This window comes from Hoplias malabaricus, chromosome 13, assembly GCF_029633855.1.
Source record: "Hoplias malabaricus isolate fHopMal1 chromosome 13, fHopMal1.hap1, whole genome shotgun sequence".
Lineage (NCBI taxonomy): Eukaryota > Metazoa > Chordata > Actinopteri > Characiformes > Erythrinidae > Hoplias > Hoplias malabaricus.
In genome coordinates, this window is record NC_089812.1 from 3,987,957 (window position 1) to 4,060,045 (window position 72,089).

The window sequence follows — 72,089 nt, forward strand, 5'->3', positions numbered from 1 at the left end:
AAAAACACAAAGGGGTACCCCTTAGTTTTTTTTGGGTGAAAAATGTGACCTCCTCAGATCTTCTTCAAAACCCACACCGTGTGTCAGGGAGGTCCTGGCGAAGAGAGTGGTGTGGTCATTTTTGCCCTTCTACATCCCAAAGCTGAGATATAGGGAAATGTTGTGCTGCATAAAATGTATAACTGTAAATTTCATGATGGGATTCCTACTTCCAGTGAAGCTAGGTAAACACATGATTAGAAGGGTGTCATCAGAAAAGCCTAGTCAGTCCAATATATCCTACATTGCATCTGTATTTTTCTTTATTGGACGTACAACAAGCTCATAAATTTAATTCCAATATACTCAATACCAATAAACCTATTGAGAGAAAATCCCAGTTACGTTAGTCCTCATATCTCTGCTTTGGGATGAGATAAGCTGAAAATAATCACACCCCTGTGTAAGTATGGACCTGCTTAATCAACATCGTGAGTTTGGAAGAAATCTGAGACGGTCTAAAATTTAGTCTAAAAAAACACAAAGGGGTACCCCTTAGTGTTTTTTTGGGTGAGAAATGTGACCTCCTCAGATCTTCTTCAAACCCACACCGTGTGTCTGGGTGGTCCTGGCGAAGAGAGTGGTGTGGTCATTTTTGCCCTACCACATTCCAAAGCTGAGATATAGGGACATGTTGTGCTGCATAAAATGTATAACTGTAAATTTCATGATGGGATTCCTACTTCCAGTGAAGCTAGGTAAACACATGATTAGAAGGGGTTGATCAGAAAAGCCTAGTCAGTCCAATATATCCTACATTGCATCTGTATTTTTCTTTATTGGACGTACAACAAGCTCATAAATTTAATTCCAATATACTCAATACCAATAAACCTATTGAGAGAAAATCCCAGTTACGTTAGTCCTCATATATCAGCTTTGGGATGAGATACGCTGAAAATAATCACACCTCTGTGTAAGTCAGGACGTGCTTAATCAACATCGCGGGTTTGGAAGAAATCTGAGACGGTCAAAAATTTAGTCTAAAAAACACAAAGGGGTACCCCTTAGTTTTTTTTGAGTGAAAAATGTGACCTCCTCAGATCTTCTTCAAAACCCACACCATGTGTCTGGGAGGTCCTGGCGAAGAAAGTGGTGTGGTCATTTTTGCCCTACCACATTCCAAAGCTGAGATATAGGGACATGTTGTGCTGCATAAAATGTATAACTGTAAATTTCATGATGGGATTCCTGCTTCCAGTGAAGCTAGGTAAACACATGATTAGAAGGGTGTGATCAGAAAAGCCTAGTCAGTCCAATATATCCTACATTGCATCTGTATTTTTCTTTATTGGACGTACAACAAGCTCATAAATTTAATTCCAATATACTCAATACCAATAAACCTATTGAGAGAAAATCCCAGTTACGTTAGTCCTCATATATCAGCTTTGGGATGAGATAAGCTGAAAATAATCACACCCCTGTGTAAGTATGGACCTGCTTAATCAACATCGTGAGTTTGGAAGAAATCTGAGATGGTCAAAAATTTAGTCTAAAAAACACAAAGGGGTACCCCTTAGTGTTTTTTTGGGTGAGAAATGTGACCTCCTCAGATCTTCTTCAAACCCACACCGTGTGTCTGGGTGGTCCTGGCGAAGAGAGTGGTGTGGTCATTTTTGCCCTACCACATTCCAAAGCTGAGATATAGGGACATGTTGTGCTGCATAAAATGTATAACTGTAAATTTCATGATGGGATTCCTGCTTCCAGTGAAGCTAGGTAAACACATGATTAGAAGGGTGTGATCAGAAAAGCCTAGTCAGTCCAATATATCCTACATTGCATCTGTATTTTTCTTTATTGGACGTACAACAAGCTCATAAATTTAATTCCAATATACTCAATACCAATAAACCTATTGAGAGAAAATCCTAGTTACGTTAGTCCTCATATCTCAGCTTTGGGATGAGATAAGCTGAAAATAATCACACCCCTGTGTAAGTCAGGACCTGCTTAATCAACATCGTGAGTTTGGAAGAAATCTGAGACGGTCAAAAATGTAGTCTAAAAAGACACAAAGGGGTACCCCTTAGTGTTTTTTTGGGTGAGAAGTGTGACCTCCTCAGATCTTCTTCAAACCCACACCATGTGTCAGAGTGGTCCTGGCGAAGAGAGTTGTGTGGTCATTTTTGCCCTACCACATCCCAAAGCTGAGATATGGGGACATGTTGTGCTGCATAAAATGTATAACTGTAAATTTCATGATGGGATTCCTACTTCCAGTGAAGCTAGGTAAACACATGATTAGAAGGGTGTCATCAGAAAAGCCTAGTCAGTCCAATATATCCTACATTGCATCTGTATTTTTCTTTATTGGACGTACAACAAGCTCATAAATTTAATTCCAATATACTCAATACCAATAAACCTATTGAGAGAAAATCCCAGTTACGTTAGTCCTCATATATCAGCTTTGGGATGAGATAAGCTGAAAATAATCACACCCCTGTGTAAGTCAGGACCTGCTTAATCAACATCGCGAGTTTGGAAGAAATCTGAGATGGTCAAAAATTTAGTCTAAAAAACACAAAGGGGTACCCCTTAGTTTTTTTTGGGTGAAAAATGTGACCTCCTCAGATCTTCTTCAAAACCCACACCGTGTGTCAGGGAGGTCCTGGCGAAGAGAGTGGTGTGGTCATTTTTGCCCTACTACATCCCAAAGCTGAGATATAGGGACATGTTGTGCTGCATAAAATGTATAACTGTAAATTTCATGATGGGATTCCTACTTCCAGTGAAGCTAGGTAAACACATGATTAGAAGGGTGTCATCAGAAAAGCCTAGTCAGTCCAATATATCCTACATTGCATCTGTATTTTTCTTTATTGGACGTACAACAAGCTCATAAATTTAATTCCAATATACTCAATACCAATAAACCTATTGAGAGAAAATCCCAGTTACGTTAGTCCTCATATCTCTGCTTTGGGATGAGATAAGCTGAAAATAATCACACCCCTGTGTAAGTATGGACCTGCTTAATCAACATCGTGAGTTTGGAAGAAATCTGAGACGGTCTAAAATTTAGTCTAAAAAAACACAAAGGGGTACCCCTTAGTGTTTTTTTGGGTGAGAAATGTGACCTCCTCAGATCTTCTTCAAACCCACACCGTGTGTCTGGGTGGTCCTGGCGAAGAGAGTGGTGTGGTCATTTTTGCCCTACCACATTCCAAAGCTGAGATATAGGGACATGTTGTGCTGCATAAAATGTATAACTGTAAATTTCATGATGGGATTCCTACTTCCAGTGAAGCTAGGTAAACACATGATTAGAAGGGGTTGATCAGAAAAGCCTAGTCAGTCCAATATATCCTACATTGCATCTGTATTTTTCTTTATTGGACGTACAACAAGCTCATAAATTTAATTCCAATATACTCAATACCAATAAACCTATTGAGAGAAAATCCCAGTTACGTTAGTCCTCATATATCAGCTTTGGGATGAGATACGCTGAAAATAATCACACCTCTGTGTAAGTCAGGACGTGCTTAATCAACATCGCGGGTTTGGAAGAAATCTGAGACGGTCAAAAATTTAGTCTAAAAAACACAAAGGGGTACCCCTTAGTTTTTTTTGAGTGAAAAATGTGACCTCCTCAGATCTTCTTCAAAACCCACACCATGTGTCTGGGAGGTCCTGGCGAAGAAAGTGGTGTGGTCATTTTTGCCCTACCACATTCCAAAGCTGAGATATAGGGACATGTTGTGCTGCATAAAATGTATAACTGTAAATTTCATGATGGGATTCCTGCTTCCAGTGAAGCTAGGTAAACACATGATTAGAAGGGTGTGATCAGAAAAGCCTAGTCAGTCCAATATATCCTACATTGCATCTGTATTTTTCTTTATTGGACGTACAACAAGCTCATAAATTTAATTCCAATATACTCAATACCAATAAACCTATTGAGAGAAAATCCCAGTTACGTTAGTCCTCATATATCAGCTTTGGGATGAGATAAGCTGAAAATAATCACACCCCTGTGTAAGTATGGACCTGCTTAATCAACATCGTGAGTTTGGAAGAAATCTGAGATGGTCAAAAATTTAGTCTAAAAAACACAAAGGGGTACCCCTTAGTTTTTTTTGGGTGAAAAATGTGACCTCCTCAGATCTTCTTCAAAACCCACACCGTGTGTCAGGGAGGTCCTGGCGAAGAGAGTGGTGTGGTCATTTTTGCCCTACTACATCCCAAAGCTGAGATATAGGGACATGTTGTGCTGCATAAAATGTATAACTGTAAATTTCATGATGGGATTCCTACTTCCAGTGAAGCTAGGTAAACACATGATTAGAAGGGTGTCATCAGAAAAGCCTAGTCAGTCCAATATATCCTACATTGCATCTGTATTTTTCTTTATTGGACGTACAACAAGCTCATAAATTTAATTCCAATATACTCAATACCAATAAACCTATTGAGAGAAAATCCCAGTTACGTTAGTCCTCATATCTCTGCTTTGGGATGAGATAAGCTGAAAATAATCACACCCCTGTGTAAGTATGGACCTGCTTAATCAACATCGTGAGTTTGGAAGAAATCTGAGACGGTCTAAAATTTAGTCTAAAAAAACACAAAGGGGTACCCCTTAGTGTTTTTTTGGGTGAGAAATGTGACCTCCTCAGATCTTCTTCAAACCCACACCGTGTGTCTGGGTGGTCCTGGCGAAGAGAGTGGTGTGGTCATTTTTGCCCTACCACATTCCAAAGCTGAGATATAGGGACATGTTGTGCTGCATAAAATGTATAACTGTAAATTTCATGATGGGATTCCTGCTTCCAGTGAAGCTAGGTAAACACATGATTAGAAGGGTGTGATCAGAAAAGCCTAGTCAGTCCAATATATCCTACATTGCATCTGTATTTTTCTTTATTGGACGTACAACAAGCTCATAAATTTAATTCCAATATACTCAATACCAATAAACCTATTGAGAGAAAATCCTAGTTACGTTAGTCCTCATATCTCAGCTTTGGGATGAGATAAGCTGAAAATAATCACACCCCTGTGTAAGTCAGGACCTGCTTAATCAACATCGTGAGTTTGGAAGAAATCTGAGATGGTCAAAAATTTAGTCTAAAAAAACACAAAGGGGTACCCCTTAGTGTTTTTTTGGGTGAGAAATGTGACCTCCTCAGATCTTCTTCAAACCCACACCGTGTGTCTGGGTGGTCCTGGCGACGAGAGTGGTGTGGTCATTTTTGCCCTACCACATTCCAAAGCTGAGATATAGGGACATGTTGTGCTGCATAAAATGTATAACTGTAAATTTCATGATGGGATTCCTACTTCCAGTGAAGCTAGGTAAACACATGATTAGAAGGGTGTCATCAGAAAAGCCTAGTCAGTCCAATATATCCTACATTGCATCTGTATTTTTCTTTATTGGACGTACAACAAGCTCATAAATTTAATTCCAATATACTCAATACCAATAAACCTATTGAGAGAAAATCCCAGTTACGTTAGTCCTCATATCTCTGCTTTGGGATGAGATAAGCTGAAAATAATCACACCCCTGTGTAAGTATGGACCTTCTTAATCAACATCGTGAGTTTGGAAGAAATCTGAGACGGTCTAAAATTTAGTCTAATAAAACACAAAGGGGTACCCCTTAGTGTTTTTTTGGGTGAGAAATGTGACCTCCTCAGATCTTCTTCAAACCCACACCGTGTGTCTGGGTGGTCCTGGCGAAGAGAGTGGTGTGGTCATTTTTGCCCTACCACATTCCAAAGCTGAGATATAGGGACATGTTGTGCTGCATAAAATGTATAACTGTAAATTTCATGATGGGATTCCTGCTTCCAGTGAAGCTAGGTAAACACATGATTAGAAGGGTGTGATCAGAAAAGCCTAGTCAGTCCAATATATCCTACATTGCATCTGTATTTTTCTTTATTGGACATACAACAAGCTCATGAATTTAATTCCAATATACTCAATACCAATAAACCTATTGAGAGAAAATCCCAGTTACGTTAGTCCTCATATCTCTGCTTTGGGATGAGATAAGCTGAAAATAATCACACCCCTGTGTAAGTATGGACCTGCTTAATCAACATCGTGAGTTTGGAAGAAATCTGAGACGGTCTAAAATTTAGTCTAAAAAAACACAAAGGGGTACCCCTTAGTGTTTTTTTGGGTGAGAAATGTGACCTCCTCAGATCTTCTTCAAACCCACACCGTGTGTCTGGGTGGTCCTGGCGAAGAGAGTGGTGTGGTCATTTTTGCCCTACCACATTCCAAAGCTGAGATATAGGGACATGTTGTGCTGCATAAAATGTATAACTGTAAATTTCATGATGGGATTCCTGCTTCCAGTGAAGCTAGGTAAACACATGATTAGAAGGGTGTGATCAGAAAAGCCTAGTCAGTCCAATATATCCTACATTGCATCTGTATTTTTCTTTATTGGACGTACAACAAGCTCATAAATTTAATTCCAATATACTCAATACCAATAAACCTATTGAGAGAAAATCCTAGTTACGTTAGTCCTCATATCTCAGCTTTGGGATGAGATAAGCTGAAAATAATCACACCCCTGTGTAAGTCAGGACCTGCTTAATCAACATCGTGAGTTTGGAAGAAATCTGAGATGGTCAAAAATTTAGTCTAAAAAACACAGAGGTACCCCTTAGTGTTTTTTTGGGTGAGAAATGTGACCTCCTCAGATCTTCTTCAAACCCACACCGTGTGTCTGGGTGGTCCTGGGGAAGAGAGTGGTGTGGTCATTTTTGCCCTACCACATTCCAAAGCTGAGATATAGGGACATGTTGTGCTGCATAAAATGTATAACTTTAAATTTCATGATGGGATTCCTACTTCCAGTGAAGCTAGGTAAACACATGAGTAGAAGGGTATGATCAGAAAAGCCTAGTCAGTCCAATATATCCTACATTGCATCTGTATTTTTCTTTATTGGACGTACAACAAGCTCATAAATTTAATTCCAATATACTCAATACCAATAAACCTATTGAGAGAAAATCCCAGTTACGTTAGTCCTCATATATCAGCTTTGGGATGAGATAAGCTGAAAATAATCACACCCCTGTGTAAGTATGGACCTGCTTAATCAACATCGTGAGTTTGGAAGAAATCTGAGATGGTCAAAAATTTAGTCTAAAAAACACAAAGGGGTACCCCTTGTGTTTTTTTTGGGTGAAAAATGTGACCTCCTCAGATCTTCTTCAAAACCCACACCGTGTGTCAGGGAGGTCCTGGCGAAGAGAGTGGTGTGGTCATTTTTGCCCTACTACATCCCAAAGCTGAGATATAGGGACATGTTGTGCTGCATAAAATGTATAACTGTAAATTTCATGATGGGATTCCTACTTCCAGTGAAGCTAGGTAAACACATGATTAGAAGGGTGTCATCAGAAAAGCCTAGTCAGTCCAATATATCCTACATTGCATCTGTATTTTTCTTTATTGGACGTACAACAAGCTCATAAGTTTTATTCCAATATACTCAATACCAATAAACCTATTGAGAGAAAATCCCAGTTACGTTAGTCCTCATATCTCTGCTTTGGGATGAGATACGCTGAAAATAATCACACCTCTGTGTAAGTCAGGACGTGCTTAATCAACATCGCGGGTTTGGAAGAAATCTGAGACGGTCAAAAATTTAGTCTAAAAAACACGAAGGGGTACCCCTTAGTTTTTTTTTGAGTGAAAAATGTGACCTCCTCAGATCTTCTTCAAAACCCACACCATGTGTCTGGGAGGTCCTGGCGAAGAAAGTGGTGTGGTCATTTTTGCCCTACCACATTCCAAAGCTGAGATATAGGGACATGTTGTGCTGCATAAAATGTATAACTGTAAATTTCATGATGGGATTCCTGCTTCCAGTGAAGCTAGGTAAACACATGATTAGAAGGGTGTGATCAGAAAAGCTTAGTCAGTCCAATATATCCTACATTGCATCTGTATTTTTCTTTATTGGACGTACAGCAAGCTCATAAATTTAATTCCAATATACTCAATACCAATAAACCTATTGAGAGAAAATCCCAGTCCTCATATCTCAGCTTTGGGATGAGATAAGCTGAAAATAATCACACCCCTGTGTAAGTCAGAACCTGCTTAATCAACATCTTGAGTTTGGAAGAAATCTGAGACGGTCAAAAATTTAGTCTAAAAAACACAAAGGGGTACCCCTTAGTGTTTTTTTGGGTGAGAAATGTGACCTCCTCAGATCTTCTTCAAACCCACACCGTGTGTCAGGGTGGTCCTGGCGAAGAGAGTGGTGTGGTCATTATTGCCCTACCACATTCCAAAGCTGAGATATAGGGACATGTTTTGCTGCATAAAATGTATAACTGTAAATTTCATGATGGGATTCCTGCTTCCAGTGAAGCTAGGTAAACACATGATTAGAAGGGTGTGATCAGAAAAGCCTAGTCAGTCCAATATATCCTACATTGCATCTGTATTTTTCTTTATTGGACGTACAACAAGCTCATAAATTTAATTCCAATATACTCAATACCAATAAACCTATTGAGAGACAATCCCAGTTATGTTAGTCCTCATATATCAGCTTTGGGATGAGATAAGCTGAAAATAATCACACCCCTGTGTAAGTATGGACCTGCTTAATCAACATCGTGAGTTTGGAAGAAATCTAAGATGGTCAAAACTTTAGTCTAAAAAACACAGAGGTACCCCTTAGTGTTTTTTTGGGTGAGAAATGTGACCTCCTCAGATCTTCTTCAAACCCACACCGTGTGTCTGGGTGGTCCTGGGAAAGAGAGTGGTGTGGTCATTTTTGCCCTACCACATTCCAAAGCTGAGATATAGGGACATGTTGTGCTGCATAAAATGTATAACTTTAAATTTCATGATGGGATTCCTACTTCCAGTGAAGCTAGGTAAACACATGAGTAGAAGGGTATGATCAGAAAAGCCTAGTCAGTCCAATATATCCTACATTGCATCTGTATTTTTCTTTATTGGACGTACAACAAGCTCATAAATTTAATTCCAATATACTCAATACCAGTAAACCTATTGAGAGAAAATCCCAGTCCTCATATCTCAGCTTTGGGATGAGATAAGCTGAAAATAATCACACCCCTGTGTAAGTATGGACCTGCTTAATCAACATCGTGAGTTTGGAAGAAATCTGAGATGGTCAAAAATTTAGTCTAAAAAACACAAAGGGGTACCCCTTGTGTTTTTTTTGGGTGAAAAATGTGACCTCCTCAGATCTTCTTCAAAACCCACACCATGTGTCAGGGAGGTCCTGGCGAAGAGAGTGGTGTGGTCATTTTTGCCCTACTACATCCCAAAGCTGAGATATAGGGACATGTTGTGCTGCATAAAATGTATAACTGTAAATTTCATGATGGGATTCCTACTTCCAGTGAAGCTAGGTAAACACATGATTAGAAGGGTGTCATCAGAAAAGCCTAGTCAGTCCAATATATCCTACATTGCATCTGTATTTTTCTTTATTGGACGTACAACAAGCTCATAAGTTTAATTCCAATATACTCAATACCAATAAACCTATTGAGAGAAAATCCCAGTTACGTTAGTCCTCATATCTCTGCTTTGGGATGAGATACGCTGAAAATAATCACACCTCTGTGTAAGTCAGGACGTGCTTAATCAACATCGCGGGTTTGGAAGAAATCTGAGACGGTCAAAAATTTTGTCTAAAAAACACAAAGGGGTACCCCTTAGTTTTTTTTGAGTGAAAAATGTGACCTCCTCAGATCTTCTTCAAAACCCACACCATGTGTCTGGGAGGTCCTGGCGAAGAAAGTGGTGTGGTCATTTTTGCCCTACCACATTCCAAAGCTGAGATATAGGGACATGTTGTGCTGCATAAAATGTATAACTGTAAATTTCATGATGGGATTCCTGCTTCCAGTGAAGCTAGGTAAACACATGATTAGAAGGGTGTGATCAGAAAAGCCTAGTCAGTCCAATATATCCTACATTGCATCTGTATTTTTCTTTATTGGACGTACAACAAGCTCATAAATTTAATTCCAATATACTCAATACCAATAAACCTATTGAGAGAAAATCCCAGTTACGTTAGTCCTCATATATCAGCTTTGGGATGAGATAAGCTGAAAATAATCACACCCCTGTGTAAGTATGGACCTGCTTAATCAACATGGTGAGTTTGGAAGAAATCTGAGATGGTCAAAAATTTAGTCTAAAAAACACAAAGGGGTACCCCTTGTGTTTTTTTTGAGTGAAAAATGTGACCTCCTCAGATCTTCTTCAAAACCCACACCATGTGTCTGGGAGGTCCTGGCGAAGAAAGTGGTGTGGTCATTTTTGCCCTACCACATTCCAAAGCTGAGATATAGGGACATGTTGTGCTGCATAAAATGTATAACTGTAAATTTCATGATGGGATTCCTGCTTCCAGTGAAGCTAGGTAAACACATGAGTAGAAGGGTATGATCAGAAAAGCCTAGTCAGTCCAATATATCCTACATTGCATCTGTATTTTTCTTTATTGGACGTACAACAAGCTCATAAATTTAATTCCAATATACTCAATACCAATAAACCTATTGAGAGAAAATCCCAGTCCTCATATCTCAGCTTTGGGATGAGATAAGCTGAAAATAATCACACCCCTGTGTAAGTCAGGACCTGCTTAATCAACATCTTGAGTTTGGAAGAAATCTGAGACGGTCAAAAATTTAGTCTAAAAAACACAAAGGGGTACCCCTTAGTGTTTTTTTGGGTGAGAAATGTGACCTCCTCAGATCTTCTTCAAACCCACACCATGTGTCTGGGTCGTCCTGGCGACGAGAGTGGTGTGGTCATTTTTGCCCTACCACATCCCAAAGCTGAGATATAGGGACATGTTGTGCTGCATAAAATGTATAACTGTAAATTTCATGATGGGATTCCTACTTCCAGTGAAGCTAGGTAAACACATGATTAGAAGGGTATGATCAGAAAAGCCTAGTCAGTCCAATATATCCTACATTGCATCTGTATTTTTCTTTATTGGACGTACAACAAGCTCATAAATTTAATTCCAATATACTCAATACCAATAAACCTATTGAGAGACAATCCCAGTTATGTTAGTCCTCATATATCAGCTTTGGGATGAGATAAGCTGAAAATAATCACACCCCTGTGTAAGTATGGACCTGCTTAATCAACATCGTGAGTTTGGAAGAAATCTGAGACGGTCAAAAATTTAGTCTAAAAAAACACACAGGGGTACCCCTTAGTGTTTTTTTGGGTGAGAAATGTGACCTCCTCAGATCTTCTTCAAACCCACACCGTGTGTCTGGGTGGTCCTGGCGAAGAGAGTGGTGTGGTCATTTTTGCCCTACCACATCCCAAAGCTGAGATATGGGGACATGTTGTGCTGCATAAAATGTATAACTGTAAATTTCATGATGGGATTCCTACTTCCAGTGAAGCTAGGTAAACACATGATTAGAAGGGTGTGATCAGAAAAGCCTAGTCAGTCCAATATATCCTACATTGCATCTGTATTTTTCTTTATTGGACGTACAACAAGCTCATAAATTTAATTCCAATATACTCAATACCAATAAACCTATTGAGAGAAAATCCCAGTTACGTTAGTCCTCATATATCAGCTTTGGGATGAGATAAGCTGAAAATAATCACACCCCTGTGTAAGTATGGACCTGCTTAATCAACATCGTGAGTTTGGAAGAAATCTGAGACGGTCAAAAATGTAGTCTAAAAAGACACAAAGGGGTACCCCTTAGTGTTTTTTTGGGTGAGAAGTGTGACCTCCTCAGATCTTCTTCTTCAAACCCACACCATGTGTCAGAGTGGTCCTGGCGAAGAGAGTTGTGTGGTCATTTTTGCCCTACCACATCCCAAAGCTGAGATATGGGGACATGTTGTGCTGCATAAAATGTATAACTGTAAATTTCATGATGGGATTCCTACTTCCAGTGAAGCTAGGTAAACACATGATTAGAAGGGTGTCATCAGAAAAGCCTAGTCAGTCCAATATATCCTACATTGCATCTGTATTTTTCTTTATTGGACGTACAACAAGCTCATAAATTTAATTCCAATATACTCAATACCAATAAACCTATTGAGAGAAAATCCCAGTTACGTTAGTCCTCATATATCAGCTTTGGGATGAGATAAGCTGAAAATAATCACACCCCTGTGTAAGTATGGACCTGCTTAATCAACATCGTGAGTTTGGAAGAAATCTGAGATGGTCAAAAATTTAGTCTAAAAAACACAAGGGGGTACCCCATAGTTTTTTTTGGGTGAAAAATGTGACCTCCTCAGATCTTCTTCAAAACCCACACCGTGTGTCAGGGAGGTCCTGGCGAAGAGAGTGGTGTGGTCATTTTTGCCCTACTACATCCCAAAGCTGAGATATAGGGACATGTTGTGCTGCATAAAATGTATAACTGTAAATTTCATGATGGGATTCCTACTTCCAGTGAAGCTAGGTAAACACATGATTAGAAGGGTGTCATCAGAAAAGCCTAGTCAGTCCAATATATCCTACATTGCATCTGTATTTTTCTTTATTGGACGTACAACAAGCTCATAAGTTTAATTCCAATATACTCAATACCAATAAACCTATTGAGAGAAAATCCCAGTTACGTTAGTCCTCATATCTCTGCTTTGGGATGAGATAAGATGAAAATAATCACACCTCTGTGTAAGTCAGGACCTGCTTAATCAACATCGCGAGTTTGGAAGAAATCTGAGACGGTCAAAAATTTAGTCTAAAAAAACACAAAGGGATACCCCTTAGTTTTTTTTGGGTGAAAAATGTGACCTCCTCAGATCTTCTTCAAACCCACACCGTGTGTCAGGGAGGTCCTGGCGAAGAGAGTGGTGTGGTCATTTTTGCCCTACCACATTCCAAAGCTGAGATATAGGGACATGTTGTGCTGCATAAAATGTATAACTGTAAATTTCATGATGGGATTCCTACTTCCAGTGAAGCTAGGTAAACACATGATTAGAAGGGTGTCATCAGAAAAGCCTAGTCAGTCCAATATATCCTACATTGCATCTGTATTTTTCTTTATTGGACGTACAACAAGCTCATAAGTTTAATTCCAATATACTCAATACCAATAAACCTATTGAGAAAAAGTCCCAGTTACGTTAGTCCTCATATCTCTGCTTTGGGATGACATAAGCTGAAAATAATCACACCCCTGTGTAAGTCAGGACCTGCTTAATCAACATCGCGAGTTTGGAAGAAATCTGAGACGGTTAAAAATTTAGTCCAAAAAACACTACCCCGTAGTGTTTTTTTGGGTGAAATATGTGACCTCCTCAGATCTTCTTCAAACCCACACCGTGTGTCAGGGAGGTCCTGGCGAAGAGAGTGGTGTGGTCATTTTTGCCCTACCACATCCCAAAGCTGAGATATAGGGACACGTTGTGCTGCATAAAATGTATAACTGTAAATTTCATGATGGGATTCCTACTTCCAGTTAAGCTAGGTAAACACATGAGTAGAAGGGTATGATCAGAAAAGCCTAGTCAGTCCAATATATCCTACATTGCATCTCTATTTTGCTTTATTGGACGTATAACAAACTCATAAATTTTATTCCAATATACTCAATAGCAATAAACCTATTGAGAGAAAATCCCAGTTACGTTAGTCCTCATATATCAGCTTTGGGATGAGATAAGCTGAAAATAATCACACCCCTGTGTAAGTCAGGACCTGCTTAATCAACATCGCGAGTTTGGAAGAAATCTGAGACGGTTAAAAATTTAGTCCAAAAAACACTACCCCGTAGTGTTTTTTTGGGTGAAATATGTGACCTCCTCAGATCTTCTTCAAACCCACACCGTGTGTCAGGGAGGTCCTGGCGAAGAGAGTGGTGTGGTCATTTTTGCCCTACCACATCCCAAAGCTGAGATATAGGGACACGTTGTGCTGCATAAAATGTATAACTGTAAATTTCATGATGGGATTCCTACTTCCAGTTAAGCTAGGTAAACACATGAGTAGAAGGGTATGATCAGAAAAGCCTAGTCAGTCCAATATATCCTACATTGCATCTCTATTTTGCTTTATTGGACGTATAACAAACTCATAAATTTTATTCCAATATACTCAATAGCAATAAACCTATTGAGAGAAAATCCCAGTTACGTTAGTCCTCATATATCAGCTTTGGGATGAGATAAGCTGAAAATAATCACACCCCTGTGTAAGTCAGGACCTGCTTAATCAACATCGTGAGTTTGGAAGAAATCTGAGACGGTTAAAAATTTAGTCCAAAAAACACTACCCCGTAGTGTTTTTTTGGGTGAAATATGTGACCTCCTCAGATCTTCTTCAAACCCACACCGTGTGTCAGGGAGGTCCTGGCGAAGAGAGTGGTGTGGTCATTTTTGCCCTACCACATCCCAAAGCTGAGATATAGGGACACGTTGTGCTGCATAAAATGTATAACTGTAAATTTCATGATGGGATTCCTACTTCCAGTTAAGCTAGGTAAACACATGAGTAGAAGGGTATGATCAGAAAAGCCTAGTCAGTCCAATATATCCTACATTGCATCTCTATTTTGCTTTATTGGACGTATAACAAACTCATAAATTTTATTTCAATATACTCAATAGCAATAAACCTATTGAGAGAAAATCCCAGTTACGTTAGTCCTCATATCTCAGCTTTGGGATGAGATAGGCTGAAAATAATCACACCCCTGTGTAAGCCCAGTGTAGACGAGTCAAGTAGGACTACCCACTTTTGACACGTTCTGCTCATTTGAGCGGGTGAGGCAAACTGGACAGCTTGAAATGATCTAGTTCTCTGCTCCTTTGAGACCAGAGTGCATTGCACCAATCCCCTGAAAAAAGACTGAGCTCAGACTCAAAATTTTAGCCACCATCTTTGAGTTGGATCTCTGAAACCAAGAACACCCTGAGTGAGCCGAAGGCGGAGCTGGGCCCTAGGGCCCCCTGACCCTGTGAAATACAATATAATATAAATAAATAAATAAATCAATCAATTAAAAAAAAAAAAAGCTCTCAACAGTATCCCATGACTTGGGTGGACACACCCACAATTTGACTAGGCACACCAGGCCAGAGTGCAACCTCTGTCAGCCATATGAATTCCGTGTTTTAAATATGCCCGCAGATGTCTATTCTTTTAATTCATGGTGAATTAACAAAAAATGGCGGGCATTAGAGCTTTCTTCACCATCCTTGAGAACTTTAGTCATTTCATAGGATATGTTATCATATTAAACCTGGCCGAAAAACAATCTGTCTCTTTCTCTGAGTGTGTTTTGGGAGAGTTTTCTGACCTGCGTGATCTAAGCTCCACCCAGTGTGCCAAAAAACAAAAAATACAACTCAGCAGTCTCACATGACTTCTATAGACACACCCACAATTGGAATAGGCAGTCTAGGCCACAGAGTGACGTCTGTTGGCCATTTGAATTCAGTGTTTTAAATAGGCCCTCAGATGTCTATCCTTTTAATTCATGGTGAATTCACAATATGGCGGGAATTAGAGCTTTCTTCGCCATCCTTGAGAACTTTAGTCATTTCATAGGATATGTTATCATATTAAACATATATAAATAACTGGATTGTTTGTCTTAGGTAATTTACAATTTATCAAAGAAAAAACATTTATAATGCATTGTCATTTTCATGAATCTTTTTGGTTTTTGACAGGAAAACTGTCAAAAAAGTATGCCTCCATCATCTATTGCGGGGAAAATGAGGCCAAGGAACAGGAGAACAAAAGACAAGTTGGTTTTGTCCATGGAACTGTGTGGCGCTGAACTCTGGTAAAGAATCCAGGCAAACTGTAGAAAAAAAAGGCCAAACATCTGAGTTAATTTCACCATTAACTGTACATTCTTTCACCTAAACAAACATTTTCTCAGGTGAAGGTTCCTGTACATGGAATTACAAAAATCCTATAATTGTTTGATTTGTTAATTCTCTTAAGGTTTATTTAACTGAAACAAGTATAAGAAAAGATTTCCAGTATTGTCACTGACCATGCTCACCCATATACAAACCGGATTGCAAAAAAGTTGGGACACTAAACAAATTGTGAATAAAAACTGAATGCAATGATGTGGAGGTGGCAAATGTCAATATTTTATTTGTAATAGAACATAGATGACAGATCAAAAATTTAATCTGAGTAAATGTGTAAAAGTGTCAGTGTCTCTCTTAAGCCAAGATGGTAAGAGGATCACCAATTCCACCATTGTTGCGCAGAAAGATAGTGCAGCGATACCAGAATGGTGTTACCTAGCATAAAATAGCAAAGACTTTTAAGTTATCATCATCAACCGTGCATAACATCATCAAAAGATTCAGAGAATCTGGAATAATTGCTGTGCGTAAGGGTCAAGGCCGTAAAACTCTACTGGATGCTCGTGATCTCCGGGCCCTTAAACGTCACTGCACCTCAAACAGGAATGCCACTGTCAAGGAAATAACAGAATGGGCTCAGGCATACTTCCAGAAAGCATTGTCAGTGAACACAATCCACCATGCCAGCTGAAACTCTACAGTGCAAAGAGGAAGCCATTTCTAAGCAAGCTCCACAAGCTCAGACATTTGCACTGGGCCAGGGGTCTTTTAAAATGGAGTGTGGCAAAATGGAAGACTGTTCTGTGGTCAGATGAGTCACGATTTGAAGTTGTTTATGGAACACTGGGACGCCATGTCATCCGGACCAGAGAGGACAAGGATATCCCAAGTTGTTATCAACGATCCGTTCAGAAGCCTGCATCACTGATGGTATGGGGTTGCATGAGTGCTTGTGGCATGGGCAGCTGCCACACTGGGTAACACCATTCTGGTATCACTGCACTCTTTCTGCGCAACAATGATGAAATTGGTGATCCATCTTAGCTTCAGAGAGACACTGACACTCTGAGAAGCTCTTTTTGTACCCAATCATGTTGTCAATTGACCTAATTAGTGTTAATTGGTCTTCCAGCTGTTCATTATATGATCAATTTCCTTTTTCCAGCCACTTATTGCTACTTGTGCCAACTTTTTGGGGATTTGTTGACACTGTGAAATTTTGAATCAACATATTTTTCCTTTAAAAAGTTACATTTACTCAGATTAAACTTTTGATCTGTCATCTATGTTCTATTACGAATAAAATATTGACGTTTGCCATCTCCACATCATTGCATTGTTTTTTATTCACAATTTGTTTAGTGTCCCAACTTTTTTGGAATCCGGTTTGTACAAACACTGAGCTAAATCTAACATAATTCATACACATCAGTCTGCACTGGCACGTGCTGTGTGATTAAACTCACCCACGGTTAAAGTAATGTTTGCTGTGCCGTGTCCCTGGTCTGCCTCAAAAGTGCAAGTATAAATCCCTGCATGTTCTAGACGAGCATTTGGAATAGTGTATGTTAGATTTTTGTCTCTGTAATGACTCTGTTGATGAGGAAATTTGTTACTACAGTTTGTCTTTATCCATTGCATGTTGATGATTGAGACGTCCTGTTCTGATGGGCTGATGACACACGGGAGGATGACAGAATCATTGAACTTCACTTTAATTTCATTCACTCTGTTAAGTTTTATATCTGCAAAGATCAGAATGGGTTGTATATTGTTAAAGGGGTAAAACAGCATGAATAAAGTACACATATTCCCACAAACACAGTTTAATTTAACTATGGACTATACCTGATATTTATAGATTTTTACTTGTAAATAAATGAGTTTGGTTTATTTCATAATTCTTTAACGCTTCTGCTCTTTTTGTAGTTAGAATGATGCCACATTACTCTGTGTACTACACTATCCAGTAGTTTTTAGCTTCAGTTCTGGACACTCACTGCCCTGCATAGTTCCAGCTATTTAAGAATTCCCTCAACACTTGATCCAAGTGCTCGTATTGGATGAACCGGTTCTGTTGTATTAGGGTTGAGTGAAACAGTGAAAGGGCAGTGGGTTTAAAGGGGAGTTATAATATATAAGCGTTGCTATAGACAGCCCATGCTGGTTAATGCTGAAAACCACAGACAGAACTTTCTTTCATTTCAAATGTTAATGCAAAAGGGTGTCTGGATACTTTGGGGTCCACACAGGTTTATAGACCCCCTAACGCTGAATAACATCAGCAACTCTATTGCACACTTTTTTCAGTTGTGCACAAACAGCTTGTAGGCTGTGGAGCAGGGAGCTGAATATATCGTCTAACAGTCTGATTAATATAAGTCTATGTACTATACTCATTTAATACTATGAAAAATAACAGTGTCAAAAAAAAACACTTGACACTTACCTTTGCAGAAAACGCCTGTTGACATCCAGCTGATGATGAAATAAACACTGGTGCTTCTCATTGTGGCTGAGAATCTGCACCGCAAACACCCTAATGATCCTTAAAGTCGAGTGAGAATGTCTCTGTGCTCCTCTCTATAAAAAGCGTGTCGTTTTTCACCTGAAACCTGAAGCGAATCATGAAGGAGGTCCTAGAACAAGTTGTGTCCTGACTCAAGTACAAGTGTCTTCATCATCCAAGTGTCTCAGTTACACACAGAACAGGCAACAGACAGAATATACACGAGTTCAGAGTTCATTTGTGTTGATTTATTAAAACTGTGACTAAGTATTAGTCAAATCTGACTCTAAACGTAATGATCTTCATGATGAGTCGGACACCTCTGACAACTGCTGAGTTTTGAGTATCTCAGAGGTTCAGTCCAGTCGTATTATCAGGTTTATTAAGTTAACTATTTGTTTGTTTTATTTTAACAACAACCGACAAATCCTACTCATTCTGCCTTTAATGCACGGACACACATCAGTCTCAGAATGAAAGCGCTGTGTGTAAAACAGCAGTGAAATCAGAGATTCAAATAATTCAATTTTCAAACTACATTGCAACACAAGGGCGGTACAATTCAAATATTAAACAGAACCTCCCCTCTTTCCATTATCCATCATCCATCTCTCGATCAAATCACTGGAAGGTCCTAATGTGATGAGAGCTGCTATCATTTATTCACAGTGCTTTTTGCTGTGTGCAGTTCAGCACAGGTCCACAAGGCGGCGCCCGCCCAAGCTTTGAAGGGAAGAAGGAAATAAAATGTTCACAAAAAGCACACATACTCAAACTAACAGATGTTGAGCAGAAATGTTTTCCTTAAATACACCTCACAGCGTAAAGAAATGTGCAGAAAACAAGTCCAGACTTTCACATCAGACAGTAAACAAGCTTTTTAGAGATAGAGGTGAAATAATCACAACGGCCATCTAGACCTCAGCCCTCAGCCCACTTCCTTCCCACCGGTCAATGCTCTCGAGCGTAAAAGCACTATCTGTGTGTGGAACTGTGTCCATAGGTTGATTTCTGTAACGGTCTTTTAAGTGGACTTCCAAAAAAAGACCATTAAACAGGTGCAGCTGTCTCACTAGGAGCAGAAGAAGACAACAGGTCTTGAGCTAGTATCCTTCGAGGTGCAGGGAAGACAAACGTCCACTTTCTTCTCTCCTGCCACCTCTGGAACTCTGAAGAACAGAGTCGCTCCCTGATTTCAAACAGAGACTGAAGACCCATTTCTTTCAAGAATATAGTCATCACTTATTTATTAATGACTTACTTTATTTCACAAAGAGTAGTATATGAGCATGTTGTATATTGGTATCAATACTAATGTTTTTAATCAGCAGCTTCTCCTCTTGAGGTGTCCTTTAGATTCTAGACTATACAAGCTAGCTAGCTAAGGCTAATTTTCTAAGAGACCTACACACTTATATTAAATATAAATCACTCTGAATAATAGCATCTGCTAAATGCCCTAAATGTAAATGTAAAGTTACTATATTTATATAAATCATTTATACAGTGTGGTGAAATATCGCCCTCTTTTGGCCTGTAGTGGTGTTACTACATGGTTTTTTCTTCCATATTTTTTTTCACATCCTACTTGTGGATCTACGATTTCTTGTATCCTTGATCTGACTTGAATTTGAAGGTGAATGTAATTCAGTAACAGCCCTGAGATCAATAGATAAGGATCAATATCATGTGATTCTGCACTTCACAGGGAGCTGTAGGTCGCATTTATAAATCCTAACAAGTTGATAGAAGCAAACATTGCGTTTAAATATAACTCACGATGAATAGGTACCTGTTTGTTTTAAAGACAGTTCATAAAGCAACTTTTGGGGAAATGACCTGAAAAGGCTTGGAATATTATAATAAAAATGACCAAAATTTACAGATCATGATCATGACCTGCATGTGGCGCCCTTCTCTCTGAACATTTTAGCTTTTAGCTGTGGTGTGGTGTACCACTCTGCTACACACACTTACCCACGCTATAACACTCCTGGCTTCCATTCTTATGTTGATTGTGCATTATCCATCCATCCATCCATTATCTGTAAGCGCTTATCCAATTCTGGGTTGCAGTGGGTCCAGAGCCTACCTGGAATCATTGGGCGCAAGGCGGGAATACACCCTGGAGGGGGCGCCAGTCCTTCACAGGGCACCACAGACACACACACACACACACACACACATTCACTCACACACTCACACCTACGGTCACTTTTGAGTCGCCAATCCACCTACCAACGTGTGTTTTTGGACTGTGGGAGGAAACCAGAGCACCCGGAGGAAACCCACGCAAACACAGGGAGAACACACCACACTCCTCACAGACAGTCACCTCGAGGAAACCCATGCAGACACAGGGAGAACACACCACACTCCTCACAGACAGTCACCCGGAGGAAACCCACGCAGACACAGGGAGAACACACCACACTCCTCACAGACAGTCACCCAGAGGAAACCCACGCAGACACAGGGAGAACACACCACATATTATGGCATAATTAATCATTTAGATGCATTTTTGCCTTTGACATTGTTTAATTCACAGAGACAACATATTAATAACAAATGCTATTTAAACAAAACACTCAATTTGACTCTGATAGGCAATGAATAATCTATAAATCACTACAAAAATACAAAATATATTACATGAAACAAGCACAATGACATCAGAAAGCTTCTGAGCAGCGTTTTTCCATTTGCATGCACATTCATATGACCTTCCTAACATCTGCCCTCCTGGTGTCACTGGCCAAAAATATACAAGTGCATGATATTAAACAATTCATCTCATCTCCCTACGAGAGTCAGCATTTCCTATCCTTGTCACTGTGGAAATGTGTCACTGCCATTAGGAACTGCCTTCTCTTTAAAATGCAGGTGTAAATCCTCAGACAAAGCCAACAACCAGATTTAATGTATGACGATGTACAAGAGTTTGCTAACATGCAGGTACAGGTATTTCTTCTTCTATAAACGGAAATACATATATAATAAAGTAAAATTAGCAATCTGTCAGGTTTTGACTGGATATTTTTGAACATTCATGTGTATATTTTTAGAGCATCTTCATACATAACAGCATTAAGCTATTATATAATCTAGTGAGCAATAAACACCCCCAGACCCTTGATATAAACTACTCATGCTTTGTTCATCATTCAGTGTGGTGTCTGTCAGACGTCTGTGGTCCCTGAAACAGACTGTGTGTTTGAGATGGTGAATTGACATGTGGCTCCAACATGAGCAAACCAGGGGTGATGGTGCCATCCAGAGCGCTATGTGGTGCAGGGGTGTTGTAGGGAGTTGGCGACACGACCTGGATCGAAACACCGGACTCTCCATGCTGGTCAAATTCATCAACAAAATCATTCAGCTCTGACCCAACTGCAAAAAAACATTGATAAAGTCAGAATCAGCTCAAACCTAGACAAGAGGATGTGTATATATATATATATATATATATATATATATATATATATATATACAGGATGAAACAAGAGAAATGTTTCATTTTGTCAACTATATACAGTCTGAGAGCACAGAGTCATTAGCAGTACTGTCTGGGTTACTGGGGGTTAAATGCTTTGCAAAGAGGAACAACCAGAAATATCCAGCCAATTCCAGTTGCTGGCTTTCTTCTCTAAGGACTACACAACCAAACCAGCAACTGGAGCAAAGTTAACCTGAAAAAAAAACACTGTTTAATACTTGGCAACTACTTATGTTTTGTATTATTCTCCATTCTTTCTTGAGAAATAACTTACATCATCCATGTGCTAAGTCTATGTTCTGGGAAATCCCAAAATGGCAGCAGAAATAAGCAAACTGGTGTAATAATGCGAGTTAAATTGTGCTTTCCTCTTCAGTCACTCTGGTCACTGTATTTCAAGCTTGTCATTGTATTGCAGACTTTGTAGAGACATGAACATGAATAATTGCCTCAAAAAATATATATTCTTTTTTCACAGCTTCACAGGCCAACATTTAAATTAATTTATTCATTCATTCATTCATTATCTGTAAGCGCTTATCCAGTTCAGGGTTGCGACGGGTCCAGAGCCTACCTGGAATCATTGGGCGCAAGGCAGGAATACACCCGGCAGTCCTTCACAGGGCAACACAGACACACACACACATTCACGGACACTTTTGAGTCGCCAATCCACCTACCAACGTGTGTTTTTGGACTGTGGGCGGAAACCCACGCAGACACAAGGAGAACACACCACACTCCTCACAGACAGTCACCCGGAGGAAACCCACGCACACACAGTGAGAACACACCACACTCCTCACAGACAGTCACCCGGAGCAGGAATCGAACCCACAACCTCCAGGCCCCTAAATAGCAGATTTAATCATTATAATAACTTGGAACATGTTTGTTTCAAGTCAGTAGATATTGGATAAAGGGACTTTTATTAATATAAAAAGCAATTATTTAAAAGCTCTCAAAACATATTTAATTTTTAAAAGTCCCTTATAATCCCTGTATTGATACAATCTGAGCTGATAGTATTCCGAAGAATTATTTGATATTGAACACCTTTCAAAGTGTCCAACTGTGAGCCACGTGGCCCATCACAGGTTTAATCCCCACTGATATTGATCTGCTCATTTATCCACACTAAAATTGGATTAGTTTCAGTCGATTCAGCCACAATAACCACACCACGCTGAAATTACATGGACATACATCAGTTCTCAAAGTTGATTTTCAGAACACTTTCTCTTACTAAGCAAAGCTCATTTTCAGTCAATTTCACTCATGTAAATGTGAAAACGTGTATATTACACACTGTTTAATACAGTGTCAGTTCAGCTTTCATGCTATAGGCCTGTGTGTCAGTGCGTATTTGGACCAGTGGGGGTTGGGTTTTTGGTCTTTGTTTAAAAGCTCCTCACTGTAAGCCTTTGTCAGCATGTGTAGGCCCTGCATTTTTGTTTGTTTGTGTCTTCACAGAAATATTAACTAGGTAATAAATTGTGCCTGTGTGTGTTTGCATTGTTTCATCTGTATTTAATCAACTTTTATATTGCGACACATTTTTTAATGAAAATGGATCAATTAAATATATTTAAATAAAAAATACTGAATTTCCGCTAACAACAAAAAGAAGGGGAGAGTGAGGGAAAGAGTGAGAAGTGAGGGGAATAAAAATATATCTGTGTTTACTTGTTTATTTTATATTTGCGCTTTTCATTTCATTTCTTCCCAGTAATGCTTCAGTCTCGCTGTCACTTTCAAAACCTTTTCACTTCTGTGCTCTGATCCTGTGTTGATGGGAGGGTGGGATCTAGTCAGCCATTGGCTGCTGGAGATAAGCCCCACTTACCAAGTACATTCTACACGTCCTGCTACTTCAGCAGAGAGCTTTATACCTTTCCATACACACACAGTTCACAGTGTGAACGACAGTGTCTCAGTGTCTTCAACAGCAAAAAATACAAGTGTGAACTGGGTCACTCTCTCTCACACACACACACACCTTCAAAACAGGACCAGAACTCAGAAGCGAGTAGATTTTCGAACAGAAATCTGAACCGCTGAACGCAGGAGCGAGGAGGTGAATGTGAGACTGAGAGAAGTGCATTCGAAATAATTAATAAATACACAAATTCTGTTTACAAACCTAAAACTCAATGTTAATGACAAGCCTCTCCTTTTCAAAATGTAATTTCTCAGTTATAGATTCTGCTTTTTGGTTCTCAAAAATGTTGGCCCTATTTTGACGCCATATTAAGGCGCAGTATGCGATCATCTGCACAGCACAGATTTTGCAGTCATCATGGGTTGCAGTGACATAATGTTGTCTGGTTTTAGAGCACTGCACAAATATAAACAAATGAAAAACCAGATAAATTTATCTCATACACAGCTCCTCACCCAGAAACCCTTCTCCTTCATGTCAGTGGGACAAAGAATGGAACTGTTTAGTATAATTAGAAGAAAATGACAGTTGAAATCAGCTAACCACAAGCACTTTTGTTATAGGTCAAGCGTTTCTCTGCTGTCTGAATCTGACTGAGTTCATATACACATCATCTACAAGCTTCAGTAATCATCTTATGTCACTTGCGATTTGTTTTGGTGTGTAAGAGACTACAGACACAAGCCTCATATTCCTTTGTTTAAGTCTTTCCCCATTTACGGGGTAAATAATCTGATCCCTCTGTCCCTACACTCTGAGTGAAACGTTCTTAGAGGATAATGTAATCTAAACTATGCTTCTGCTTTGGCTTAAAGTGCTGACAGAAAGAATAAAACAATTTAAATATAACAGTCATTACTTGAGTTGTACGTTTGAGTAATAAGTAGGTCCTCAATATGGCGGATTCTCTGCTGTGACGTCAGCTGCAACCGATGAATACAGCGGAGCTATCTTAGTGGAGTACTGCATCCCATCATGCACTGCGGCCTCAGCAGCTCAGCCTGCTTCACTGAAAAAACATGGCGGCGGCGGCTGCTGCTAACTCTGTGTAGGAGAAAGCTGCACGACTCTGAGTATAAATGTGAGTTGTAGTGGGCTATGTTAACATCAGAAATATGATTATGGTTAGAATATACACATATGATGTTTACAATGACATCAACGTGGCTCAAAATATTTAGTTTTAAATAGAAATTGAGGGTAGCGACGGCTAGGCTAAACGCCATTCTAGTGAATGGACTGAGGGTAGAAGATAACCGTCGATAAAGCACTGTTTTGCTGGTTATATGTTTTTTCTGTGCATATGAATTATGTACAGTAACATATTAAATATTAAGTTTCTTTGATCAGAGCCCGCTCAGGGACCGAAGAGTACACAGTAGAAGTTGCAGAAGAGGCGCTGTTCACCAACCAAAGAGTTGTTTTTCAGTGTGCTCGCTTTATAAAGTTAGCAGGTACATGTACTCTCAGAAGAGGAGGGTTAATTGCAGCATATAAACCACTTTGTTTGAGTTTAATGTTGTAAATTCACTATGAAAATCTTTGATCTGATTAATATTTTAATACACAATAAAAATTGATGTTTCACCTGTAGTTCTTTGCTGTTCTCGCTGACATTGTGTAATAAATGAAATATTAAGTAGTACTTTAAATGTATATTTCCTTGTTAAAACTGGGGAAAGTAACAGCTGGGATTGGCATTGCCAGCATCACAGACCTGCTCCTTGCACAGTGACTGGTTTTAAATAAATAAAATACAGGAAGTTCTTGCTCTTAAAAATTATCTGATGAATTCAACTCAAACTCAAAAGGTAAAGATGAGGTCCCTGGTGTTGTGACTGCAGAACACCATGTTGTATGCCAAAACTTATTACTGTACTGTAGTACTTTTTTCGTATGCTTCCAAATTACTGCTGAATGCCAACAAATTTTAGGCTGCTCATTGTAATTTGTTTTCCTAGTAATTCTTTACACTTCATCACTGTGGAGGCATCTGGGATCCAGTTTGTGACTCCTTTGTGGATTTATATGTAAGCCTTTACCAGAAAAATGAGTGGTCAACATTTATTCAATTCTGAATATAGGATCACGTGGCATCTCAAAGTGTCTTTTCGTGCATCTCCAAGTTCCAATGTGTTCCATCTTGTGGGTCATCCTCTGAGGATGTCGTCGAAAGGCTCAGTGGCTCGTTGCTGTCCATGAGACCCATATAGCTCCTCTTTCCATGCTGATGGTCTCTCTTGCTTTGCGAAGGTGATAAACAGGCCCGTTTGTTATCTTCATTCTTTTCAAGTTTAAAGACCCATAGCATGGTGTAGGAACAGCTTACTTGCTAGTTGGTGACAAATGACAAAATTGTTAAATGGTTTAGGTGGGTTATACATGTTTTCACTCTGACATGCTCACCCAAACAAAGGTCAAAATGATTTTCAAAATGATCTTACATAAGTACAAACTTAGGATAGAAATAACAGGTGGTGTCATGTGTCCAGAAGTTCAGATTCCAAAAGGATTCCATTGATCATGTCCTCATCCTTGAAAAAATAAATCCATTCATCTTCTATTTATTCTCAGACAAGCGTTCCTTATGTATGACCTGGGCTGTCATCAGCTGGACTCTGTAGGTTTGTTCCTGATCGGTGTTGTGGGAAATAATCAGTTATTTGTTATTGTTGGACTTCCTTACAGTCACCAAGACACTCGAGTCATCGACGGTAGAACTCATGATACGTGTCTGAACAATCCTGGAATATATTTCACCTACATGCTTGTATTTCGATGAGGACTGATTCAACGTGCCGAGCTCGCTGTAAAGATCACCTTCTTCATATCCTTACCTTTATTAAAGAACAGGTACAAAAAATGATGGAACATTGTGTTTTACCCAGAATCATCAGCCTCCATTTTTGCCACATTTGTTTAATCTGACATCATTTTAACAACCTGTCAGAGTATAAGAAGACGTCATCCCTCAGTCTTATTTTATCCACTTCACTAACTGTGATAACAGGAGACTGAGATATCCAAGTTATGTTGCAGTTGACGAACATCTTCGGCGCATCTGCTATTTCCTACATCGTAGGTTGTAGATCCTTTATGCACGTGTTCTAGTGTCCGTTTAGGCCACACGGAAAGATGTAGATTGTGATGGCGCAGGGTATTCACAATGCTTTCCTGGCATTTCTCCAGAGTAAAAGCACCACCAGTTAATTCCATGTTGTCTTTGGGAAATTAGTTCCCAGTGAAGAGGTAAATGACAGCGCTGGTATTTCTCTTCTGCACAACGAACTCTCAAAAAGCAGGGGGATTTAAAGGGTTTTTTTTTTTATTCCTACTACTGCTAGTATTTGAGTATGACATCATGTGGAAAACATCCAAGTAAGGGACCTAGTGCCACGCTAACGTCAGCAAAAGTCCACACGTGTATTAAACAGGAGACCTCGGTGAGTCTGTGAATGTCAGATACGTTCCTAAAATAACATTACTACTATAATTCGGGATTATATCATGGGAAAATATTCCATACGTTCCTAGAATTACACTCCAAGTACTAACACCCCATAATGTCGGCTGATTGCATCATATGCTGATGTCACGTGAATTTCCAACATCAGTCATATTCGCATAAAATGGTACTGTAAGCTTTTTCCCCCCACAGTTTTCTCATGATTTTCTTATGATTTAAGGTTAAGTCCATTTATGAAACCTACTCCTTAGTATGTGATCTACACAGTCTCTTTCCACACACCAGGCCTAACCTCTCCACCAAGCCAGTGTTTCACCACTGTAAAGAAAGCTGCACATCAAAGACTTTAATAGGCTAGCTATATGATTCTCCCCAAAAGTTTATAATGAATTAACCAATACATTAAAGCTGTCAATAAGAGTATGTTTTGAAGAGTTTAGGACAGTCCTGTATTTCCAAATTTCATAAAAAATACACAAACAAACAAATAAAAAAAGGAGATACTGTGTAGTCACTATAGCAGCGGCACGAGTGTTAGTTTGTCTGTACGGGTCTGACCTCTGCTCTCTTGAACAGCTTTAACAACGTCACGGTTTTCTTCCCGGAGCTTCTTTTGCCATTGTCTTAACTCTTGCACGTCTGGACGAGTGCGAATCTAGACACACACAAACAAACTGGGATTCAAATAATGTTATCTCAGTGTACTAACAACATGTTTTCTAAAAAAAAAGCAAAGGGGTGAACAAAAGCAGAATGGGTTCATTTACTTCTACTATAGATGACCTTCATGATGAAGTTCTCCAGCAGTCATGAGTGCATATGGTGAGCCCTAGTGAAGTTTCATGCACATACAAGCTGGCATTGCTTGAGCTACTTTATAAACAGCCGACCAGCACTAACTCTCTGCTTGACTTCTGGAAACGCACAAGAATACTCTGGTCACCTGTAAGAAATATCTAATATGATTTAAAGAGACGTTTGAGGGCATATATCAAACACAGAATAGAAGCCTACAGACACTAATATACTCATATGGAAGGGTTTGGAGTTTTAGACAATATTCTCCTTTCCCTGACATGCATCTCCCCACAGTGTAACATTCAATGTCTTTGCTCTGGCTGTTAAACTGGGTCTTAAAGCGGTCTCCATTTATTTCCCAGCCTTTTGTTGCCCCGCCCCAGCTTTTTTGAGATGCACTGCTGCCATTAAGTTATAAATGTTTTAATATTTTCCATGAAATGTACAATGTCTCACTTTCCACATCTGATGTGTGCTTCTTTTGTGAATAAAATGAGTCTGAGATTTGGAAAACATTGCATTCTGTTTTGTTTCTTTTATTCTGTTATTTTATTTAGTTTCCCAACTTTTTTGCAGTTGGAGATGTGAATGTGGATGTGTGTGAATTAGTAACTCGAGAACGATGGGTCCCTCTCTTCTCTTGATGAAAAGCACCTTGTAAATAACACTAAACTCAAGTCTTACCTTGTAGCCCCTCCAGAAGGCCTGGATGAGAAGCGCAGCCTGCTCGTCTGTCAGCTGAAGAGTGATGGGGACGGCTGGCCTTGGACTAAGACGACAAGGCAGAGAGGACATTAATTAAATGTAATTAAATGCTTGGTGAATGAAGGACAATAAAAAGAGAATAAATTGTCTCAAAGGTTTTTGTTTGTTTGCAGAACACAATACATTCAATTAATTCATGTTTGAATTTGATGCTTCAAACACATTCCAAAACAGAGGAATTTGTATCACTGTGTTACATCAGCTATTCTTTTAATTACACTTTTTAATTTTATGTGCACACGCACACACACAGTGTCTAAGAAGCTATTCTATTTCCACCCGTGCAGAAAGAGTCCTGGTATTGTCTTGCAATAAACATTTGAGCCCATGTGGGTATTTTAATCACAGTAGCATGACTGTTTCGAATGCAGCGAGGTCTGTGGATTCTCCAAAGGTCACAAACATTCAACGTTTCCTCTACAGCCTTCCTCTACATGGACTGAGATTTCCCTGAATATTTCACAATTTTATTTATTGGAAGGGAAAGACCTACAGTTTTTGCAGTTCTACATTGGGGACCATTGTTTGTAAATGGTTTAACAACCCTCTCGAAGTTGAAACCGGAATCAATCTTGGCTTGGTTCACTCCTATTTTAACCCCAGACCTAACATTATTGATTGTGATGCAGGCATCAAATATAAAATTTGTTTATAAATACAAAATATAAAAATTGTCAGCAGAAACACTGCACATCCTTTCATCTGTTCAACAATTTAACACTTGACTAATCATTTGTTTTTATTTAATTTTAATTCAAAAAAATTCTTTGGAAATAAACCCTTGTGTATGAATGCAAGTAAAGATGTGTCTTAGAATTATTTTTTAATTTTGTTTTCCGGCAGTGTTATTCTTCATGTACGATATTATTTTCGAGTTTTCCACTGTACTGTTATTTTTTCCATTAAACGTTTAATCAGCAAATTCATTCATTTATTGCCTATAACCCATATTCAGTTCAGGGTCGCGGTGGGTTCGGAGCCTACGCAGAATCAATGGGTGCAAGTCAGGAGGAGCCACACACACACCCACGGACACTTGAGTCACCAATCCACCTACCAAAGTGTGTTTTTGGATCGTGGGAGGAAACCCATGCAGACACAGGGAGAACACGCCACACTCCTCACAGACAGTCACCCGGAGGAAACCCACGCAGACACAGAGAGAACACACCACACTCCTCACAGACAGTCACCCGGAGGAAACCCACGCAGACACAGAGAGAACACACCACACTCCTCACAGACAGTCACCCAGAGCGGGAATCGAACCCACAACCTCCAGGACCCTGCAGCTGTGTGACTGCGACACCTACCTGCTGTCCACCGTGCCGCCCCAGCAATTATTTTATATTAAAAATGAATGGTTTCCTCTCACGCTTGTCATGAATGTCATACTAAATCATTTACAAATTACATTTTTTAATCTGAACATAGGCAGGTCCTTATAATTCCAAAAGGTACAAACGGTATATTTTTAAAGCAATAAATAGAGCCTGTGAAGTCTCTAACTGTAGAACTACAGAGTGCTGTTATATTGTATGTAGCGCTGATAAAATGAGCAATGAGTGAATCAACAATCGTTTATTTTATGTTTTAGTAAAATAGTTTATACTTATTTATGCACTAAAAAGGTGAATACTTTTATTCTGTATTCATAATCTATTTTCCCCCTTTAACTTCTTTAAAAATTGTAAGATTATACATTTCACATAATTCAGAGACAATGTGTTGGATGTTTGCTGCTTGCCGGACTGTGCTGTAGAAACCCAAAAGTTTGATCTGTGTTTTGTTCCACTTACTGTTTGCTGAGCCAGTCGCGTACGAAGGGAATTTTTTGGAAATCCAAAATGTTATTTCCAGCCCTCTTCTCATTCTTGCTGAAAAGGAGAAATTTATACTAAAATAATAATTAATTCAGAGTTAACGATGAAAAGAATGTAAAAATACATCCCACATACTTGTACAACCATTCTGTCAGAAAGTCACAGCCATTAAACGTAGTTCCTTCCTTCTGTATGAGGCAGAACAGATCAGAAATTTAAAAGGTTTGTGTAATGTGTTATGACCACGAAACACTGCCATATGTGATTACAAAGTTAAATATCTGGTGTTCTACAGAAAACCAAGACCTGACTTTTAGACATTGGTGCTTCAGTGCTTCTCTCAACATGGCGTCTAATCCCGGCAGCAGCACAGGAAACACACTTCTTTCCAGGTACAGGATGTTGGGGCCTGCAGAAAAATTATTGTATAACACTTTACAAAACTGTAATTATATTTTAAAGGTCTTTACAGTTTGATCACTGACAGTTATATGTAAATAATAATAATAATAATAATAGTAAAATAATTATTACCCTAGGACCCTGGAGCTGTGTGCCTATGACATTACCTGCTGTGCCACTGTGCCACCCCATAATAATAACAATAAGTAAAGGTAAGTAAATGGTAAAGGGACGGTGAGGGCCTTTTCAGCTTGATTCCATGTTCACAGACCAATGTGTGACGATTTACACCTCTGTTCCTGTTATTGACGGTGGTGTGCAATGTCACCAGCTACATTTCAGGGTTCAGGCTGTGGGGGGAATTCCACCCTCACACAGTGGAGGTCATTTATTAACTCTGAGAAACCTAACTGTACTTACATTGTTGGAATCCTGGAGAAGACATTTGGTCAGTGTGGTTAGACTTGTGATGCCGCTGCACGGAGTGGGAGTGGATTCACAATGAATGCAACCTAACAATGAATAGAGAAATACGTTAAACCTAAGAAAGGCCTATTCTAAAACAGGCTGCTTGTAACCAGAATGTTTCTGATGGTTTTCTGAAGCAGGAGTGTGGTGTCTCACTCTGACCTCAATTACAGCAGTGTTGAGGAAGCTCCTATATTCACCTTCCTGAAAATCAATGCATGGGCTCAGAAACGCTTGTCAAAGACCATTGTCTACAAACACAGTCTGACGCTGCGTACACAAACACAAGGTAAATGTTGATCATGCAAAAGCAATAAAATCCAGAAATGCCCCCAAATAACTAGCATTTCATACTTTCTCTCCATTCTTTCGAACACTTTGCTTTCAAGTTCTCTGGACCCGCATTTATAAAACTCTGCTTCAATTCTGGAATGAAAGTGTGCATCCGCACAAAAGCCAGGACACAGCATGCGCCATAAACAGTTGGGCACACACATCTGAAAGTTGTTTCCTCTCCATAAATCATAATGTGGGCAGGTGAATTAGCCTTGTGTTCCGCATCAGTGACACCCACATTTATACTTAAGTGGTCCATTCAAATCACCTCATTAATATCTAAATATGGGCTTCCCCATTCATCTTCACATGGAATAGTGAAGACAGTGGAGGGCCAGAAGACAAAAAAGAAACAATGAATAACGTGAACTGGACGTTTTACACAGGGAAATGAGATAACATCCCCCTAGGACCATAATGCAGTGTTACAGTAGTAAATGTAGGTCTTCTAGCCAATAAAGCCACTATGACACTGTCCGTCAGCATCTCGTCTATTTATAGACCTGTAGTTATAGTTGTTAAGGCTGGTAATTATCTGCAGCTCTATCCAGCCCAAATTTTACTGTCTATTATTAAGTTTAAATGGTTGAAATTAATAATAATAATAATAATAATAATAATCAAAACAGTTTCTAAGCATTGTGTAAATGAAAATATCCATCCATTATCTGTAACCGCTTATCCAATTTAGGGTCGCGGGGGGTCCAGAGCCTACCTGGAATCATCGGGCGCAAGGCGGGAATACACCCTGGAGGGGACGCCAGTCCTTCACAGGGCAACACAGACACACACACACTCACACCTACGGACACTTTCGAGTCGCCAATCCACCTGCAACGTGTGTTTTTGGACTGTGAGAGGAAACCGGAGCACCCGGAGGAAACCCACGCAGACACGGGGAGAACACACCAACTCCTCACAGACAGTCACCTGGAGCGGGAATCGAACCCACAACCTCCAGGCCCCTGGAGCTGTGTGACTGCGACACTACCGTGCCGCCCTAAATGAAAATATTAGTGAGATAAATAAACCAGTTAAATAAATCAAGCTATAGTCAAATAAAATGTTTAAATAAAGTAGAATGAAATACAAGTGAGTGTAAATCTTAATCTCTGATATGGATTTATACGGGGATGGTTTGCGCATTTAATTGCAATTCTCTGTTTGGCCACACGATGCCGTGTTCTCTCCGCAGATTTTAATTGGTGTAGGAAGGGGTCACACTTTGCACAATAATGAAGGCAGGGATAATGAAGGCAGTGATAAATTTGTTCTTCTCACTTGCCATTTCATTTATCTTTATATTCAGTAAAATTAAAATGGTCATTTATTACACTACAGCGTGGGAGAATGTATCTAATAGTACACTTAATACAAATACTTACACCAGTTCTAGTGTGGTCTGTGTGAAAGCCATGTGATATTCATTCATTCACGTGATATATGTATATTTAAGCCAAAATCCAAACGTTGTGTATCACTTCGTGTAGAAATACTGTTGGTTTTGGTGCAGTAAGTCGTGTATTAATACACTCATTGTGTCCGGTGTTTTTACGTTCGTTTGCACGTTATCCTTCTGACGGATGATCCCTAACTCGCACAATAAGCCCTGCATCTTTTTTTTTTTTTTTAATTCTGTTGAAATAATAAAAAAGGCTTTCATCGTTGATAAATTAATTCTGTCACAGAAATGACGGTATTTGCCGTTTGTACAAACATACCTGTAGGTTCCTCACCGCTTCATTATTATTGGCAAATCCTTCAAGCAACTTCGACCCCAATGTTTACTTGCGGTATCTAAGGAAGCTCTTCCCGAGCGTTTCCGGTCAACCGTGCCCTTGACAACGCAGGCAAGGCGTGGCCAATGTTTGTGAAGGAGGAGATTATAAAAGCGTTTAAGTGGAGAATAACCGCCTACAACCTATTTTAATCAGAGCTCTCGGCGTTTGGGTGGATAATAAAGCGAAAGCAAAAAAAAAAAAAACACAAAACACTACAGATCTACTTCAGCATGGAAATGAATATGCGATGAACAAGTTTAGCTGTCATCTCAAATTATCAACTTATTTCCCCACAGTTTCTGTAGACTGTGGCTGTATGATAAACGATTGTGTTATGGAGCAATTCTAGTGTGAACAGGATTTGAATAAGAATTTTGCGGGTTTGATTTTTTAAAATTTATTTGCCACGATCTGGTTTTGTATTCTGTAAGTTGAATATACTTTTATATTTAATTCAGTTAAATCCTGAAATAAAACGAATGTAACCAGCCATTTGTCAAATTAGTGGTAAATAAAACATTGGAAATAATCAAATCCATGAGCCTGTATGATTCAAACATTTTCAGTGTATTAATTCGCAAACATTATTTGCTGTATTTTGCAATAATTTGTAATGTCTGGTAGGTTTAAAATAATTGTTGCACCTAAAAATAAATCACAATTATCTTTCAGTTTTAATCTTTTAATCATTCAGGTGTGGTTTCCCAGACAGGGAACAAGCCTAATGCCGGACTATATCCTCCTTTCAATGGAAAAAATATCACAAATCAAAATGCTGTGTAGTCCAGGTCTACATAGTGCATGTTTACCGAATGTTCCGCATATACGCTTCATATACTTATGCTTATTTGGCCCACAGTTCACAAAACACAGCTGTTTGACTTCTGGCAAAGGCTGTGTTGGCTGAGACGCACAGGATGTAAGCCAAAAGTGGCAAGTGGCAAGTGACTTCTTGACGTTATTTTTGTTTACCAGGCCCTCATGTGGTGAAGAGAGTTTTCCCCCACCTACCATAATTCCACGTAGCAGGAAATGGGGGATGTGGGCCAGAAGATCTTCAGAATATCTGCCACTTGCAAAGGTTTTGGCTAAGGCTCAGTTTCCAAGCAGGAGATAAAACATCATCCATGTCAAAGCTTAAAAGCTGAGAGTCGCCATTCAGAGTGCAGAGTGATAGAGAGGAGGGTAGGAAACTACACTACTCCTTTCCCTACCCTCCTCCAAAAACTGCATAGTGCAGTTTCTGTAGTGCAGAGCCTACAGTAGCTAAGAGAGTCTCTTTTCTCCCTGCTAAGGGTCAGTGAAGACATCACAATGATATTGAAGCTGTAATTAAGAGGTACAAATATTATGAACTGTTTTTTTTAACAATGAAATCCACTATATTGCAGAAAGTGTTCACACATCCATCGACAATTTAGGTGTTCCAATTGCTTCCATGGCCACGGATGTATAAAACCAAGCACATAAGCATGCAGACTGCTTCTACAAACATTTGTGAAGAAATGCGTTGCTCTCAGGAGCTCAGTAAATTCCAGCGTGGTACCTTGATAGCATGTTATCTGTGCAACAAGTCCAGTCATGGATCAGTGGAATAACAACAAGGAAATGACTGGGAACAACAGCAACTGGCCCCAAAAGGCCCCAAGATCCACTGAGGCCCAGTGTGCAGACATCACACACTTTCTGAAGAGTCAGTAGCTACTGACCTCCAAACTTCACGTGGCCTTCAGATTCGCTCAAGAACAGTGTGTAGAAAACTTAATGGAATGGGTTTTCACGGCCGAGCAGCTGCATCTAAGCCTTATATCACGATCACGTTACAAAGTGTCAAATGCAGTGGTGTAAAGCCACCACTGGACTCCAGGAAACATATCTCCACTGCTCTGGAGTGACAAGTCACACCTCTCCGTCTAGAGATCCAATACATGAGTCTGGGTCATTGTCTAACTTTTGTTGGGGGGCGGGGGTTATGGTACGGGGAGTTTTTCAGGAGTTGGGTTCTGGCCCTTAGTTTCAGTAAAAGGAACTCAATGCTTTGGCACTCCAAGAGAATTTGGACAATTTCATGCTCCTAACTTTGTGGGAACGGGCCCGTCCTGTTCCAACATGACTGTGCACCAGTGCACAAAGCAAGGCCCATAAAGACATGGACGAGCGAGTTTGCCGTGGACGGACTTGACCGGCCTCAACCCAAAAGAATTGAATTGGAATGAATCAGAGCTTAGACTGCGAATCAGGGCTCATCCAACATCAGTGTTTGGCCTCACAAATACACTTCTAGAAGAATAGTTAAATTCCCATAATCACACTCCTAAACCTTGTGGAAAACCGTCCCAGAAGAGCTGAAGCTGTTATAGCTGCCAGCATCATATTAAACCCTGCGGATTAACAACAGGAATCACACAAGTTCATGTGTGTGTGAAGTCAGTCAAGCAAACCTTTCGCCAACATACGTCATTAAATATATTTCACATCCAAGTTTGTTGGCAGCACTTGATTAGTGTTAGAGATTTGTTATTGTGAAGATCCTTTTTAAGATTTTACAACTGCCATCTTCAGTGTAAGTGTAAAGATTCTTTGTTCTTTAACTTTCACTTTGACGGTATCATAATAATCGCAAACACACACACACACACGTGAAAAGAGATTTCATACACTACCCCCACCCTCCCTTCGTGCAAAAACAATGTGTACTTCCCTGGAAAGGTTTTAGACAGATTAGATTTCATAATATTTGTGAGGGTTTTGACATCCAGAGATAGTTAAGGTAATAATAAGAAATGGGGGGGGGGGGCCTTCATTTCAGTAGAAATGTTAAGCAGGTGTCCAGAAATAGACAAGGGTTGATTCTCAGTGTAGGTATGAAATAAATCGTGACATTTATTTTATTTTTTTAAATAACACAACATCAATATACTCACAAATCTATAGCACTTTTCCACCACCCTTTAAAATCACTATTGATTGTAATTGTACATTTCCCCATGATGTACATATACTATAAATATTTATGGGAAATTTGTGAATATTAACCTGCAGATTACCAACAAATCTAATTGTATTTTTCTCTCCTGTAAATCTACTGGGTTTTCACTTGCCGCTTTTCCTTTAAACCCACTGTATTATGTGGTGAAACAAATGGACCACAGAAACATCTCACCCTTATTCACCCACTCTTTTGTTGAAATTTATTTTCCTTCTTGTGGCCATGGTTCCACCCAGAAAGACTGATACCTACCATGTTGTCTTTGCAACTCAGGGATGAGAAATTTGGTGATGTTGCTGGTTCCCATGAATTAGAGAACCTGCATTTGAACTGATTTAGGAGACCAGTGACTTCCTGTCTGGACGCTGATATACCTCTAATCCAGAAACAGAAGACATAAACACAAACCACTGATTATTCATTGCTTCTGTTTGATGAGATGCTCATGCTTTAAGTGGAAAATGGCAGAAGAGCATCACAGACTCATTGGATCCAGACTGACAGTTTTACTAGTTAATAACCACTTTTTTTGTTGTAGAAAACGTGGAATCGTTCAATGCTTTGTCTCCTGACTGGGACCAGGTCAGTGGGAGATTCCTCTGTCTGAGGCCAGTTATAAGGCTGCAGGGTGGAACGGCAAATACACTCATGCCCCTAAGCCAGGCTTTCTTAGTAATTTTATACTTGCTGTTTCTTGTCTACTCTTCTCTGAAGGCATTTCCAGGTTGGATTTCCTCACAAATGGGTCCCAAACATTAGATTATATTTTGGCAGATAGCCCTCTGTTTGCTTGCCCCAGCAAAACTGACTACCACTGCTGTCAAAAGAAAATCCATCTCCAAAATAGTAACTTTAAAAACAAGGGGGTGAGAGGGGGGATACACATTCCCCAGGATATTTATCACATGCTACAGACGTATAAACCCAGCAGAAGTCTCTGAACATTAGAAGAGCCTTAATTTAAAACAATTTTAAATCCAGACAGAAAACACTTATTTTAACAGGTTTACAGCTCAGATTAAAACACTGCTCACTTTTTGATCCGGTAACAGGTGCTCTACACACGTCTTCTCCAACCTTGATTCTCCAACCTTGAGTTTCCAACCTAGAATCAGCTCTAGGAAACCGAGTTATGCTCCTGTGGTCAGTGGAGCTGATAAAATGGACAGTGAGTGTAAGGCAATCCAGCAATCGTTCAGTGTATAATTAAGTTGTTGTTCATTCTGTGTAGCAGTGAAGCAGTGGGAGTGGACTTGGGATCTAAAACATCCAATATCAGTTCCTGAACTTGGTAATAATCTTGCAGCTTTGTGCAATCAAATCCTCACAGCAGATGCTCCAGTCAATCTGATATTGTATATGCAGCAAATTTCAGGTCTTTTGTGATAATGCAGTAGATCCTTTAAAGTAATAAAACATGCCCCGATATTTGGAGTTTATTAAAGTCGTAGCCAACCATGTGTAATTCCATTTGGCAGTGAGCTTAAATGAACGGCTCTGATCTTTCCCTATTAGCCTGACGTGCTTATGCACACACAGAGAGAGAAAGAGAGAGAGAGAGAGAGAGAGAGAGAGAGAGATGTAGTGGAGTATGAGCCAAATATGAATATCGGACAATCAAGAAATGAAAAGTTTTGGATTAAAACTTTTCCAGTCTGCAGAAGACTTTTCGTCTGCAACATAGCAGCCCCCACACACACAACCAATCTAAAGACATCAAAAGAACCCTTTTAAGTAACACATGGCCCCAACACCCCCCTTCTCTCTTTTAACTAACAGGAACTGTCGAGATAACTAACTTAAAGAGACAGGAACCTCAAACAAAGAAGAGAGCTTTTACGGCCCGTTTTTATGACAATGGCACCTAAATGTCTAATCCTTATCTTTCACGGAGATCAACAGATGTTCAAACCAAAGTGACCTCGAGTGAACTCCCGTGAACCAACAGCTGAAACACGGATTAACAACGACACCAAATGGACACTGGCGGAACTACACCTCGCTCGGAGTCGCCGCAAGACAATAGCGAAAATAGCCGATCTCTGAGTTATTTGTGTATAAACGAACGTATGAATGTCACTTTCTGTACCCTCAGATGAATGCCTACCTTCTAATGAAATGATGTATAATGCCGATTGTTTCTATTACAAAGATCAGTTTTGTCTCTGAATGAGAGAAAATGGATTAACGTTTTATTTTTCAGCGTATCATCACGAATTGGACGTGAACAATGTACTCAAGATGGGACCTTATGTAAATGTCTGATATTAATAGTCCAATGTACTCATTGTTATAGGTTGATAACAGGTATAAGAATTTTGATACGAGAAACTCATATTCCTTATGTATGAATCACAGAGTCAAAACCCCCTCCTCCTACTCTCTCTCTCTCTCTCTCTCCCTCACGAGAGTCACGTGAGTCTGGACTCGCGTCCAATCAGAAAGAGGACGCCTCCCATTAGGGCGTGACCGCGCCAGCCTTGAAAAGGACAAACAGTAAGACAGACAATGAGTTCGAAGTTTGAAGAGTCGCGAGGACTCTGCAGAAGTAACGGACCACGAAAGGAACTGGAAAAGAGAGGACGCCGACAACAAACAAAGGAACCCTCTCAGAGACTTCAGAAAAGCTTACGAGAGACGTCTCGAAATTAGCTAAGAGTATGAAGTTTAACTAATAAGTCGAATAATTTGAATATCTTTCTTTTCCTTTAATCTTGTTTATGTTTATTACCTATCGAAGTGTGATCTCACGAATGATCAAGGCGGGTGAAACTTATTTGTGGCCAAAGTAAGGTATCAACCGTTTGAGTAATCGATAACAGATATATTAACGTTATAAGCTGATTCCTGAAGACATCAATCCTGGAAAACTGAACAACGAGACTAGCTAATACTCTGAAAAAGCCTTTCCACTACGGTGGAAAACCAGCTACGCCTGTGAAAAACCGAAGAAGGGAAATCTCGATCGACGCAGCTCAGCTCGGAATCGAGGGTCTTCAAATCGACTGTAAAGAGATCCTCCATAAGCGGGCCTGCTTCTCACCACGTGGGAACGACGAGAACACCCCGGGACACGGAGATTAAACAACAGGACGCGACGGCTCGGTGAAACGGCGAACGAGTAAGCTAGCGTATTTAACACCTTTTCAGTAGCTGATGTCTAAACAAACCCTCTTTATAATTTACCATTTAATTAAACCTTAGTTAGTAACCTTAGTCACAAGTTAGAAGTGTCTAGCTCACCTTAAGGTCAAAATCAGTTCCCCCTGCCGGACACCGTGAGATTACAAGGTTGTGCTATGTTAACTAAATATCTTCTTTTTATTAATAAAACTCTCATTATTTGAAGTCACAGTGTTTGCAATTTATTCATTAGAATTTCTGAAAATCCTGAAGAACTCATTTAGCATGATTATTATTCATTCTCAAACTAATTATTAATGTTCTAATTGCTTAAACCAATTATAAATCTTAATTAATATCATTAAGTCAAATATCAGAGGTTGGAGGAGTTTGAATAAGGTCAAGGCTATAAAACAAATTATAAAATTATATATATATGTATCGGGGTGTATGACCAACATCCACTACATATAAAATATATATATTTTATTGGCGCCCACGCGAGGCCAGGAAATAGGCTTTTTAATGAGCAAACTGCAAAACACTGAATATCAGCTTGGGTTTATGAAATACTTTCCGCTGTTTGTGTTGCTGAATAACGATTGAGATTCAAAGCTTGATGTGGGTAATTTCGTGTTGTGTTTGTTACTGCTGAAAAACTGTTCTGTGATATATACCGGTTAGAAAATAAGCTTGGTTGTTTTTGAAAGAGCGCGGCTCTGCGCCATTTCGCATGCATTAAATTGAGGCCTGGGCACGTCTGAACTGCGCGAAATTCCGCTGTGAGACTTTGCCGTCGGATTCGACCTCCCGCCGCGAAATCCCGGCGAAGAGAGACCACCGAACCGAATACCCCCGTTCGTTTTAAACTGGGTCGCTACCAGCGTTAATAACGAGATCGCGCGCTAGGCGATTGGGAGGTTATTAAACAGCCGAAAATACGGCTTGTATGAAGAGCAGTCTGCTCTCGTCAGCTGTTCCAGTTAAACTGAAATCATATTCAGAAAGGAACGAACCCCTTCGAAGGGGCGGAGCTGAAACTAAGGAGGGAAATTCAAAACGCCCCCAAAACAGAGGAAGACAAATTCCCTCTTGTGGTATAAGTGCGTAATTGCAGGGAAAAATACTTCATAACTAGCGTCTATTGAAGCGTGTCCTCCCTTGCTCCTCCTTGTGGTCAAGTGGTGCTACCCTTGACGTTTGATTCCCGTACACCCTCTAGTGGTTGGGAGGTTGTCCGCCGAGACAACATAAGTGTTTAGCAGCCCTCTGGTGTTAAAAAGTTGTCATTACAGATGAAATTCTTTTAAAATACCTTAGTGTAAAATCTCTGTTCCCCTTTTAAAATTTTAATTTTTATTTTTTTGATAGAGTATCTGAGCGTTTAAAATCTTTATTCCAATTTAGATTTTAATCTGATAACACCCTCTAGTGTTGAAACTTCCCGCTACAGTGGAAATTCCCATTTGTGTTAGTGTATCTGCTGGTACCGTGTCTATTGGGACTCTCACCAGCGCCGACTGGTGTCCATTGCTGCTATTGCATTGTAACTTGCTTGTCGCCCTCTGGTGTCCTAGTCTGGTATTACAATTTAAGTTCAACTTAAATACTGAAGCTCGCTGTTGCCATTCAGACTTACCTTCAGTACCCTCTGGTGGAGAAAACTTGCTATCGCAATTGAAATTGTCGACCAGTTCACACTGATAAGACCTGGTATCACAGCTCTAGTGGCTGTCTCTAAACTCTGCACATCTGAATAATTACAAGTAAAGGCTTGGAAGCATAATAAGTTGATACAACTACAGCAGACAGTGTGCAGCAATTAGAGATTGACACTTTAACTTGATACCAGATCACAAACGCAGTTAAAAGAGAGAGTCTTTTAATCTCGCTATTCTTAATAATTCTGTAATTCGGAAAATTCTTTTACTTTCATAATTCCTTAATTGGAAATTATATCTAATAATAAAACTCACTTAATATTAAAATTCCTTCATCCAAATTTTTCGACAATTCTTTAATTCAAAATTTTTAATAATTTTAATTATTGAAAAGAAAAATTTTTTTTTTCTCTTTCTCTCTTCTTTTATTCACTCGCACATAGCAACTTTCACTCCACCCTCTCCTACTAACAGACTTCCCTTAGAGATTCACAAGTGAACTCTAACACCATACATACTAGCAGTTACTCTTAGAGCACTCGGTACAGGTGAATTTAGTTCAGATTTAGTTAGAAAAGGGATTAACGGAATTAATCCTAACTAAATAGAAGTAAGTTACACCTCGCAGTTAAAAACACAGCTAACATGGCAGAAGGGACTTTTTCTTCGGAAGTATATGTAGAAGGTTTGTGGGATGAGGCATTCTCTGTTCTGACCAGCATCACCAGTGATGTGATGCCTGGACTCGCAGAAACTGTGCAGAAAACCTCACAGGCCCATCGTGACCACATGGTGGCTAAGTGGGTAGAGAACCACTTAACCGACATCCTCAAGGGCAAGCCCCTAACTGAGGCCTTAGGTCAAATAGCCCTCCTCGCTGTAGTACAGCTCAGAGCCAGCGAACGTGAGCTTGACGTGTCACGGCGACAGCAGGCAAAGGTAGAGGCAGAGCTAAGTCGACTTCAAAGCGAAATAGCTGAAGGGAACACGCTGCCCCAGGTCACACCCAATGTGCCACCTAGTGCCGCTACAGAAAGACAAGGCCAACAGGAAGATAGTGAGGATCAGGAACCAGACTCAGGGACCGTAACCTTTAGAGCTGCTGCAGCACCTCCTCTGGTATCAACGGGTATTTCCCCCTCCCCTGTGTCTCCTGTCAGTCGTCCCTTACAACGCCCTGCTAGACCCAGAGCACTGCAACCCAGTGTCTGGTCCCCTCAACCTTTACCCTCTCATGGTCCCTCATACAAGGACCTAGATAAAATCGCGCGTAATATAACCCGCTTTGATCCCAAACCTGACGGTTCTAATGATATCTTTTCCTACCTAAAAGATATTGACTTCTACCTCCAAAGGTTCCCCGGGATCACCATAGATGACAGACTATATGTGATTAAACTGACCTCCAACCGAGACGTCAGTAACTTCATTGAACGTCAGCCAGACTATGTAAAAGCGCGATATGATGTGCTGTGCCAAGCATTGGAGGAAGAATTCTCCAATCACCTGTCACAGACCGGACTGGCCACTGCTTTGAACATAAAACAGCAACGCCAGGAATCCCCTCAGCAATATTATAATCGACTCAGACAGGCGTACTTCGGACCTAGAAATGACTCCGGAATGGAGGAAGAGTTAAATTTCAAATCACTATTTATCCAAAACCTCCATCCCCACACCAGTCACCAGTTGGGAGTCTCAGCTTGCCCTCGCACCCTGTCTAGCAGGCAGCTGCGTGATTTAGCACTCAGAGGTTTCCTCAAAACCCAACAAATTCCCAACAGGCGGTCCGAAACACCCCAAGTCTTCAATGTCGACTCCAGTTCCCCACATTTAGAGTTAGAAGGCGCCACCCAGGCCGATCCACCAAGATCCGCCCTGAACCCTTCCTCCACTCCGTGGACCAGTGAGGGCCCGAAACCTCATCCGCCCTCACACCAATACAAGCGCTACCCTCCTCGCAGGCCAGACAGAAATCATGACAAAGATTTCTGGAACCCTCGGGACAGGGCTGGGTATGGTCGTGACTATTACCCTGTAGAAAACCGCGGTGCGGGCCGTGGAAAACCATCACACCCCCATAAGGGATATGAGCGAACAGCTCCGAACCAGCTTTCTGATTCCTATAGAGAAAAGAAAGAGAAATACTGGTATCAAAATAAAGAAAATCACACTAAAAACAAGCTTAAAGGCACGGAACTCAGCTCTAAGGAGTTAGAGGACATCCGCCGAATGCTTGCAATGATTTGCAAAGAGAAAAAGAAAAAACCTGACGTTCTTTCTATCACCTCTTCGCGGTCTAACCCAAAGCCATCCTCTAACACCCCAGAAATGTTAGAAAGTTATGTAGGAGAAGTGACAAGCGAAGCTCCGTCTTCTAGCGCACCGTGCAATCTCCTCGTGACCCAAACAAACACTGAAAACCCGATGATACAGGGGGGTGACTCGCAACCACCCTCCAGTGCTGTTTTAGTTGTTCAGTTAGACGGTAAAGAAGGTTTAACGCCAAATGACCCTTCAGTCATTGAAGGCGACACACCCGTCCGACAATTCATGGGACACCTAACGGAAAAAGGGGTTGCACGCAAATCCTACTTGTCCACCATTGTGGAAAGAAGGCTAGTACATGAGGCCCTATTGGACACTGCATCAGATGTCACGCTCATGTCTTCCGCCTTGTTCCACCAGGTTCGAGCCATTGCGCGGCGTGAAAATCGCGAGATACAGCTCCAAAACTGTTCTCTTAAAATTCAGCCGTATTCACATGCAGGCCTCACTATCCAGTCTATGGCACTAATACACTTAGCCATTGGACCAATGACCTTAGTGCATCCAGTCCATGTGTCTCCTCTCGAAACAATTCCCTTCCTCATCGGCAAAGATCTCCTTAATCGCTTCGAACCACTGATTGACTTCAAAAGGTCAAAGATCTGGGCACAAGTGCGTGAGCCTTTACCCATCTGCACCCCACACCACCGGGAAGCTCAGTGTTGCCGTCTCGAAATCCGGCCTGAATCAATAGGAGATCCACCAAGTCAGATCCCTCACTTCGAGGAAGAGGAAACTGAGCCCATGGCAGCCACACCAGAGACAGCAGTCTCTCCCTGGCCCCCTAGTGCCATGTTAGAACAACGGAACACATTCCTGTGCACTTTCACACAGCCGTCCACAACAGACGCTCCAGGCCTTCCCATCGTGAATGGTCTCACAATGCAGGACTATCGTGTAGACAATGCAGTTCTGGCTCTATGGACCGACCAGTCCGCCATAAGCCAAACCCTCTTTAACACTCTGCGCCTCACTCAACCAAATATTCCTTTGGTGAGCAGTCCTTGTCGCTTTCCTCTTAACCTGGCATCAAAAGCAATGTCACCCACTGATGGAATTTGCGCTTTAACCGTCCAGTGGAACAAAAGGGTAATCACCCATTATTTCTTAGTCGTCCCTAACTTGCCGCACGACGTTTACATTGGAAGTGACTTCTTGGTGCGCCTCGACGTCCACGTAGACACCCTCAATAGTGTACTGTGGTCTTTGACTGATGTTTCAACGGAAACCTGGTCCTCTGATCTCAGCAACCTAGGCTCAGGACAAACTATTCCCGAGGTATGTCAGGTCACTAACCAAGGTGCACTTGTGGTACCTGCGAACGCAGCAAATGTACCCATCCGCTTAGTCATGCGACCTGGCCAACACTTAAGCCACGCGCATGCACTTTTCCAACCGTCACCTCAGTTCTTCGAACTAGGCCTCACCCTCGAAGCCACACCTTTGGTGGAGACGCGAGCAAGATCCACCTATCTATTCGTACGGAACGAAACCACTCAACCCTTGACGATCCCTCACTCATCTCCTCTGGGTTGGTTAGTCAGTACGAAATTCCATGACTTCGAGTTGCGAATTCCGATCATAGGACCAATGCCTGAATCCCTGCTTCTTGATCATGCAGAATCAAAGGTGTTCTACACTCATCCGACACGAGCTGTTGCTCTCTTCTCAGCTCTGGACATGAGTAATGATGCCATTTGCAGGATAGATCTCGCTGACGACAATCAAATGACGATCACGGTCCTTTCCATAGATTCATCCCCGGAATCCTCCCGGGAACCATCTCTTCTTCCCGAAGCGGGAGAAAACACTTCAAATCCGCGTACTTCGAAAGAACTATCTGACTCCGAATTTCGTATCCAAGTCGAACAAGTTCTAAAGGAGGCCGACGCCCTCCAAAGCAAAGAAGAACGTGAGAAACTCTGTGAAGTGCTCCTTAAATATCAAAAATCTTTTTCCAAAGATTCAACGGACTGTGGTCTCACTGACATTCATTCAGTACGTATTCCCACTCGTCCGGGAGCACCACCCACGTTTGTCCGCCAATACAAAATTCCGTTGGCATCCTATGAACCGGTACAAGAAATCATTGATGACTTGCTGGAAAAGGGCATAATTCGACCCTGTAACAGCACGTACTCGGCACCATTATGGCCCGTCATAAAACCAAATGGTAAATGGCGCTTAACCATCGACTATCGGAAACTAAATCAACAGGTTCCCTTGTCTCGATGGCCGATGACACAATTGGAGCAAGAGCTTCCCTCGGTCCGAAACGCTAAATACTTTTCCACCATCGATGTAGCCTCTGGCTTCTGGACCATCCCGGTGCAAGCAGAAGACCAACACAAGCTCGCTTTCACTTTCGCAAACCGACAGTACACATTCACTAGGTGCCCTTTTGGATATGCCAACTCACCCGCGGAGTTTAATATTTTCTTAAACAAAGCATGCCCTGATGCCCGCGAGCGAGGCACCCTCATATATGTGGACGACATACTCATGCGTAACCACTCCCTACAGGCACACATTGACGAGATTGATCATGTTCTTGACCAGCTTACAACAGCAGGTGCGAAAATATCACTCTCCAAATGTCAGTGGTGCAGAACAAAAGTGAATTACGTCGGTCTGCTCGTAAGCACTGATGGTGTTGAACCACAAGTGAGTCGAGTGCAAGGGGTAACAAACCTCGCAGCACCCACCAACCTTAAGGAACTCCGCAGTTTCTTAGGAGTATGCAACTACTCACGACAATTCATAGAGAACTATGCGGACCTAGCTCGTCCACTTTATGACCTCCTGAAAAAGGACACTCTTTTCACCTGGGGCGAAGCCCAGGAACACGCCATGCAGGCACTAAAATCGAAACTGTGCACGGCCCCATGCCTTGCCTATCCTGACAGTAGCAAAGAATTCTACCTAGAAGTAGGGTTCTCGAACCACTGTCTCAGCTCCGGTCTGTATCAATTACACGATAGAGACAAACGTGTCATAGCCTATGCTAGTAAAACTATGCTGGCTGCCGAAAACAAATACAGTGACTGCGAAAAAGCACTACTAGCAACAGTGTGGGCAGTCAAACATTTCTCCAACTACCTAGGTGGTCAGAAGGTGATTGTTGAAACTCATCATCAACCAGTCACTTTCCTAAACAGCCAACGAATTCGAGAGGGTGTAGTAACTAACGCTCGAGTAGCGTCATGGCTAATGGCTCTCCAAAGCTTTGACTTAGAGGTGCGTTACGCGCAAAACTACAAGAGCCCCCTAGGCACAGGCCTTGCTTCCTGCAGGCGATGCGAAGGAAACATTCCTTCCCAAGTGCCACAAACTCCAGAAACCCTCTTACCCACCGTGGCTAACCACCACTATTTCGATCCTAACACATGCAAAGACCTTGTCACTGCGTATGTAGATGGTTGTTCGTTCCGCCGAGAACACACCCTGATGGCAGGGGTGGGTATTATCGGAATAAACGGATGGCCTCACGAACCCCTAAGTTTCAAATTGGGTGCTCAGTCCTCCCAATATGCTGAAATAGCAGGAATTCTTATCACAATCCAGTCTGCAGTCCAGAAAAGCATAAAAACGTTGGTGATCTGCACAGACTCCAACTACGCGCGCCTAAGCTTCACATGCCACTTGAGACTGTGGAAAACCAACAACTACACCACGTCAAACAAAAAGCCAGTTAAACACAAAGAGCTTTTCGCGGCATGCGAACACTTGGTAGACACACATGACCTGCAGATCTACTGGAAGAAAGTGAAGGGTCACTCCCGAGTCCCGGGAGATGACAAAGAATTCAATGATCAAGCAGATAGCTTAGCCAAGCAAGGGGCCCGCGAAGGCACATCGTGGACATTCGATCCCTCCCTTTTTCCAAACCCACCCGACATCGAAGTCCTAGCTGTCACACGGTCTCGAACTGTAACAAAGGCGTCGCCCGACAATGCCAAAACTACCATTGTCTCTATTAACCCTGCTTTTTCGGACGCTGACTTAGTTACTCTCCAAGCTCGAGACCCATCCATTTCTAAAATGCTTAGCCATGTCTCTGACCCATCTACTAATCCCATCGCAGCACAAGACCTTGACACCATACCAGGCCTTAAAGACCTATACGGCGCCAAAGCGTCCCTCCAAGTCGTCAAAGGCTTGCTAATTCATGCCACTGACTCGCACACTTCACCTACGTTCGTGGTTCCTCAGTGCCACAGGGGGGTGATGCTGATGCACGCCCATGACTCCCCATCTGCGGGACACAAAGGGGTCAAAGCAACACACCATGCGCTCAAGCAGGTGGCATATTGGCCCCACATGGTAAAAGATGTGGCTGACTACATTAAAGGCTGTCTGGTATGTTGCCAATTTCAACCCTCGAATCCTCTTCATAGAGCCCCCTTGCAAAAGAAAGGAGTATCCTTCCCTTGGTCAAACCTCCAGATAGACTGGGTTGGACCACTCACTCGAACAGTAAGAGGTAACAAGTACTTCCTCACAGTCACGTGTGCATTCACTAAATGGGTAGAATGCCTCCCCGCACCGAATGACACAGCACTAACCACTGCATACTTACTGATGAACCATGTCTTCTCACGGTTTGGCCTACCCAGCCGTGTCGACTCTGACAGAGGGACACATTTCACAGCTGAGGTCATGCAGCAGCTCTGGCAACTCTTAGGAGTAAAAGCCAGCCTTCACATTAGCTACCATCCTCAAAGCTCAGGTCAGGTAGAGCGAGCCAACCGAACTGTTGTTAGCATACTGAAAAAGTACGTAGCAGCAAACCAACGAGACTGGGATGTCAAACTTCCCCTCGTACTGATGGCCATACGGGCGACCCCACACGACGCGGTCGGGGTCTCACCCTTTGAGTTGATGACAGGGAGACAAATGACTCTGCCTCTACATCTGTTATATCAGCCAGGTGAAGCTAGCATAGCCGTAGCCTACACCACTCATCAGTATATGGAGGACCTACAGAAACACCTCAAAGCTACTTTCGCCTTTGCCCAGCAGAAACTGGAAAGAAGTGCAGAAGGTCGCAAAGCGTACTATGATCACAAAGCATCCCACGACGAACTCCAAATAGGGGACAAGGTATGGTACTACATCTTTGTCCAACCTGTTGGAAGGTCGCGAAAAACAGGGGGGAATTTGGCCCGCAAATTCCTACCCCGATGGTCCGGTCCCTATAAGATAACGGACAAACTGTCCCCCGTTGTTTACAGGATCAAAATAAACAAAGCTCGGGGCAGTACCGAATTCAAATGGGTCCACCGCAACCAAATCCGACCACACACAACCCCCATGGGACTTGTAGGGGATACTAACGCTTGTGTTAGATCGTAAACGACAGAACCAAAGGCAGGAAGGGTGTTAGTTAACAAACAACTATAACCTTCTACTCACACCTTAGTTCTCCTATCCCTTTTCCCTTTTTCTCTCACTCTTTAACAGGCAACGAGCTTCTAACCAGACTGAGGACACTCAGGGTGCAAGACCCTAGTCCCTCATCGTCAATTATTATAGAGTGCTTACCCTAGGAAAATTTTATCAAAAGGGGGGTACCGTGAAAAATTTTATAATTTGTCTAAACGACTCGCCATAAATACCCTAAATCTAACCATGAGCATCTCTTCCGGTAGGATGGCCCCGCTGCTCATTCTCCTGATCGTCGGCTCCCTAGGAACCGCCGTGCTCCCTGAAGTGATTGAACCAGGTCCTGACTCAGGAATAATACTGAAAGACCAGCCGGGACTGCTAATCACTAATTGCCGCCTCCATACCCAGAGAGTATTTATACGGTTGAATCCCGCCGAAGCGTGTAGCAAAAACCTACCGATAACCACGCTGCAGACTGGCCGGAATGGAGTTAGATGGACTGAGGAAGCTATCAGCCATGCTGAAGCCGACGTAACTCACATGCTCCGCCAGTTACAAAAGTTTACCGTAACGCAATCAGAACTAAATGGTTTTAATAAACGACCTAAACGCTTCATAGGCGGATTGTTAATGGCAGCTGCAACTGTGAGATCACTACTGAGTCTCGGAACGTCCGCCGTCAATGCCGTCAATGTAGCCACTGTTAAACGTCAAGTAGGGGAATTGCAAGCGGAAATTCCGAACATTAAAACCCAATTAGACAAACAACAGCAGCACCTGCAAACCATTGGGCAAACCCTACGTGGCACCGTCGTAGTGCTCAACGCTCACAGTGTCGCTTTGAACAAAACGCTCCAGACGGTTAACTCCATGCTTTCAGTAGTACAACTTGACCTTGCCCACATCCAGCTTGTGAATATGTTATTGTCTGATATGCTACAAGAAATCAGCTCCTCTGTAGATAGCCTAGCCATGGGGAGAATCCCTCCCTACTTGGTGCCCCTATCCTTAGTACAGGAGATTTTATCCACAGCAACTCGAGAAGTAGTTACTGATCTCCAGGCCCACCTAGCCTATACCTTAGGTAGCGCCATCCCAATTTATGTTAATCCTCAAGACCGAGAATTAGCATTCATTACTAACCTTCCCATAATGGCGCCTGAGAACATATACCGTTTGAAAGATGTTGTCAACGTTGGTTTCTGGCAAGATTCTGCCTACGTTCGTGTGAAAACAACATCTCTTGTAGCATACCAAGACGATAACCCTGACCTATATCTGGTACCCAATTTGCTTATGTGCACACTCACTAAAGACATTCACTACTTGTGCCCTAGCAAACCTTTCATTCGTGACAGCGCAAATGGGATCTGTGGCCTTAAGCCTATGATGAGTAATACTCAATGCCCGGTAGTCGTCACGCCCCGACGTTTGGTAACCAGTACTCAAGCTGAAATTGTTGGAAATCGTTGGTTGGTTAACACCCCCTTTAGAGAGGCCCTACTAACCTATGATCAACATGACACCTCAGAAAGGGTACTCCTTCCTAGCCAAACCTTCTGGGTAGACGTCCCCGTAAACGCAATCTTACATGTAGGAGACCTGGCCCTGTATCACCTAAACCCTGACCAATATGAGAGCGACATAGAAATCTCAGAGTTCTTCTCCAAACACACCATCGAGCTAGATACTAAAACCCTAACTCGCCTAGAATATGAGGGGACCCAAGTCATTGACCTGACCCCCATAGATAACACTCTTAGAGAACTGTCGTCTCAACCCCTATGGCCAGTTCAGCCTGTCACCTATGCATGGTCCACCCCGGACACCTTACTAGTTACCCTGGTAGGATTAGGATATCTTTTGACCTTTGGTATAGCTTGGTTCTATTTCAAACGCACTCGAGCCCTCCAGAGCAGGTTAGAAACTTGGTCTAATAAAATGGTCAAATTCGTTAGACATAAGAGAGCCCAGAGAGGTGAACCCCCAAGTTTTAGATATGAAGCCGAAGGCCATGTCGAAGAATCAGCTCTCGAGGTTGCGTTTGAACAAGACCTGCCCCTAAATAATTAGGATCCCTTCAGCATGCAAACATACACATTCCATATACACCCATACACTAATAGGAATACATCAGCTCTGGAAATGTGTTTGAATATGCTTGCTGACCTCACCTTCCTCCACAGCAAAAGTTCTTTTCAGCTCCATGATCCCTGACGAACCATAAAACTGAAAAGAAAGGGGGGAATGTAGTGGAGTATGAGCCAAATATGAATATCGGACAATCAAGAAATGAAAAGTTTTGGATTAAAACTTTTCCAGTCTGCAGAAGACTTTTCGTCTGCAACATAGCAGCCCCCACACACACAACCAATCTAAAGACATCAAAAGAACCCTTTTAAGTAACACATGGCCCCAACACCCCCCTTCTCTCTTTTAACTAACAGGAACTGTCGAGATAACTAACTTAAAGAGACAGGAACCTCAAACAAAGAAGAGAGCTTTTACGGCCCGTTTTTATGACAATGGCACCTAAATGTCTAATCCTTATCTTTCACGGAGATCAACAGATGTTCAAACCAAAGTGACCTCGAGTGAACTCCCGTGAACCAACAGCTGAAACACGGATTAACAACGACACCAAATGGACACTGGCGGAACTACACCTCGCTCGGAGTCGCCGCAAGACAATAGCGAAAATAGCCGATCTCTGAGTTATTTGTGTATAAACGAACGTATGAATGTCACTTTCTGTACCCTCAGATGAATGCCTACCTTCTAATGAAATGATGTATAATGCCGATTGTTTCTATTACAAAGATCAGTTTTGTCTCTGAATGAGAGAAAATGGATTAACGTTTTATTTTTCAGCGTATCATCACGAATTGGACGTGAACAATGTACTCAAGATGGGACCTTATGTAAATGTCTGATATTAATAGTCCAATGTACTCATTGTTATAGGTTGATAACAGGTATAAGAATTTTGATACGAGAAACTCATATTCCTTATGTATGAATCACAGAGTCAAAACCCCCTCCTCCTACTCTCTCTCTCTCTCTCTCTCCCTCACGAGAGTCACGTGAGTCTGGACTCGCGTCCAATCAGAAAGAGGACGCCTCCCATTAGGGCGTGACCGCGCCAGCCTTGAAAAGGACAAACAGTAAGACAGACAATGAGTTCGAAGTTTGAAGAGTCGCGAGGACTCTGCAGAAGTAACGGACCACGAAAGGAACTGGAAAAAAAAGGACGCCGACAACAAACAAAGGAACCCTCTCAGAGACTTCAGAAAAGCTTACGAGAGACGTCTCGAAATTAGCTAAGAGTATGAAGTTTAACTAATAAGTCGAATAATTTGAATATCTTTCTTTTCCTTTAATCTTGTTTATGTTTATTACCTATCGAAGTGTGATCTCACGAATGATCAAGGCGGGTGAAACTTATTTGTGGCCAAAGTAAGGTATCAACCGTTTGAGTAATCGATAACAGATATATTAACGTTATAAGCTGATTCCTGAAGACATCAATCCTGGAAAACTGAACAACGAGACTAGCTAATACTCTGAAAAAGCCTTTCCACTACGGTGGAAAACCAGCTACGCCTGTGAAAAACCGAAGAAGGGAAATCTCGATCGACGCAGCTCAGCTCGGAATCGAGGGTCTTCAAATCGACTGTAAAGAGATCCTCCATAAGCGGGCCTGCTTCTCACCACGTGGGAACGACGAGAACACCCCGGGACACGGAGATTAAACAACAGGACGCGACGGCTCGGTGAAACGGCGAACGAGTAAGCTAGCGTATTTAACACCTTTTCAGTAGCTGATGTCTAAACAAACCCTCTTTATAATTTACCATTTAATTAAACCTTAGTTAGTAACCTTAGTCACAAGTTAGAAGTGTCTAGCTCACCTTAAGGTCAAAATCAGTTCCCCCTGCCGGACACCGTGAGATTACAAGGTTGTGCTATGTTAACTAAATATCTTCTTTTTATTAATAAAACTCTCATTATTTGAAGTCACAGTGTTTGCAATTTATTCATTAGAATTTCTGAAAATCCTGAAGAACTCATTTAGCATGATTATTATTCATTCTCAAACTAATTATTAATGTTCTAATTGCTTAAACCAATTATAAATCTTAATTAATATCATTAAGTCAAATATCAGAGGTTGGAGGAGTTTGAATAAGGTCAAGGCTATAAAACAAATTATAAAATTATATATATATGTATCGGGGTGTATGACCAACATCCACTACAGAGAGAAAATGAATACCCTTTGGCAACATTTTATCAAAAAAAAGAAAGAAAAAAAAAAACACAGGTTAGCTTGAAGTGGCCTAGCTCGCTAACACGCTGTATTTGAAGTCATCTATGTAAATGACAAGTTGACAATTGAAGGCACAAGAATTTCATACCAAGCAGCAGTCAAGTATTACTACAACCCACCGTTTCTGCTGTTATAAACAAAGTTAGCATTAGCCTAACAGCTAACTCAATATGCATAAATGTCAGTTCCAGAAGCAGCCACAGTCCCTGAAGGAGTGGACACCTCTTTCTTTTCTGAAACTGCAAAACATGAGACAAGATGAGCTCTGCAAATTACTCTCACTCTCTTGCTTTATCACCTGCACTTAAGGTAAAGAAGAGAGGGCCTTGTGAGGACTTTATCAGTTAACTTCCAAATACTCCCTGGCTGACTCTGACTCCTGTCATTGACTTGGACACCAATCAGTGAAGAACAGGGAATGTTTCTGACCATCTCTGAGATCCTCTAAAAGCAGAGTGGAAATTAATTCCTCCCAAAAATAAATGAAACATAACTCTACAATCAATCTTTAAATGAAAAGCTTTTCAGTGCTGGCTCACAGTGAAAGTCTTCCTATTTTTAGTTGCGTTCTGAGATGAGAATCTTGCTGCAAACGGTGGCTTGCAAGGTGAGAAGATAAGATCAAACATTTTCATGTCTGTGAAAGTTTGGAATAGAACCCAAATATGATTCTCTGTCTGTTAGCGCTTATCTAGTTCAGGGTCGCAGTGGGTCCGGAGCATAACCAGAATTACTAGGTACAAGGCGGGAACAAACCCTGCAGGGGGCAGCAGACCTTCACAGGGCAACACACACCCCATCCCCCCGGAAACTTGAGTCACCAATCCACCTACCTTGTGTTTTTGGACTGTGGGAGGATACCCACACAGACACAGGGAGAGCACACCTCACAGATACTCATCCGGTATCACACTTCAGCCTGGAAAGTTTGTTTTCAGTCTCTGAAAATAACCACAACCCTGAGCAGGATTAAGCAGAAGAGATGGAAAAAGCATTGCCTATAGAACTGGACGCTCTGAAACTGCTTCAAATGAAAACAACTTCAACTCGCTCAATGCCCAGGACCGAATAGAGGGATACAAGGCCTCCACTGCAGCAAAGATCGCTTTCTAGTTTTAAAATAATTTGGACTGGAGTGTGTGATAGAAAACTAATCTCATAATCAGCACCTGACCACACTTTTCCACTACATTTCTCATATCAGTTTAGTGGAATGTCATCAAATCCTCACAGTAATGTTTCAACATCTAATCTTTGAGAGTAGAGGCTGTTACTAAAGAATAAAGGAAAACACTCCCCATTTATACCTTTTATTTCAGGAGAAATGTTGGAGGAGTCTCTAGAGAACCAGAAAATCCAAAGCCATCAAGCTCTTTATAATGCAAGTGTTAGAGTTAAACACAAAAAAAAAAAAAGATTGAAATGCATATTCCCAGAAATGTGCAACATGAAAATATGCAATCCCTCCTGCCAAATATTCATTCATTATCTGTAGCCCTTATCCAGTTCAGGGTCGCAGTGGGTCCAAAGCCTACCTGGAATCATTGGGCGCAAGGCAGGAATACACCCTGGAGGGGGCGCCAGTCCTTCACAGGGTAACACACACACACACTTTAATTGCCAATCCACCTACCAACGTGTTTTTGGACTGTGGGAGGATACTGGAGCACCCGGAGGAAACCCATGCGGACACAGGGAGAACACGCCACACTCCTCACAGACAGTCACCCGGAGGAAACCCACACAGACACAGGGAGAACACGCCACACTCCTCAAACAGTCACCCGGAGGAAACCCACACAGACACAGGGAGAACACGCCACACTCCTCAGACAGTCACCCGGAGCAGGAATCGAACCCACAACCTCCAGGCCCCTGGAGCTGTGTGATTGCCACACTAACCTGCTGCGCCAAAATTATTTTCAAAACATCTTAAAATTAAGCGTTTGAGAAAACATCCAGAATTTTAGCCCCATAACAAACCCCACAGCATTATTAAACCCACATTAAGTCGCCCTGAGAAGAGTCACAAAACACACCAAAAGAACATTTCCCTCATTTTATTTTCTTGTGGTTTTATCTACTGTTTTCAAACATTTCTCCCATGATTTAACCTGCCACTGTTTACTCTACCCCAGCCAACACTTTGCACGCAGTAAGCACAGGCATGTGTTCAGATGCTCAGCCATGGGAATCCATCTCATGATGCTCAGGAGACCCTTTCATGCCAGTGTTGCTTCCAAAGGCATTTTGGACGACTTTTACATGCTGTTTCTCTATTCTGCAGGGCCACTATGTGTACTGCTCCCCAGCATTTAACATTAACCATAACAGGGCAGCTATCCGGAGCTGAACAGTGGCCACTTAGAGGATGATGATAAACCCAAAAGCAGACAGATACAACTCTGCAAGCAGTGGGTCTGGAACCAGGTCAGCTGTGGTGAGGAGCAACAGCTTCTCAAAGAGCTATAAAAGGAACTTACGGTGCTTGTGATTAAGGTGTTTAAAAGAGGGTGGAAGTGAACTCTTAAAATGAATAAGTATAGGAGGAAATGTCTTAAGTGTCTTCAATAAAAAGTCTTACAAAAAAGGGAGACAAACAAAGGAAACGAGAAAGAAACTAAAGCAGCTCATGGTTCAAACCCCTGTGAGAGACTGAAAAACTGAGGCTCAAGCAGAGGACAAGGAAGGTACAAAGTAAGGTGGTTGATTTAGAAAGTGATGGGAAAATGTGAACAAAGGAAAGCAAAAGCAAGAAATAAAAAAATAAAAATAAAAGTACCCAAACATGTTTATGAGAAGCAGAGAGGAGAAATACTCCCGTAAAAGTATATATTTAAATGATTATTTTTTTAAGTAATGTGAAAAGGAAAAGGCAAGTCAGTGGCATATACAGCACCAACAGGACAGTGTTCTCCAGTGAGAAACACTAAAGAAAGCAAAAGCTTCTTTTGGAGGAAATACCAATTACCAGCACAGTCTGGTTCTGACAAACTCAAGACTCTACACAGAAGACGCTGACTGAAGGCTTAATAAAGGGTAAGCCACAGCTGTTGTCATTTGGGCTGATTACCACACGACATGAGGTGTGGTAGCCCCCTGTTGGTGGGAGGACCATGGTGCAGGTGACCCCTTACATTAACAGCACTTATATTTGACTGGGGCACTTCTAGCAGAGCAGAAAATTCCCTTTGGCAGTGCTACATTTAAATGCATGCTACTTTTAAGCTTTATTCATTCATTCATTCATTGTCTGTAACCCTTATCCAGTTCAGGGTCGTGGTGGGTCCAGAGCCTACCTGGAATCATTGGGCACAAGGCGAGAACACACCCTGGAGGGGGCGCTGGTCCTTCACAGGGCTTTATTTAATTTTAAGTATATAAATCAATTTATGAGAGGTACAAAGCAGAGGACAAGGAAGGTACAAAGTAAGGTGGTTGATTTAGAAAGTGATGGGAAAATGTGAACAAAGGAAAGCAAAAGCAAGAAACTAGTAACTGGAAGAGAAGGCTGCTGTCTATAAAGGAAGCCCTCTGGATAAACTCGTCAAAAGGGAAAATAAAATCACCCAAACATATATGGAAAGGAAAGCTTTTGCTTTCCTTTGTTCATATTTTCCCATCATTTTCTAAATCAACCACCTTACTTTGTACCTCTCTGTTCCACCCGCACAGAGACCATGGCCGTCCTCATCAATGGCGTGGAGGTTGAGAGAGTGGAGCACTTCAAGTTCCTGGGAGTACACATCTCTGCTGACCTCACATGGGCCTTCAACACCCAACAACTAGTGCGGAAGGCACACTCTACTTCCTCAGGAAGCTGAAGCACTCCTCCCTCCCTCAACACATGCTGGTGAACTTATATGGAGCCACCATTGAGAGCATCCTGACATACTGCTGCACAGTCTGGTTCACCAGTTGCACAGTACAGGACAGGAGAGACCTGCAGCGAGTGGTGAGAGGGGTGGAAAAATCATAGGAACTTTACTACCCCCCCTCAGTGATATTTACAACAGCCGACTCCAGAAAAAGGCTACCAGCATTTCAATGGACATCACTCACCCTGGATACACTCTGTTTCCCCCCTCCCCTCCAAAAAGAGATTCAGACAATTAAAAGCAAAAACAAACAGGTTGAAACACAGGCTGTGGAAGCTATCAACCCATCAGCCATCAAGCCATCAACCCCCTACCTTAACCAACCCATCCTGATTGACAATCATTAGAATCAACAGACAACCACCCATTCTAATGGACACGAAATTGCACACGGAACTTTTAAATAAAGCCTGTGTATATATTCTGTGTTAATGCTCTGAACAATCTGCTATTTTGCACATGTATAGATTTTATATTTTAACTGCTGCCTGAGAGAGGATGCTAAAACTGTATTTCACTGTTGTAGCACTGTTCTGAACATTGTTTTCTCAGTGACAATAAAAGCTATTCTATTCTATGAAACCCACATAGACATGGACTCCACAAGACCTCTTAGTGTCCTGCATTATCTGGCTCCACAATGTTAGCAGCAGCTCCTTTAAAGGAACACTATGTAAGATTTTTACTATAAATCTACAGCTTCGAAATCATCATGATGCTCCACTGACCTGTAAAAGTTAGATTAGGGCCTCTGACATTGCTACTGCAGGTTAAGCACTGCTGGAACTGCACTATGTAAATTCTGAAAGAGGGTAGGAAACCCCACACCCACCTCCCTTTTACTGCCCCTTGATTTCAGCACAGTGCTGTAAAATTAATTACACACTGCAACTGAAGGGGGACCCCATGAGCAAGTCAACCCAATCTTACCTACTGTTACTTTAAGTCTTGTAAGTTGCCAAAACTCTGACATGTTCCACATATTTTGCAATGCATCATGGTGTATTTTCCTGCCAAGAAGAGGTGCACTTGGTCTGAAGCAATGTTTAGATAGATGCTAAAAGTAAAAGTAGCATTCACAAGAATGCCATCACTCCATGTTTTTTAGCAGAACATTGCCCAGAGCACTGCCTGTGTCGACTTGAATTGTTGCAGTAGTGCATCCTGGTAACACCTGGTAAGTGATGTCAGGTAAGTGATGTACATGCGCTCATCCATACACATAGTTTAAATGAAAATAAGTGATTTTGGCAGTGGATAGGGGTTAGCACAAGAGTACACACTGGTCTGCAGCTACTGAGCCATATATAAAACATTTACCAGACTTAACTGGAGTTCAGTAGTTTGACCAGAGGAGGATGGGTCCCCCTTGCCACTGACGTTCATAGGGTCTTTCTGATTCACACCGTTATCTGTTCTGATACCAGTTCTGTAAAGCGACTTTGTGAATTCAGTTGTAAACAGAGCCAGTTGTAAATATTGTGACCTTTGTGTTAAATACGTAACCTGAAGATAATCTGAAAGTGAATGTAGTTCAGGAAAAAAAACCCTGAAGTCAAAAGATAGCTATCATGTCAGGACCCGTTCAGTCTGTTTATTAAATTATTGCTGTATACACATGCCAGATAAGCCATTCACATCCTGTTATTTCTTGTCGTGTCTGAATTCTTTACAAACTTAATTTGTTCTTTATGTCAGGGAACAGGCTGCTTTTGTTTTCCAGCAATTTGGTGGAAGCAAGCATCTGTGTCATAACTTTTATTTATTGGTATCTGTACTTGGTAAAGCCAGTTCTGTCTTAACAGTTCATGTGAAAATACCTTCTAGGAGGACTGGCCCATTTTAGTAAAACGACTGAAAGGTCACTAAAATAATCCACCTAGGAATATTGCAGTAAAAGTCCAAAATCACGGCCTGAAGAACTGCAGGTGGTGCCCTTCATTCTGATCCTTATCCTAATCATGTTAACGGAAGTAATGCCAATGTTATAGGATTGCATTGGAGCCAAGCTGGGAAATGAACCCCAGTACTCTGCATGGTGTGTTACCCACTAGTAGTGGTGGCATAGTGGTGTAGTTACCCACTACGCTATACAACTTACCTAAGCCATAACATGCGTAGGTTGATTTAGCACAATCCCACCAGGCTTTCTTTACAAGAACTTATTTAAACAGTACTGAACATTTCTTACTGATGCATGTTTATCTACAGCACTTCCTAGAAAACAAAATAAAGACTCATTCATTATGTGTAACCCTTATCCAGTTCAGGGTTGCAGTGGGTCCAGAGTCTACCCGGAATCATTGGGTGCAAGACAGGAACACACCCTGGAGGGGGCGCCAGTCCTTCACAGGGCAACACACACACTCACAGACACTTTTGAGTTGCCAATCCACCTACCAACGTGTGTTTTAGGAACGTGGGAGGAAACTGGAGCACCCGGAGGAAACCCACGAAACACACCACACTCCTCAAAGACAGTCACCCAGAGCGGGAATCGAACCCACAACCTTCAGGTCCCTGGAGCTGTGTGACTGTGACACTATCTGCTGCGCCACCATGCCGCCCTAAAATAAATACTGATAATTGGAATAAAGTTTTATAAACATTATTAAAGATTTATGTCAGCTGCAACTAAAGGGTTTTGTGGGTGTCATTGAAACACATTGAATCATATTTCCAAACCATGAGAGACACAGGCAATACAATTGAGTTCTTTCATTCCAAAATAAATCAGTACATCACCAAAGTCTGAATACACTGTTTATTAAGTGTGTTAATTAAAAATAGAAAAAAAAACAGATCATAACAAATACAAATACTGATATGAATTATTTACAGATTAAAAAGGCAAAAATAAAAACAATCTTTTTTGATAAAGGCAAGTCAGAGGTGCTCAGATGGGAACAAACTTTCTACAGGAACTGGGAATAAATCTAGGATTCAGTAAATTTTGCCTTTTGTTGATGAAAAAGACTGATTGCGCCTTTAGTCACAAACAACAACTGGATTTGTTGTTTCCGGAAGTTTGCAGTTTAACAAAGACATATCAAATACAACGTATAAATCATTCATTTGCTTTTTGGCAGTGAAACTGACGTGTGCTCATTAAAGCAGGGGGTTTAATGAGAGAAAATTACTCAAACTTAAAAAGGACCAAGCGAAAATAAAGGTTATTGTGCCTCTATCATCTCTTGGGTTAAAATGAGGCCAAGGAACAGGAGAATAAAAGACAAGTAGGTTTTGTCGACAGAACCAGGCGCTGGATCTGGAATTAAACTTCTCGAGCAATCTGTAGAGACAAAAACATCAAACATTTGAGTATTTATTTCACCATAAACTACACATTGTTTCACCTTAAACACTTCCTCTGCCTCGGTGGTGGTTTCTCTACATGGAATTACAAACACAAGCGTTGGGATAAACTCAAGAATATTTGATTTGTTAATTCTCTTGATGCTTTTTCTAAATTCCTTAGCTGTCACTGACCAATTGATCTTACTTTGTAAATAAAACCAATGCATGTATGAATTGTAGAATTTGTTGCCTGCAGCACAACCCAAAACAGTTGGGACAAGGGCTTGTTTACCACTGTTTTTTTGGTTATTGTTGCAAGGATCAACTAAAAATAAACATATATTTACCCCCAAAATGCATAACATCCCAGCGTTTTTTTAAAACTGAGGCCTGTCGGAGCAGATGTAGTAGTGTAGCATGCATTTTCAATGGAGGAGGACTACAGAGATGTGTTTCAGTGGAGGGAGGGAAGACTGTAGTTACTGACCTCTAGGATTCAGAAGAAGGAACCACTAAACTAAACATCATTCAGACACATCGGCCTGCACTGGTGTGTGTTGTGTGATTGAACTCACCCACTTTTACAGCAGTGTATGCGGTGCCGTGTCCTTGTGCCGCCTCCAAATCACAGGTGTAATTCCCTGAATGTTCAGGTGAGGCGTTCGGAATGGTGCATATTAGTGGGTTCTCTGTGTAACTACAAATGGAAACTGTTTGGTTAATATTTATTTTTTTCCATTTCATTGTTACGACTTCCACTGATGACCTGGCGGTACAGTTCAGGACAATGGTCTCATTGCATTTCACTGTCACTTTATCCTGTGTGATGAGTTGTATATCTGCAAAGATCAGAGTGGGTCATATGTTATTCTTTTTATTTTCTACAGTGTACGACATGACCATAATGTGATTGAACAAAGGGATAAAGCAGCATGACCATTGCACACATTCCCATCTAAAGACTGTTGTGTAACCATGGAGAATACCTGATTAGAGTGAGTCAAAGGTCACAGGACACCCTTTCATTTCTTTGATATCGTCGCTGTTCGATTAAAAACACGTATCTCCAAAAATCTAACTTTTCAGGAACAGAAAAAGACTTTCTCTGAAGGTAACAGTAAAAATACACCACAGATAACGCCATTTATACCCAGTACAGCTCAGAAATATAAAATTATCTTTATTGGGAGCATGTCCAAATGTTTCATATGTGAAATGGACTTGCGTGTTTTGTAAACAGCAAACACTGACAAACACGGATCTCTTTTATTGGATTCCAACGAGCCACAGCCATTTCCACGTAACTGCAGTCTGCAGCGTATTCCCCTACAACACTGACACCATGAACCCATGTTTTAAAAGTCCTGTGTCTTTGACTGTTTGTGTTTATGCTCTTCTCTGCCACAGTTCACCAGAAGCAGATCATCCAGTAAAAGCTGATGATCTGAATACAAGTGTTGAGGGAATAGTTGAGTAGCTGAAGCTATGCAGGTTAGTGGGTCTCCAGAACTGGACCTGAAAACTACTGGACAGTGTAGTACACAGAAGAGGAACGTGGCTGTATCCCAACAACAAAAAGATCTGAGAGATGAACTGGGGAATAATAATAATAATAATATATTTATACAAACACAGGGTGAGTCAAAAGTGCAGTGGGTCTAAAGGAGTAGAGCTGAAAGCCAGAGGGAACCCACTCTTCTTCAAACTGAAAACCTGAGGCAGACGTTTCTTTCATTTCGAATGCTTTAGAGATGCATTGATTGATAATGCACCAACAGTCAGAAGGTGCGTCTGGACACTTTTGAGCCCAGAGAGGTTTATAGACCCCATTACAATGAATAAAATCAGTTTCTCTTGTGCACAAACAGCTTGTAGACTGTGAAGCAGTGGAACTGACAGTGTGTTTAATACAAGACTTCTTACTATAATCTGAATTACTATAAAAGGTAACAGTGCCAATAAAACCCCCAAAAACATCCTGACTCTTACCTACGCAGAAAACAGCTGTTGACATCCAGCTGATGATGAAATAAACACTGGTGCTTCTCATTGTGGCTGAGAATCTGGACCGCAAACACCCTAATGATCCTTAAAGTCGAGTGAGAATGTCTCTGTGCTCCTTTCTATAAAAAGCGTGTCGTTTTTCACCTGAAACCTGAAGCGAATCATGAAGGAGGTCCTAGAACAAGTTGTGTCCTGACTCAAGTACAAGTGTCTTCATCATCCAAGTGTCTCAGTTACACACAGAACAGGCAACAGACAGAATATACACGAGTTCGGAGTTCATTTGTGTTGATTTATTAAAACTGTGACTAAGTATTAGTCAAATCTGACTCTAAACGTAATGATCTTCGTGATGAGTCGGACACCTCTGACAACTGCTGAGTTTTGAGTATCTCAGAGGTTCAGTCCAGTCGTATTATCAGGTTTATTAAGTTAACTATTTGTTTGTTTTATTTTAACAACAACCAACAAATCCTACTCATTCTGCCTTTAATGCACGGACACACATCAGTCTCAGAATGAAAGCGCTGTGTGTAAAACAGCAGTGAAATAAGAGATTCATTCATTCATTATCTGTAACTCTTATCCAGTTCAGGGTCGCGGTAGGTCCAGAGCCTACCTGGAATCATTGGGTGCAAGGCGGGAATACACCCTGGAGGGGGCGCCAGTCCTTCACAGGGCAACACGCACTCACACATTCACACCTACGGACACTTTTGAGTCGCCAATCCACCTACCAACGTGTGATTTTGGACTGTGGGAGGAAACTGGAGCACCCGGAGGAAACCCACGCAGACACAGGGAGAACACACCACACTCCTCACAGACAGTCACCCGGAGGAAACCCACGCAGACACTGGGAGAACACACCACACCCCTCACAGACAGTCACCCGGAGGAAACCCACGCAGACACTGGGAGAACACACCACACCCCTCACAGACAGTCACCCGGAGCGGGAATTGAACCCACAACCTCCAGGTCCCTGGAGCTGTGTGACTGCGACACCTACCTGCTGCGCCACCGTGCCGCGCCTGAGATTCAAATAATTCAATTTTCAAACTACATTGCAACACAAGTGCGGTAAGATTAAAATATTAAACAGAACCTCCCCTCTCTCAATTTTCCATCACCCATCTCTCGATCAAATCACTGGAAGGTCCTAATGTGATGAGTGCTGCTATCATTTATTCACAGTGCTTTTTGCTGTGTGCAGTTCAGCACAGGTCCGCCCAAGCTTTGAAGGGAAGAAGGAAATAAAATGTTCACAAAAAGCACACATACTCAAACTAACAGACGCTGAGCAGAAATGTTTTCTTTAAATATACCTCACAGCGTAAAGAAATGTGCAGAAAACAAGTCCAGACTTTCACATCAGACAGTAAACAAGCTTTTTAGAGATAGATGTGAAATAATCACAACGGCCATCTAGACCTCAGCCCTCAGCCCACTTCCTTCCCACCGCTCAATGCTCTCGAGCGTAAAAGCACTATCTGTGTGTGGAACTGTGTCCATAGGTTGATTTCTGTAATGGTCTTTTAAGTGGACTTCCAAAGAAAGACCATTAAACAGGTGCAGCTGTCTCACTAGGAGCAGAAGAAGACAACAGGTCTTGAGCTACTATCCTTCGAGGTGCAGGGAAGACAAACGTCCACTTTCTTCTGTCCTGCCACCTCTGGAACTCTGAAGAACAGAGTCGCTCCCTGATTTCAAACAGAGACTGAAGACCCATGTCTTTCAAGAATATAGTCATCACTTATTTATTAATGACTTACTTTATTTCACAAAGAGTAGTATATGAGCATGTTGTATATTGGTATCAATACTAATGTTTTTAATCAGCAGCTTCTCCTCTTGAGGTGTCCTTTAGATTCTAGACTATACAAGCTAGCTAGCTAAGGCTAATTTTCTGAGAGACCTACACACTTATATTAAATATAAATCACTCTGAATAATAGCATCTGCTAAATGCCCTAAATGTAAATGTAAAGTTACTATATTTATATAAATCATTTATACAGTGTGGTGAAATATCGCCCTCTTTTGGCCTGTAGTGGTGTTACTACATGGTTTTTTCTTCCATATGTTTTTTTTCACATCCTACTTGTGGATCTACGATTTCTTGTGTCCTTGATCTGACTTGAATTTGAAGGGGAATGTAATTCAGTAACAGCCCTGAGATCAATAGATAAGGATCAATATCATGTGATTCTGCACTTCACAGGGAGCTGTAGGTCGCATTTATAAATCCTAACAAGTTGATAGAAGCAAACATTGCGTTTAAATATAACTCACGGTGAATAGGTACCTGTTTGTTTTAAAGAGAATTCATAAAGGGGTAACTTTTGGGGAAATGACCTGAAAAGGCTTGGAATATTTTAATTAAAATGATCAAAATTTCCAGATCATGATCATGACCTGCAGGTGTCCCACGTATGACCCACGTCATAACACTCAGTGCTTCTGATCTTATGTTGATTATACACAGTCCCACCAGGATTAACTGGAAGAAATGATTATAATAGCACTGGACATTTCACATTAAACCAGTCATATTCAACAACAGCACAGTATTTTTATTTAATTAATGATTCTCCGATGTCTTGGTTAAATTCTCTCATTAATAAATCAGTACATTACCACAGTGTGAGGAATTCAAACAGCGAATAAAACTTACAGAGAAGTTACACTTCAGACACCTACAATCATTTTGTTCCTCTCAAACATACTATTCCACCTTAAAAGCAGTGCCTCTGAATGTAAATAAACCAGAGAAAACAGCATTTCCCCACAATCACAGACGTCACCTTTAAGTGTAATGACTCTACACTTAAAATAAAAATCAGATTAAAACTACTCTATGAAATCTTTAAAGATCAAAAACAAAAGCAGTTTAGACATAATTTGAGAGAGATATTAAATAATAACCTTAAGACTTATTCACAGCAAGTGTGTTTTTTGATACACACAAAATTGATGCAATTGAGATGAAATTCAGGAACAGGCAAAAAAATACATTCCTCAAAAAATATAAAAGTAAACATTGTTTTTCTTTAAATCGCAGCAAAGCAAAGGTTCTCAACGGAGACAAAACATTCTCTAAAGACTGGGAATGTAAAGATAAGGATTCGGTCTGTTAAACAGCTAAAGCTCTCCTCTCTGTGGAGGATCTTTCAGAGACTAAACATCAGTTTGATACTTCCTCTAATGCAAGTTGAAATAAATAGGAGAAATATGCAAAAATAAAGCGTTTGTTTACATGACTTGCTTATTTATTGCTTATAAAGTTTACTAATTGCTCCTTTAAAAACATGCAAGTAGATTCATCGTCTCATAAAATTTTTATAAGAATACTAAGTTTGTCAGTGAAGCTCACTGCTGCTTTAAAGCATGGGTTTTTATGAGACAAAGGACTCAAGCTTAAAAGGGACCAAGCAAAAACAAACATTACTTTGCTGTAATCACCTCACGGGTAAAAAAGAGACCAAGGAAGAAGAGAATACAAGTTAAGTCGGTTTTGTCCACGGAGCTGCAAGTGGTCGATGTTGAGAGGCCAGATCCTTCGCAACCTGTAGAGATAAAAGCTCAGAAATCTGAGAACGTATTACACCATTAACTACATATTTTTTCACAAACATTTTCTCCGCCTGGGAGAGGGTTCCTGTGATTTGTTAATTCTCATGAAGCTTTATTTAAATGTGCAATGGTACAAAGACATTTCCAGTGTTTTGGAGACAGAGACATGTTTATGATTGTGTTATATCTCTTTCTTTTTAATTTCACTCTTTAGTTATTTGGGAACTGAGGATAGATCTATGCATAAAGAGGCTTGGTGCCTTTGTGAAGTAAGTATCAACTTCCCAGGAAAGTTCCATCACTTTGATGACAGCATGTGTTTCTCGAAAATACCAGAATACACATCAATGCCTCCTTCACACTTGTGCAGTCACAACAGTTAGAGGAGAGTCTGGATTTCCTATTTATCTTCAGCAGAGAGAACGCTCAGTCTCTGCATGGACTGCTTTTAATGAAGTATTATATGGAGTTTTCGTAGTATCATGTCTGGTAGCTGGCGAAAGTCTCATTCTTTTCCGTTTTGAATTGAGAAATTAGGCACAAAGTGGTGAGCCTCGACTCTAAGTCTGGGCCTTTAGGGTACAGTTTTTTACCTTTAGGGTTTTATACCTTCACCTGTTTACAGTGGAGTGGTTAAATATACTGTAACACCAATGTTACATAAACTTTTCAATTTTATTTTGTCACTGCCCCAAATTTTCTTTAGCAATAGGCTGCAGGCATCAAAACTAAACATGTTTACATTAAAAATATATATATATATATATATATATATATATATATATATATATATATATGAAATTGATCAGTGAAAATCAGTGGAAATCTTTTCTTTTTATACTTTCAGTTAAAAAAAAGCTTCACTGGAATTCAAATATAGGATTTATTTTGAAATACATGTGTATATTTAAAATGGGACGAGCCTAATATCGAAAAACAGTGAGTCTTTAAAGGCTAAGCACCACTCAATGGTCCTCCATGAATATTTCACATTATTGTAGTTACTGACAGATATAAGTATGAATTAAAATGAAAATAGCAGCTTAATTTGCTTTAAAACTGACAATTTTATTAAATTGACGGAAAAACCCGAGCTCTCTACGGAAATTCTCGAACGCGACCGTGACGTCACTGGTGGACAACAGCCGAACAACGCCGCGGTAAAACACCGTTATGACTGACTGTTATGACAGTATCTAGCTAAATAACCAACATCTAACCAACATCTTTGCTATTTTACGCTGGGTAACACCATTCTGCGCAACAATTGGTGATCCTCTTACCAACTGACTTCAGAGAGACACTGACACTCTGAGAAGCTCTTTTTGTACCCAATCATGTTGTCAAATGACCTAATTAGTGTTAATTGGTCTTCCAGCTGTTCATTATATGCACAATTTCCTTTTTCCAGCCACTTATTGCTACTTGTCCTAACTTGCCCTGAATGATTTAGTATTAATAAAATTAAAAGAGACACGCCTCTATCCAAAGTTGTTTGAAAAGTGTTGCCAGCATCGAGCTGTGAACAAACATTTTTACAAAAAAGAAAGAAACAAAGCAAATGCAAGGAAAGGAAACTTTAATTCTGAAATAATTTATTAATAACTGCTCTCCACATCCTATCCCAGCTTTTTTGATATTGAGCATTTTCAATAATAGTAGGCTTCCTACAGAGCTGTGTTGAAGCGTAGGGGAATGTAAAGACTTTCAGGAGTCCGAAAAAAAGAGTCGCAAAAATATAACCTACATTCTTCTGGGTGGTGATTGGACTGAGGGAAGATTGTAGTTCAAAAACAGGTTAAAAACCACTGAAATACACCCAACATCATTTATACACATCGGCCTGCATTGGGATTCAATGGTATTCAATGAGACTGAACTCACCTGTCACTGTTACCATAGTGCTTTTGGTACCGTGTCCCTTGTCTGTCTCCAAACTGCAGATATAAACCCCTCTATGTTCCGGACGAGCGTGTGAAATAGTGTATTTTAGGGATGCGCTCGTCCTGTTGTGAAATGTGTGATTGCATTGTGTACCATTCCATTCCATCCTTATGAATTTTAAATCTGATGAGCTGATGTTACACAGTAGGTTGATGGGATCATTGCATTTCACATCCAAGTGTTCCACTGTGGTTGGAGACATAACTGCAAACATCAGAGTGGGTTATACATTATTTAGGCACATGGTAATAATTTGACAGAATAAAAGACTAAAACACCAAGACTACAGCACACAGTCCCAACACTTTACAATAAAGGTACATGAAATGACATTTATTAATGCATTATTCATGAGTAGGTAAATCATTCGTTACTTCAGGTAATACATCATGAATATGCATTAATTAATGTAGTATTAAGGTTCAAATATCATCAGGTGACATGAGTTATTCCTATGAGATGTTCCTGCAGTTCTTGACGGCGCAGCAGGTAGGTGTCGCAGTCACAGAGCTCTAGGGGCCTAGAGGTTGTGGGTTCGTTTCCCGCTCCGGGTGACTGTCTGTGGGGAGTGTGGTGTGTTCTCCCTGTGTCTGCGTGGGTTTCCTCCGGGTGACTGTCTGTGAGGAGTGTAGTGTGTTCTCCCCGTGTCTGCGTGGGTTTCCTCCCACAGTCCAAAAAAACACATGTTGGTAGGTGGATTGGTGACTCAAAAGTGTCAGTAGGTGTGAGTGTGTGAGTGAATGTGTGTGTGTGTGTGTTGCCCTGTGAAGGACTGGCGCCCCCTCCAGGGTGTATTCCTGCCTTGCGCCCAATGATTCCAGGTAGGCTCTGGACCCCCCGCGACCCCGAACTGGATAAGGGCTACAGATAATGAATGAATTATGGTTTCCTCCCACGCTCCAAGACTGGCATCTTAAAAGTGTCCATGGGTGTGAGTGAATGTGTGAGTGTGGAACGCCCTGTGAAGGACTGGCGCCCCCTCCAGGCACCCAGTGATTCCAGGTAGGCTCTGGATAAGCGCTTACAGACAATGAATGAATTCTGTATTGTCTCAGGGGCATATTTTTTGCTGGATGTGACTAGTTTTCATTCATATTTGTGAAATTGTATTGACGTGAATGTTCAAACGTAATACTTACTTTTTATCCACTTTAAATTATTTTGAAAGCTTTGGCACAAGATGCCAGTTTCTCCAAACACACCGTTCAGATTAAAATAAATAAAGAAGCGTTGTTTAATGAACACATTAGCCACAAACATCATGAACACATAAAGAAATGATTCAGTAACACTTAACATTCTTGTTCTATGAGGTGTCCGCAGCCCTGTCAGTGTTTACCACAATTTATCTGAAGAAACGTATGAACATCATAAATAACCGATGTCACCTGATGAAATCTGAACCTTAATACTACATTAATTAACATATTGCTCCTGCATTAAGGCGTGTCTATGTCATGTATATTCATAATGACCCATGATGCATTATCTGTAGGGATCAATGATTACAATTAATAACTGTCTACATTTAATAGTCGACCCACGCTGGTTACAACTGAAATGGTTTTCGAATGGTTTAGTGACAATGCACCAATAGTTCAAAGGGTGTCTCGATACTTTTGAGTCCAGAGAAGTTTATAAACCCCATAATAATGAGTAAAATCAAGTACTTTAAGGTGCCCACATTATGATTCTTCTTGAAGGTGGTAGAGCAGTGGAGCTGACTATAACATGTGATAATTTACTTAATACAAGTCTACAGACTACACTCATAATTACTATAAATACAGCAATGTGGAAACATTCACTTATTCTCACCTGTGCAGGAGATAAATGCAGACATCCAGCAGAGGATAATATAAGCACCGGTGCCTCTCATGTTGCTTGAGAATCTGGACCCTAAATGATCCTTATAGCAGCGGGAGAAAGCAGAGTGTGTTCCTCTGTGCACTGCGTGATCACCCACTGTGAAATAACTATTTCTGTCTGGGTTTCTTTCTACATCATGGCATATCTAAAAAGAATCTGTCGAGGAGGTCCTAGAACAAGAGCTGACCTGCCTTAATTATGGATATATTCTTACGAATCGCCTCAGTGCACACAGCACACGCAACGGTGTCTAACAAAATATGTAAAAGTAAATCTGTGTTGAGATGGATTTAAAGTGGATTAGTCACAGTTGACTTTAAACTTCATGATGTTCGTGTTTACATGCTTCTGTTATCAGTCTGCGTCTTCCCTTTCCTTTCAGCACAGCTTCATCGCTTTGGAATTAGTTCTGCTGCTGTGGCTCATCTGCAGTAAAACATGGAAGACTGGCTCATCTTAATCAGATGAAGTGGAGAACCTTTGAGTCGGACATGTCTCAGAACGGCTGAGCTGGTCGTATCCAACAACTGTTGACCAGGTTAATGCCACTGAGATCATAGACCACTACACAAGGGAGACCTGGCCAAGAGTGGCATCAACACACAGCTCCAACTAAAGGATTTACAGAACATCTTACATAACACACTTACACTAAACGAATCTAGAGTTAATTGACTTCAAAATAGCCTTAAAAGTCTTCAGTCTTCAGAAAAGTGTGATACCCAAGTTGTCACTGCAGCTCAAAATGGGGGCAAGATTAAAAAATAAAAGAAAAATGAAAGTAAACAGCACCTTCTCTCTTTATTTTCATGCACCCTCTGAAATTCCACCAATTCTTGATCCTTTTACTAAACTGTCAGAAAACTCAGAGCAGCACGGTGGCGCAGCAGGTAGTGTTGCAGTCACACAGCTCCAGGGGCCTGGCGGTTGTGGGTTCGATTCCCGCTCTGGGTGATTGTCTCTGAGGAGTATGGTGTGTTCTCCCTGTGTCTGCGTGGGTTTCCTCCGGGTGACTGTCTGTGAGGAGTGTGGTATGTTCTCCCCGTGTCTGTGTGGGTTTCCTCCGGGTGACTGTCTGTGAGGAGTGTGGTGTGTTCTCCCCGTGTCTGTGTGGGTTTCCTCCGGGTGACTGTCTGTGAGGAGTGTGGTGTGTTCTCCCTGTGTCTGTGTGGGTTTCCTCCGGGTGACTGTCTGTGAGGAGTGTGGTGTGTTCTCCCTGTGTCTGCGTGGGTTTCCTCCGGGTGACTGTCTGTGAGGAGTGTGGTGTGTTCCCCCCGTGTCTGCGTGGGATTCCTCCGGGTTACTGTCTATGAGGAGTGTGGTGTGTTCCCCCCGTGTCTGCGTGGGTTTCCTCCGGGTGACTGTCTGTGAGGAGTGTGGTGTGTTCTCCCTGTGTCTGCGTGGGTTTCCTCCGGGTGACTGTCTGTGAGGAGTGTGGTGTGTTCCCCCCGTATCCGCGTCGGTTTCCTCCGGGTGCTCTGGTTTCCTCCCACAGTCCAAAAACACACAGGTGGATTGGTGACTCAAAAGTGTCCGTAGGTGTGAGTGTGTGAGTGAATGTGTGTGTGTGTGTGTGTGTGTGTGTGTACGCCCCCTCCAGGGTGTATTCCCGCCTTGCGCCCAATGATTCCAGGTAGGCTCTGGACTCACCGCGACCCTGAATTGGATAAGGGTTACAGATAATGAATGAATGAGTTTACAGCTGTTTACACTGAATACATGTGTTTAATGGTGTGTCCTGGATCACGAACATCCCTTCAGTCTGTTTCAAACCTATGGGGCTCCATCACTCAACAGAGCACACAACAGTCCACTGAGATGTGACGAGGGGGACTTTATCCTGCGCTACGTGGAAGAGGCTATTACAAACTTGCATATTATATATCACAACCCTTTTGTGTGTGTGTGTGTGTGTGTGTGTGTGTAGTTTACTCTGAGGACTCTTTTTTTACGTCACACAGTGCTGAACAGGAACTTACAAGTTTTCTTACCACTTTCACAATGTGCACATGGAGGCATTCACAATCTTTTGAATCA

The 72,089-nt window shown here is 41.2% G+C and overlaps 1 protein-coding gene and 2 long non-coding RNA genes across 5 annotated transcripts; all 3 read right to left on the bottom strand.

Annotated features, from left to right (window-relative positions):
• Positions 1–20,918: 20,918 nt before the first annotated feature.
• On the bottom strand, positions 20,919–56,479 carry iqck (IQ motif containing K). 3 transcript variants are annotated; one of them, XM_066642887.1, is made up of 8 exons: positions 56,456–56,479; positions 31,501–31,592; positions 30,990–31,087; positions 30,814–30,866; positions 30,655–30,732; positions 28,775–28,859; positions 27,851–27,947; positions 20,919–21,778 (listed from the first exon to the last, which is right to left on the bottom strand). In XM_066642887.1, exons 2-8 carry the CDS (start codon positions 31,523–31,525, stop codon positions 21,549–21,551), a joined length of 666 nt encoding a protein of 221 aa, XP_066498984.1. In that variant the 5' UTR covers positions 31,526–31,592; positions 56,456–56,479; the 3' UTR covers positions 20,919–21,548. The 3 variants fall into 3 exon arrangements, with proteins under 3 accessions (XP_066498984.1, XP_066498983.1, XP_066498986.1); XM_066642886.1 differs by lacking the exon at positions 56,456–56,479 and adding an exon at positions 33,606–33,733; XM_066642889.1 differs by lacking the exon at positions 56,456–56,479 and adding an exon at positions 31,711–31,734.
• A 3,639-nt stretch (positions 56,480–60,118) lies between these two features.
• On the bottom strand, positions 60,119–62,795 carry LOC136665318 (uncharacterized). The gene is made up of 3 exons (XR_010795225.1): positions 62,649–62,795; positions 61,235–61,498; positions 60,119–60,654 (listed from the first exon to the last, which is right to left on the bottom strand). It is a non-coding gene; the product is annotated as an uncharacterized lncRNA (long non-coding RNA).
• A 2,312-nt stretch (positions 62,796–65,107) lies between these two features.
• Positions 65,108–70,138, bottom strand: LOC136665454 (uncharacterized). Its single transcript, XR_010795246.1, has 3 exons — positions 70,002–70,138; positions 68,124–68,387; positions 65,108–66,232 (listed from the first exon to the last, which is right to left on the bottom strand). It is a non-coding gene; the product is annotated as an uncharacterized lncRNA (long non-coding RNA).
• Positions 70,139–72,089: the final 1,951 nt, after the last annotated feature.

Bases quoted from the DNA above. Each gene is read 5' to 3' on its own strand.
- iqck (XM_066642887.1), bottom strand. From the start codon at position 31,525: ATGTCTTCTCCAGGATTCCAACAAT. The intron at 28,860-30,654 runs GTAAGTGGAACA...TTGTCGTCTTAG, and splicing joins CGCGACTGGCTCAGCAAACA to TCCAAGGCCAGCCGTCCCCA. The intron at 21,779-27,850 runs GTCAGACCCGTA...GTTTTTTTGCAG, and splicing joins AGCTGTTCAAGAGAGCAGAG to TTGGGTCAGAGCTGAATGAT.